The sequence below is a fragment of the Aythya marila genome, assembly GCF_965140915.1.
Source record: "Aythya marila genome assembly, chromosome: 12".
NCBI lineage: Eukaryota > Metazoa > Chordata > Aves > Anseriformes > Anatidae > Aythya > Aythya marila.
In genome coordinates, this window is record NC_139053.1 from 1,118,426 (window position 1) to 1,190,514 (window position 72,089).

Consider the following 72,089-nt stretch of genomic DNA (forward strand, 5'->3'; position numbering starts at 1 on the left):
ATAGGTACTCTCCATGCTCCCTCCTATTTGTTTTCATATGATCAAGTAAGCCTCCTTTCCCTTCTTTGTGTGTGTGTGTATGTGTGTGGCAAGTCAACTTTTGTAAAGCCATCCATCTTGACTAGCTGTACAAACAAGATAAAAATTTTAGAAGTTGAAGTTCAATGCTGCGATGTGATTTAACTATACCTGTCTAAACCTCCCAAGCTTGACATGTCAGTATTAGAGTGTGACATGTCCTCATCACAATGATGTGCGATGCCTGGGGCACTTCAGGAGTGCTGTTTAACCACACTACAATGTTTAGGCTTAAAATGCCATTTACATATTTCAGTTTTTAGTACCCCCTGGTCTAGTTTGAGACCAGCATGGAGCTCATTACTAAACAGGTAATGGTGAAGAATCCAGACCAAGAAATGGTGGGATTAGCATACAGATATTTTAGATCAGGCAGGAAGGAGCTTCAAGGATTTCATACAGGTTCATTTGAAATGTTTCATTCAAATGAAACATTTCAGGTTTCATACATGTTCACCTCTTTTCTGGATGATCAGGACTGATGGGCAAAGCGTTAGCATGCATTTGCACTCAGTTTGCTTGTCAGTCCCCTCTGGGAAGGCTTGGCCGTCTGAACCTAACAGCCAGTGGCTTTTTCCCCCTTTTCTTCAATCAGGACAACAACAAAAAAGTCCATTTTTAATTTGTTTTCCTCTATGTGACCACCTAAGCAAGCGACCTGTTCCAATGTTATAGGGCATCATGTGCTAACATGGTAGGCACTATAGCCCATCAACAGTCCTCTCCTTGTATGTGTGGTCTTGCTGGGAATCACAGAAGTGAGTCTGTCATCAGGAGATTTTTGCAGCCAAATTTCATTTCCTAAAGACAAGGTATTTCATTTCTGAGCTGATTTGTCTTTCACTCAACCTCAAACATTTTGAAGACTTCTCTGCAAGATTTGAAGACTATTCCCATGCCAAAGAGGGGGTATTTTCATTTGCTTGTGATCCCCCCTAAGGTTACCTCCATTACCTTCAGCTGCATCAGCGGGAGTTGTGAGAATTGCTTTTGTGTTGGGGCTAGAAAATAATTTTTCAAGACTGTTTTAAAACATCAGATGGGAACAGAAGTTCACAAAAATTATTTCTTCATTTTTTTTTAACAAACTGTTTCATAGCATATGCACCACTTAATATGGCATATGTTAACTTCAGTGTTTTAATTGATTAGCAAAGTAAATAGACATATATAATGGGAATGATCTGTCAGCAGATAAGTCAGTAGCATCATGAGGCTTCAGCAAGGTGCATTCTTTCTTAAAAATGTACTTGTTTGGTAGTTATTTTGGTTGTTTTTGTCTGTGATTTAAAAGAAATTTGATACATTATCTACTGTGAATTTTGCTTTCACCCCTGCAAGCTCTACTGTATAGCAGCATGCAGATGAGAGATGGCTTCACATACTGGGGGGAGGAGAAAGGAGAGGGATTAGGTGAACTACTAAATACACAATGTGGAATATTGTCATTGTTTCCTAGTGACCCTGGGAATTGACCTTAGCCAAGAAGAAAGTAGACTGTAGGTAGTAAGTCAAAAAGTTTGATTCAATGGGGCTAGATTGTAAAAGGCATTGGATGGGGAGGAACAGGCCCCAGATTTATTTGTCTGTGAAGCAGAATCCATATCTGCGTGTATATTATCCCCTGTTTTTCTAAATAAGTGAGGAAAACTCTTTATGTTCTGTTACAGAAGAATCTGAAGAAAACTATGTCAGGGGCATGTTGCAAAAACTGGCTTTTCTCTCCAAAAGCATTTCTACAGGCTGCCAGCTGCCTTTGTCCTAGTAAAGGTTTTAGGCCAGAATAGGTCTGGGGAATTGAAGATACCAGAGTTCTAAGGTTAAAAAAAGGATCGAGAGCTGTTACCTGTCCCCATGCATAAATACAATTTCAGTCTATTACGTGTCCATGTGAAATACAGGCCACAGTATGATAATATGTCCCTCACAGAGCTTGAATTGCCCCTGTTAATATTCCTATTAACTCTAACATCATGCTGAATTTTGTAAGTTCACTGGTTTTGAATGATTGCTTTATTGTTGGATTTGCTTTACTGTAGCTCTAATTTTCATCAGAAAAATTCTGCTCAGACAGCCATGTCAAACGTTCCATTCCAGCTCTAAGCAATCCCATTTCTGTTGGCAAGCTTGTGGACTTGAGATGCTTTACAATCAGGGCTCTCAAATGTGGGCATAATTCTTAAAACATAACTGTTATTCTTAGTTGCTGCTCTATGGACAGCTTTCCTAAGGGACACAGTCTAAATGGCATCTCTAAAATCAATCACTCCATCTAAAGTATTGCAAAAACATCTAGGACAACCTTAGATTATTTCATATGTATAGGTAAGTACAGTTATTTTTTAACTTGTACATGGGATGTAGTTTTTTTTCCACAATTTTGATAACCTTTGTGCGCATAGCACTTAACAGCTGAAAAGTATTCTTTCATTTAAGTGTATCAGCAAAATACAAAAGCATACATCCAGTAGGACAAAGGCTTTGGGGACCAGGACTTCTTGTTGCTACTCTCTGCATGAAGCTGACCTTGTCTGTATTCTATAATGGAAGTTACTTCATCATCCAGCCTTGAGCCTCTCCTGAGCAAATACTGCCAATCACACTGAACTGTGCCAAAAGGCATACCAGCTATGTCATGCAGATGACTGTCCACTGTGGACTCAAATGAGACCACCAACCCTTAACCCTAACAGAACTGAGAATTTGTTTCAAAGTACAGACAAGTACATGGGTCTACAGGGTGCTTTTGTTTTAACATTAGCTGTTGGAAGGTTTTGCAGGGTTTGCATACACAACTAAAACCAAAGGGGGAAAAAAGGAGGCTTTATTGATTCTCTAGGTACTGTGCAAAAGCCAGTCACATTCAAAACTTTATATTTTTAGCTGACCTGTAATACAAGCTTTAAATAAATTGACTGTTAATTTTCTTTGCTTATTTTGACTTCAAATATGGCTCCATTTTGAGTGTTTCACTTAAAAATATGAGGGAGACATGATATCCCCAAAGACTTTGTTATTAGATATAAAGCTCTTCAAAGTCCAATATACCAGTTTTGGTATATCTAATGTCCCCAGTTTAATGTGGGAAGTTTGCAAAGATCTTATTGCATAAGATCTTAGTATTTTGTTAATTTTGGCAGCAATTGTTCAGACTCAAATTTCCCATCTGAACATTTTCCTTTAACTACCTTAATCAGCCACAGATCATAGGGCACTGAGGATCCTGGCTAACAAAGCTAGGAAAAAAGTATTTAGCAGACAATGACCATAAGCAAATTTGAAAGACCCAGGCCAATTACAAATTATATTCTCCCTCATTCAAAATCAAGGCAGCATTCTACCTCTTCCAGGGCCTTTCTGAGCCACCATTAGCATTCCAAATTTGATGCAGCAAAAAGCTCATTTGTCCCCACAGGAAAAATACAGATTGATTTCTCAAAGTATGGTCCATTATCCTCCTCGTGCCCTCAAAGCCACATTTGGACTACAATCAGTGATGCTAGCTGAACATTAGTCCTGATAGTCATTTGACCATTAATCCTTTTGGTTGTTGTATGGTACAAACATTAAGTTAGCTCATCACTAGGAATCATCATTAGCCTGAGCATCACCTGACCTGGCCTGCTGAAGGATTTCATGTCCTTCACTGTTGTATCTTAGCACTGATGCCAGATAGAAGGTCACACTGGGACCTTCAAATTCAGAAATCTCTATAAAACTTTTAAAGGAAGAAGGACCAAGTGCACACAGATGCATATAAGGCCAAACTGTACTCCTTAAGTTAAAGAAAAGCCTTAGTTCTTTATCCCGAGTTATATAATATTGTATGATGTTTTTCCTGGTCAAAATCAGGTTAAATTGACTGTAGTGATATGCAAAATATATATTACTTTGAATTTAAGAAAGTCATAATAGAAATGATGAAAAAACTTCCTGTATTGTCCTTGTTAGGATGAATTAGATATGTTTCTAATCTCAAGCCCCTTTCAAAAGCCACATTTTTTTTTAGTGCACCCATTCTGAGAATGGAAGGACAGTGACATGACAAAGACCAACCACAACATAGAGCAGTGATGTCTCCATAGAACTATCAGCATACATTGGTGAAGATGTCAATTTATTGCTGCATTGTAACAGCTAATAAACCCTATGCATTTCAATAGTTTCTCAACTTGTGAATGCTTTTCTAGTTTTCATATGTCACACCTGAGTTCCTTTTCTAACAGACTTTGCACAGAACTACTTGATTTCTCCATTGAAAGATTTTAAAGTAATTAAACTGATTGCTGAAAAAGACATCATTCTTCTTTTAATAAGGCAATTTACATATTCAATAACTTTAGACTCGCTTGCTGAAAGACAGTTTGAAAGTTTATTTGTATGTTCTTTCACTCAAATGTTTTGAGATTCTATCCTCTTGTTTCCATTAACACACTGATAAATGAAATCAAAATATAAGGTAGTTTCTATATTTTTTCTGAATTAGCAGATAAATTATAACAAGGGCCTTGTTTTGAACTTAAAAGTATTTTGTCATTGATTTCTATGGTTTTTGGCCCTAAGAAAGCATCATGTGATCCCTGACCCCCCCAGCAATCTAAGGTAAAATTAACGTACAACAAGTCATCAAGACAGCATAATTTAATACTCAGTAGGAGTAAACAATCCTCAAAGCCACATTAAATTTTAACAATCACCAGAGATCCATTCTGTACTTGTACATGAAGTTTGATTTTAAAACACAGACTTTAGCTTGATTTCTTGTAAATATTTTTATTAAATGCCAACAAGTACATTTCCTGTCACCAATAAAGCTTGACTTCTAGTTCTAGGCAAGGATGTGCAGTAGTACTGTAATGGGATATCCTTTTATCTTTTTACTCCAGTTATGCAGATCTCCTGATTATTTTTGTGCTTATTATGCACAATGCAGTTCTTCCTCGGTTTGCAAATGAGCTACAAAAAGAGATTGATTTTTACAGATGTTTGCTATTCAATATTGGTTGATAAATGTTTTAGATGTGGTGTAGAGCTCATAATTAAGGGTTTACATTCCATAGGCTAAAACTTCTTAACATAAAACATTTATTAGCTAACACATACCACAGCTACAGGTGGGTGTATTGCTATTGGGAGTGTGTTATAGATGTGCTGATCTCAAAGATCAGGTTACTGTATCTGCTTCCTTAGTTCCTTGAGTAAAACGCTTACACGCAGTAGGAAGGTCTGTGTCTGGTATTTGCTTCCTACAGGAGTTTGAACTTTACTACAAATACATTTTCTCAAGCATATGGATGGCTTGCAGGAGAACTGACATGGCTTTTGATTTTCATTTTGAGCATACCTGCTAGTTCCATCCTTTTGTATAGGAGTAACAGAAAGCTCGTGCTTCAGCTCATGAAATTAAAAGATTTGAATGGAGTAAAGGCTTTATTATAGCCCCTGGCTAAGTGACCATCTAGAAATGTTTCTTGAATGCAAGATAAAACCATATGAAACCAGTCATGTGAAATCTTCTTTCAGTGAACACACATCAGGTTAAAAGTTAGATCCTAATATATTTTACACAGAAAATGGATAAAAAAGTTTATATCAAAGGAATGGAATGAATGCTACTAAGAAGTCACTCACCATTTTAAAGTTCTTGCAGTGAAATAAGAGGACAAAACTAATAGCTATAGAATTACATTTTCCTCTTTGTTTTCCTTGTCTGACCCCTAGTTAGCTATGTCTTCATTAAAAGAACAAAACTCAGAATTTCACACCCATTTAATACCAAGTTAAGTATCACTTAACCCCTTGGTACTGACCAAATGTATCCCCATTAAGCAGAGTTTTTGTTAGTACCATCCCAATTAAACAGCAGTCACAGCTATTCACTAACATTATACCAAATTAGTTTCCTGGGAGGTATCTTAATAAAGCAACCATCCCAATTAAGCCTGTCCTCATTAGATGGAGGATACAGTATTACTATTTTATTGTAATTGAAAAAAGGCTCATGGTCCCATTTCATATAGTTTAGCTACAGAATTATTAATAAACAACAGCCCCAACTAATGTATTAGTGCTGACTCAGAATATAATAACATTGACCTATTAAATATGGCATTTGCATGTAATCAGTGGCTTCTTGCTGTAGTTTTCCGAGCCACTGAAAAACAGAAGGATTTTGTCTTCTTGTGATGTCCTTGTTCTTCGTTGACATCATCATATTTAGTCTGTACAAAAGAAGTGTTGAAAAACATAGAAATTGCTGACTTAGGCTCCTTGGAGCTTTTGGAGGTGATGAGTGTGATAAGCTGGAAATCTTTTGAGCTTATGGTGTTTGCAGTTTCCCATATGTAATTCAGATACTTTGCTAGCTCTAATTTTTAGCTTTAGCTCCAGTTGTTTTCTAATACGATCCTGAAAGGGTGAATTTGGACAATCTCATCTTGGCCATTTTGAGCACATATGCTAGAAATAAGTCTTTTTGGCTCAGATGTAGCTTGAATTTAATGAAAATGACAGATAATGCAGAGCACTGTGTGCCTGCCAAAAAAGAGGATATTTCCCATGAGATAGCACCTGGTGATGCAGAAATAGACACTATAGATTTGTGATTGGCTGGTACTTACCAGTATTCATATCTAGTCAGTATTATCAACCACACAAGATCACATCTTGGATAATAACAGCAACAATGGCATGCATAAAAAATTACTGCAGCAAAAAAGGGAAAAAAATAGATCAATTATGTCAATTATATGGTAGCACTTTTTTCCCCCTCACAGTTTCAACACTGAGAAAAGGTGGCATCTATCTCTGATCTAATTATTCACATGCTTATCCATTTTTTTATTTATTTTTTTTTCCCATTTTTCTCCTTCTATACACATAAAGGATCTTCCTTTTTAAAAACAGGGTAGAATCAAACGTGCTTACATTCTGTATGTGCCTTACATTTTAGCAGCTGAATAGTTGGCTACTTGCAAATAAAAAAAAAAAAAAAGAGATTCTTGTGTTGGCTTTCTCTAAAGGGATATATATTGAGATGACCTTACCTGGGAGCAAAAATGCCATCAGCCAGAAAACTGCCATAAATTAAACTGCTCTTTAAGCCCTGATTCTAGCAAAAGGGTCCAGATTTCCAAGGTGCCCCTAATGGGTCTCTACTCAATGATAATGGAGCATTTCTCTGAGGGAGTACATTCACCAAAAAAAAAAAAAAAAAAAAAAAAAGTCACAAAAACAATGTCAAAGAAAAATTATCCTCCTTTTATTAGGAAATGCTGTAGGAAACCCCAGCAGGTTTGGAAAACCACTGCTTTGCTGAGTTTAGCTTACCTAAGGTGAGATAATGAACACGGTGATTCTGAAAAAGAAATACAAAAATCATTAAGCAGATCTGTAAATTTTATAATGAATCATTTCCATTAGATTCAGGCAGTAGCAGATGTTAACTCATTTTGGCACGCCCAAGCTTTGAGGTTAGGCTGAATTACTTTTTTTTTTTTTTTTTTGTGGAAACTTGATGAATCTCACATTTAGAACCGTGTATGAAAAAATGTGTTATGTAAAAACGGAGCAAATGGACCCTTCATTTGCTGATTAATGGGTCAAGCCTCTCTTCTTATACCACAAAGGGGTTTTAATGTGAGAAAGTGATAACAGGTTCACAGAGATAAGCTGGGGCTTAGCGCTGGTGGTGAACCCAACAGTATTTTTGTGGCTTTTCTTGCGATGTCCTTACAGTTGTCCAGCTGTGCCATGCAGAAGCAGGCATTCCTATGCAAGACACAGTCTGCGTGTGTTTGCAACCATGGTAAAACATTTGTTGTTTCCAATAGGTTTGCTGGACAGTTGCATTCATATGGTAGACTGAGAATTTTATTCTTCTCTTAACAAAAGAGGGATCAAATGAAATAGCCACCTATATTCACACAATTCTTTTAAAAGAACATTTTTAAAGGCCTTGTGTTATCCCAAATGGAGGCTGTGCTGTTAGATAGGGTTTAAGTCTTCTCTCCTATCACTTTGCTCTCTGTCTAGACCACCTGGGTGGTTAGTAAACCTTCTGAATTCTGTCTTGCTCACTCTTAACCTCATCTGCTATCATGAGAAGGATGTAGTTGGTTTACACTGAGCAGCTAAGCAGGTGTCTCCGTGATGGCCCTGTCTGCCTTTGTACTGGAAGGGAATTTCTGCTGGCTTATAGCACTTCCTGAAAGAACTGTCTCTTTAAGGAGTTATCTCATATTTTCAGAAATTGACTGTGAAAATTCTAAGTAATGGTGTGACATGATCACACTCACTTTCCGTAGTTAATCCTTCACTAGGGGTCAGGCGCTTTCCCTGCTCAATGAGTCATTTGATTGTCATCTACCTTGCACAAAAAAACTACGAAGCCCCAAGCACTGTCTGGTAAGGATGACAAGCAGTCACAGTGCTGAGCTCTGTGCAGGAATAACTGAGTTAGAAAAAAGCTGCTGGCACTGTAATAAAGCGTTTAATGGACAGACAGCCTCTTTTACCTTCCTTGGGGTAACACTAAATCCCTTTTTATTGTAGTTTGCACAGATGTTAGTGAGTTATCCATTTCTCTAATCATACTAGAAGTTGGCACATCCATCTTAAGTAAGAAGACCAGCCCACTCTGTTTTTGAGAGTCCTTTTTCTAATAAACTTGTGTCAGTTTCAGGTCAGTTTCACCAATACAAATAAAATTCAAACAAATAAAAAGTATATTGTCTCATGATGAGATGTATGTAATTATGTCCCTTAGGTCAGTTTAAATTTACAGAGGGAGTTACACCGTGTATAACCCTTACTGCAATCTAGATTTTCATTCTGCTTTAAAAAATAAAACAAAGCCACTCCAATATTTAGACGATATATTGTAGTTATATGGTATTCTCAGTTTTGGAGCTGAATGCTCTATATGATTCATTTCACTTTGCAATTATTTGTATATAAATGCATCATTGTGTTCTGTGAACAATATCTCCTCTCCTCCCTCCTATAAATCTTCGTGAATGGAATCTACTTGTTTTGTTTATTTCCTCTACAAAGTGATGCTAACTGGCTCGGTAAATGCAGAATATTTATATTTGTTTGTATTCTTATGCATGGTGCTGAAGAGATTGCATTCTCTTGTTGAAGACTTTATTTCCCTTCAAGTGGTTACTCCTAAATGCAACACATTTTTTTTTTTTTTTTTTAACTAAAAGAAACGAGAGCTGGAGGGCTGAGCAGGGGAAGAGAAAAACTCTCAGCCTGGATCCTGCACAACAAGGTGCTACATGCTTCAACTTCTAGTATGCTTACAAAGGTCAGCTAAAGTTCAGGAAGGGATAAATGATTGCTACTTTGAGGGGGTCCTCGGTAAGCCTTGTTCTTTTTTGCACTGAGTTGATGGGTTCACAGCGGTAGCTGAATTTTGATAGATTGGCAGACACTGAAAGGAAATGCTAAATTTGCCACAGGGATTCTAACTAAATTCATTTTCTAGGGGCAAAGGGTAAGAGACAAGGGGTACTGTTCAAGGGCAGGACATCATATGACCTGGTCAACAAAGCTACCAGTGTTGTTTGTTTGGATCTTTGCCTTGTTGTACCTGGCTTCTTAACAAAAGACCTTACCAGCAGGGTGGGCTATCAAAATAAACATTAGAGGTTCAGGGGTTGATGCTAGTCCTTTGTGTATGTAAATTTACTGCTCTCTGGGGTGTCACTGTAAATGAGAAGGCCCGTCTCTGTTGTGTTTCCTGGTAAAATACTTTTAATAAATAAATCAAAGACTATGGAACATTAACTATTTCTCACCAAAATGGAAAAAGAATTTATTTATTTATTTATTAAACAGTTCCCATACTTGGCTATAAAATAATAAATTAAAAAAACAAATAAACAACAAAAAAAACCCACTCAGCTTCCAAATACCCGGGCCAAGTTACACTGGCAATCTTGCAAAACTAAAACCTAACCTCCCAGGTTGGCTGTTGAGTTTTACATCGAGATGATGTACTGAATATATCTGGCATTTTATACACGTCTTGAAATAAATAAATCAGTGATTAAGCTGAAGGCCACATTTCAGTAAGGTCAGTTTTATGATAGGGTAGGTACAATCTATGCACATCTGACATCCGGTTTGTAGAGGCAACTGTAAAGGCTTTATTCACAAACTGGGCAGTTGTGCACCCAAATGCTCAATTAAGTGCATTTGTCCGGGTCATTAAGCTGGTTGTATACTCAGTCGTGAAAACTGTGTTTCCACTTTGTTGCTCTTTTAAATCTTAACTTTTCTTTGTAATCTCCTAACATGTTCTAATATGAATGAAAGAATTTATGCTTTAAGAGAAAGTGGAGTTTGAAATGTTTGCAAGGGAATCTGAAACCATGTAAAACCAGCTAACATTTCAGATTTCATGAGAACCTCAAAATGCATCAGTGATTCTCCAGGTTTACAAACCATATGGTGAACCTGAGTCTAACTTTCAATAACCGCAGTCTGATTTATGGTTTTCCACGGCAATTGGTCAAAAACTGTGATTTTTTTCCCAGGCTACAAAGGAAACTAGACAACCTTAAGTGATTTGACCGAGAGTTGGGTTTAGTTTGAAGTCACAACTCTGAAGTTGACTGGAGGCTTTTATTTCCATAGCTTTTTATCCTGTCCAGCCATGTTATCAGTACACTAAAACTAACACTGGCTGCTTTTCTGGCCAAATATTATTAAAGCCATTGGCTCCATCTCTTTGTTTATTTTCTAAGACCACATGGGGAAGAACAGAAAATCTCATTTTGATTTTCTTGGTGGTGATGGTTAACAAGGAGAAAGTTCACCAAACCTCAATGAATCATGCTCTGGACCAGTATGGGTTAATTCAGCTTTGTTTCTGTTTCTGGGAACAGGACAGCACACATTGCAGGAATATTTTTGCGTAACAAAGAGCAGGTCCCAAAGCACTTTACCTCACCCAAAACAGATCTGTGGGCTTTCTTCAAGTACCACCCATTTTGAGTTAAGCAACCCAAGTCAGGACACACGAGAGTCAATATATGTTTATTGGAATAAAGGAGAACTGAAGAGGATTAGAAGGTGAGTCAGTTAGTATCCTACAAAAAGGAAGTAAATGATGCATGAGGCTTTAGAGCAGGTTGCTTTTTTGTATTTCTTTCCAAAAGGAGAGCAAGCTTTATTTATTTATTTATTTATTTATTTATTTATTTATTTATTTATTAATTAAACCTTTAGTGAGATTATATATACAATATTGGAGCCAAACCCCATACCTAAATGAAACAGGAAAAATGACTTTACTCAGCTGTCTGTCCTTATATGCTGCAGGTTGAATTTCTGCTCAAGCTAGTTATTTTAATGAATTTTAGATGAAAATTTTAAATAAATTATGTAGGGGGAATTTCAAAGGTTATTCTAATCTGACATATTTTGGTTTATTTTAATTTAAAATTCAGAAACTGGGATGGAGTTGAATTGAACAACTTTTTTTTTTTTTTTTTTTTTTTTTTCAGCCAATTCAGCTGCTGTATTTACTAAGCTTGTTGCTGTCTTTGTCTGCCTCCTGTGCCATTGAAATGGGCCATGATCTCCTATCTTCAAATTTTACATTTTCGGTCAAGAATCAAGATTGCCATATTTCATTGAAATGTTTTGTGGGTAGGATGTAAGTTCTGTCATGTGCAATGTAATCGGATGTTATAATCTTCCATCATTACAGAATCAGCTGTCTTTATGAAAAGTACAGTAAAGTGATGGTAGCACTTGGGATTCGTCAAAGGCAAGGGGTAATTTTGCCCAGCTGAATTCTTCACAGTGTTGTAGCTTGAGGTGTGGTCTTGAAAGACTGCTGGTTTGTAGTATCCTGGAATGTGTTTTCACATCTGTTTCTCCCTAAAATAAGAGCATCTTTCTTTTGATAAACACATCAACAGTTAATCGCATGTCTTTGGGGAGGTGTGTGTAGGCTTTCTCCAGGCAGATGTGAAGAAGGTCTGCCTGAATTGTGAGCTGACTAAAAATGGAGTGAATGTTAGCAGTGTTGAGTTCAATCTAAGATATCTTGTTCGGGATCAGTGCTGTGCCTACCCCCTTCTTGCTGCCTGTAGGCAAAGAGGACTGCATGGGACCTGCCCTGGGGCTTGCAAAATGCTGTGTGGAGGTATCTCCAAGGAAGTGGTTGAGCCTCTAAACCACCAGCAGTAGAGTTATTGCTGTAAGGGCAAACACCACTATAAGAGCAAGACCTTCAAAGCCTGCTGGAGAAACTATGTTTGTAAGTAGTCAACTCTTAGAACCTAAGAACAGACATTGCTGTATCTTAAGGTGAACCACAGTCATGCAAGAGGCATGCAGGGCACAGAGCCCACAGCCTGTACACAAAACCACTGAGCTCCTGGCGCCACCTTCCCAAGGGTTACTCAGTGGTACTGAATCTCTCTTTCCTGATGTTCTCTGTTCTTACTTTTCCTGAGATTTTTCCTTAATTTTTCTCTTTTCTATGGACCAGAATGGAAAGAAGTTGCTGCTTGATAACATGTCAATGTTTCAGTTTATTTAGCTCATCTTTTGAACTATAATTCCAGGTTCAGCAGCTCACAATAAGCATAACTTTCAAAACAGTGAATTTTGTCTTATCCCCAGAATTTTAAAGACATTCACAAGACACCGAGCTTGATATTGCTAAGAAATCAGTGTTTGTAGTATAAAGAAACAGATGTTTGGCTCTAGAACATGGGCACCACCTTCTAACAAAGACACTTCCCGAAACGCAGATCCAAAGGTCAGTGTGTCTCTCCTTGCTTCCATTGCATGGATGGACAAGCCTATCCTGAGACAGTCACATTTTCTGGCTCTGTTATATCCAGAATATTTGTTCGTTCCAAGGAGATTCAATACCAAATAGTGTGACTCTGATAAGCTTCACAAAAATAAGGGCCTTGTGTTTGCAGGAAGAACAAATATACTGGCTTTCAGAGCAATATGAATCCAGCAGGAGAAAAAGGCATAATTAATTACGTTAGAGCCAGTTCAGGGACAGTCTAGCATTTCCATCATTACTCTGCAAAACCACTCAAAACTTAAGGGGGCTTCCTAAGAGCACCCTCAGGGATGTGGGAATCCAAAACACAAGTGCCAATTGCACATGCCCAACTCAAGTAAGTAACATGGGCTTGCCCTCACTTTCAGTTGGCCCTGCTTTGAAACAAAATTTCTGCAAACTGGAAAGTTCTTGCAGATGGGAATAGTTTTCATAATCTTAACCTTCCTGGTATACCTCAGTGTGCTGCCAATTTATGGGTATCAGAGTGTGCATCTGCCTTGACTTTTTATTCTTATTTTTTATTTGAAAGGAGGAGCATTTCTTTGAAAATAGAGACCCTGATTGCTCTTCATGCTTGGTGTATACAATAGAGGGACTGGTCCAGATGTTGTGCAGAACATTTAAGAGTATGAAATCTTTAATTGTTTGTGAATGTGTTGTTTAAAATGTCATCTTAACAGAGAAAAAGAACAGCCTGATTGGGCCAATGTATCAGGCTGCCATCATATTATCCCCACAGATTTTGAGGCACAGCATTGGAGAAAACAGCAAATCAAATAGTCAGCTGAAAATAGATATGGCATACTATTACTGAGTTCTAATTCTCTGTGTGACAGACATTTTTGAGAGTTTTGAGTAATAACCGAGGAACATCTCCACATTCCTAATCAGGAAATCTAGCCTAAAATTGCTGACTAGTTGTGCGCCAAGGCTTGTCCACTGCAATGAGAGTAAAATGTACAAAATACAGTGCTGAAGCAGAAGGATCTGTGCCTGGCTCAAGTTACTATATTTTTGTTGCTTACTTCATAGGTGGTTACTTTTAATCATTTTATATTTAAATGGACTGAAATTATAATTTCCTTTGGTACTCAAAATCTGTAAGTTAGACTGATATCCTTTTTGACTGTTTTATTAAAAACACTAGAAACAAATCTTTCTTACAGAAGGCTCTTGACTACATTTAATCTAGATTTATTTCAAGATATTGATGGTTTCATGGCATTCAAATGCATTCAGAAGCTGGTGTTCGAGTAGGTTTTCAGCATCATTTTCTGGCTCATCATAGGCTGTATTTTTATTTTCTTCCCAAGGTATTTCCTGTAATTCAACAGACGCCTTTGTGAAAGTTTTGGAAATAGCTTAGGCAATCTTGAGGTCCATTGTTTGAGGACTCTGACCTCAGTTTTTAACCCAGTGAGCCCACAGCTATACATTGCTAGTAAATTCTGTGTTTCGCCCCAACAGAAAAAAAAAAAAAGCACCTGGAGAATTCCTCCTCTACATTACTGCCAGAGGAGAGACTTCTGTAGCAAACTGACTTGTACCCACAAAAACAGTGTGGCAGAATACTGTATGTGATAATTGTATTCACTGTTCAAAATATTTTAAATGAACTTGTTCTTACAAAGAAATAAGTTATGAAGTTAACTTTTACATGTGTGTGAATAATTAAACTATTGTCACTACTCAAAATTATCATCTATTGTTAACTTATATCATTAAATCTTGCTTCTTTGCTAAAGAATAATGAAAAATACACTTAATTAACAGTTATTGCAAGCTCGAGGCCATTGATAACACAGTTCTCAGATTGAATTTCACAAGTGTGTTTTGTACTTGACTTGAAATTGCTGCTTTATTCTAAAGCCCTGCACAGTGATGTGGGCATAACAAGTTTTGTATCACAAGAGCAAACTCCCTTAGTAAATTGTCACTGTTGGTTAAGATTAGGTTGCTAAAAGCAAACAAGTTGAGTGTTATTTTTTTTTCCCGTGCGGAGGGCGGAGTTATGGTTTAAGCCTGCTGTTTTATGTTTTTTTCATAAATTTTAGCAAATTTATGAAAGGCTTTTGCTGTCTGCCAAATATGAGAAAATCCCACCCCTTTTGCCTCTTAGCTTCACTGTGCCAATCCATCAGAAGATTTTTGGGGATTTTGTAGCAGTTCCCTGAGGAAAGTGACTCTGGTTAATTTCCTTGTTGTTTCGATTAAAGAGGTGATAGGGTTTTTTTCCTTGGATATTGTTAAAGAGGCTTGCCAGCACTGTAAAGAATGTGCTGCATTCTTCAGATGAAATAAGGCCAATCAGTGGAATAATGAGGAAAGTAATATCTCCCTAGAGAGTCTGATTGGGTTTTCATCAAATCAGCCAACCTTTTCCAGTCATTTACACCAATGTTCACTCCATGCAGAGTGTTATGCTGTCTCAGATTCTTTCCTCCTTTTAAATCCCTTGTGATTATTACTGATAGCTAAATAATTAGGATGAGGCAAATTTATGTGTATTGTATATGTTCTCCTTTTTAAAAATTAATTATTTTGCTCTTATTTTTTCACTTATATTTTAAATGTCTCTCCTACCCTGGAAGCTATTCAAAAGAGAGGCATATGCAGGAGAGCTGGAAGATTTATTCCTTTGTGACACTGAATGTCCTTTTACTTTTAATATGTGGGGCAGTCTCCCCTGAATGGAAGGTTACCTACTGCTATGTCTAAAATCCCATGACAAGGTGCCCAGTTCTTATTGTTAATTAGAGCCTGACACATTTATTTTTATTTATTCATTAATTTGCCTTTCCGAGATAAACCTCTAAAATGAGACATTTAATTTATTGGGGAGTGAGGAGAACAACAGTTACCACGATCTTCCCTTGTTTCTTGTTCTTTTCTCTGTCAAAAGCACAGTGTTAAATGCACGGGGAACATCTCACTGCTGAAACACAAATACACTCTTTCACACTCATGTAGAATTCAACCCAAGAAAATAGCCCTTCCAGCTCCGCGCCTACCTTGTGCGTGTGGCTTCCCACCATACCTATATGTATCAATAATCTGTCCTCACGAATATGAGGATTACAGTGGGGGGCCGGATCCTCCCCCAGTGTAAAGCAGCTCAGTTGTGCTGCCACCAGGAGCTGCGCTGACTTGTGCACCCGCAGCGCGTGTCCCTTCAGGTGCACACAAACACGCGGCAGGTCAATGGCTCGTACATCTCTGACCGGCTGAGTCCTGCGGCGCCGGGACCTCTCGGTCCCCGGTGAGCAAGAAGCAGGAGCGCAAGAGGTGGGGGATATTGCAGGGCCGTGCTTTGCGTTGGCAGGCTGAGCGCCGGCAGCGCTGGCTGGCAGCTGCACACATGGCTGTGCAGCACCTAACGCGGGGCTGCGGGACGGGGGGGGGGGCCCTTCTGCCGCACGGGCAGAGAAAGGCTGGTGTCCTGCCCGAGGCGGCTTCCTTCTATGGCCGGGAGGTTCACAGACAGCCTAGCATCGGTATACACAAACGCATTTATGGCTGCTCTGACAAGCTCCTGGATCGCATCAGGCATGATCTGATTACATCACTGAAATTAATGTGGTCTTTGGATGTTTTACACAGCGATCTGGGAGGCATTTATTTCCTGCAGTTCAGGGGGTGGGGGGACATGTTTAGCATGTGAAAGTTTTCAAAATTAACTGAGTTCCATTCACACCAGTCCTCCCACACTGCTCAGCAAATGATTCAAAGCCTTCAGCGTGATTTCATCTGTGCAGACTCTAATCCACTTACTTAATGAAATACATAATTAACATATTATAATTGCAGTAAAGATGGTTTTGACAGAAATCATTTCCCGTATCTAATACCGTGGTAATTTAATCTGTTCCCCACTCCCTAACACGACCCTCCGTGATTAAGTTTCATAAGAATTTTTTTGATTGATTGATTCATCTGACGTGCCTGGGCCCTGCTAAAGGAGTGTCTGTCAGTTTACAGAGCCATGTGATGCTGTGGCAGATGGTTGTGGAGAGGCTCTTTGCGCTGTCTCCCTGTGTGGTCTTTATTTTATTTTATTTTTTTTACTTTTTTCTTTCCTTTTTCCCCTAAATGCCCTGAGAATCCAAATACAGCAACCCTGATCTACTAAATCGCTACATGTTTTTACATGCTGTCTTTTAGTTGTGTGTTTAGTTATTAAACTAGGGAAGGCAGGATGTGTTAAACTAGGAGGTCTAAATCCTAATGCTGTCATTCACTTCCACAATAAAACAACCCACACAGATACTTTTTATTTGATTTTTCTTTCTCTTTGTTTTCAGCACAATCTCTCTAGTCTGTCATTCACTCTCAGGCAGTTCCTTGAGTTAAAAGGGCCAGCAAGCCAAGATATACAGACCTTCTCAGCTAAATATCACTTGTTACCTGCAGGAATATATGGGGAATGTTATCAACCACTGGCTTTTCAAGTCAGACTCAAACAGCTGCTCTCTTGATATGGGTCATGACTCATGAGATAATATCCAGTAAAAGGTCTGTGGCAAATGATTACTTCCTTCTCATAGGCTGAAACCCTATAATTTTTTTAATGCTGTTGGTCTCCAGTGTCCTAGTGGCACTAAAAAAAATTATACAGAATCCCAAATTGGAGGGATGCTGAATACCTTCCACTGAGACAAACCAAACTGTTTGGCAACACAAAATATCCTCCTCTCACTTTCAATCCTGTCTCTTGCACCAACCTGTGCCTTAATACACCTTTTCCATCTGTTTCGCTTCTGTTGTGGTAGGAGTTCGGTAAGGAGTTGCCCATCCCTCTCCGGCATTTTCCTCTCTGTCAGCAGCTTGCATGTAGCTAACCAGTTCTCCAGTAGCCCTGGTGAAAAGCAAGGACTGTCTGTATTGGAGATAGATGATGGAAAGACAAAGACTGCTGCTGTGGTGGCAGCCAGTCACAATCACATCTGAGATGAGAGCCCCTTGCCCTAATTAGATGCTCAACTTGCTAGAACAGTGCATCCTGTTGCAAGTTTGGGCATTGGTGTTGTGCAAATTCTGCTATCCACATCCAGGAGGTTCCCTGACATCCCAGGCAGGGTCAGCAGCAACATCTGCTCTTTGTGGCTTGCTTTTGTTTACAAAATGGTCTGCATGATAAGGTAACAGGGCTACAGTACAGATGCTTGGGCTTTCTCCTGAGGGCAGGCAGGAAGGGGTCAGACAGGCTGATTCATTTTCTGGTCTGTTTCTGTATTTTTACCTAATTTTGTGTGAGCTGGTTTGCCCCTGGGACGAGTTGCGGGGGGCAGAGGGGGGGGGGGAAGCATTGCTGATGGCAGTTGGTGCCAGGCAGTACAGCACTAGGAGCAGAATTGCAGGCTACTTCCCAGCATGTGGGACACCGACAGAAGTGGTTTAGGGCTTGCAAGAGCTGAGGTGTGCTGCAGGCACAGAGACCACTGTCAGCTGGTGTGCTGTCATGCCCCAGCTGCTGGAAATGCTTTGAGCAGCAGTTGAGCAGTGGTCCCTTGGCTCTGTTGGTCAAAAGGTGGATGAAGGGAATGAAATTGTGAACAGTGAGCAAATCTTACTTTGCTTCCTGTCAGCCCGAGTCTTAATTTTTTGCTTTCCCATAACTGCAAATAGTCTTGCAGGATCTGGTGGACAATGCTACTTATGTGCTATAGGGTAGAGACCTTGGTCTTAGAAGAATTGCTAGACACAGTTGCAAATTGCAGCATTTGTTCTGTTTTACACCTGTAAAGTCCAAGTGGATGAATCCACTGGCAAGGAGGGCAGTGACGGCAGAAAATAACAGAAGATAATTTACTGCCTGTCTTTGTTTCCTTATTGCACTTGATAATAAGTCAAAGGTGACTCAGGCTCCAGCCTCTGTGATGGTCATAACGCACCACAGGGACTGGAGGGGAGAGCTGACCCACCTGTCCTGCTGCCCCACGTCCTTCTGAACATTAGATCTTGGACAAGTGCTTGTGACAGAAGCCCCTGGTCATGAAAGTCTCAGCCTTCTTCCTGGTAGAAGGATGCATGAATCATTTTTGATGATCTGTAGCTGTATTTAATTGCGCCGTCTTTCATAGACTGAGTGAGAACCAGTGCTTGATAACGTACTATGTATTTTTCGGTTCGATGATGCAAAGTGCAGTGTATTCATTCATTTTGTCAGTGTTTTGAACACTGATAGGGATTTAGGCGCTTAATTTCTGTTGATGAGCTGATGCATTAGTTATGTTTTATTTGCCTACCAGTTCTCACTGACCTATACACTACTGGTGTGTTTGCATAAAAATTTATGCCAAGATTATCCTATAGTAAATGAAGGCTTTCCGTGCTGCATCTAAATCTGCCTCCCCTCACAGTGACAGATTGCAAGTGTGCTGATCAAGAGAAGCTCTGCTTTTGCCATTGAATTGAGAAACACTTACCTGGGAACAGCCCAAGCACACAATGCAAGGCAAATTGAGATGAGGAATTTATGTAAAAGAAGGACAGATTTTGGAAAAAAATTGATGCAAATGGTCAGTTTGTTAATACACTTCCACAGAACCTCACTGCAGACAGTATAAGCACCTTTCCCAGCCCCACAGAAAAACCTGTACTGAGTTCAAGGAGGCCACACAAAATGATGCATGGCAGCTCCTACATCTGAGTCAGTGAACTCATTGAACAGGTCTGAAATTCCTGTTGGAGCATTTTCTTTTCGCTGTGTGTGTGAGGGGAGGGGGAGGCTCCTTTGTGAGTGGCAAGTGTACATGAACACCACCACATCAACTGCCAATATGTTATGAGGCCTTGGTAACAATCTGGAGTCTCTGGGGAGCTCTGCTGCAGTTCAAGTGAGTATCAGACAGAGAGAAAACAATTTCTGGTGCCAATAATGCAGCACAGATGAAAAATGTTTTAATATTTGAAGCTGCTTTATGGCAGAAGCAATGACAGTGATGGAGTCAATGTCAGCTTTTTTCCTTTAAATGTCATCTTTCGTCTATGAGTTTTTTCTGCTCTGGAGGCATGCAAGCCTGATGCTGACTGTTTGCAACCATTGATCATTGATTTTATTCTAAATGGAAAGCTTGCCAGAAGACTAGAAATTCTGGAATTTATTAGGATTTCTTTAAGAGGCACTTTAGCTCAACAATTCTCATTACTGTCTTTACAATGTTACTTATTTTTCTTTTTATGTCATATGATTTGTAAAGGGTTAGTACTCAGAGAACAATATACGATTAAACCATTGTGCATGCTGGAGTTACAAGCTTAGATAGGAAAAAAAAGATTCAAAGGAAGGCTAAGCACAAATGTGCATGTTAAACAACAACTAATGGCTCTTCAGACCCAAGAGCTCTATTTTGAAATCTGTGAATGTGATTTTTATTAAACAGCAGTTTTGATTAAATAAGGTCACTCTTAAATTAATAACTCTTAAATACATAAATAAAAGGGCTAAACTATCTTTATATTCTGACATTTAGTGCATAAACAACGTACTGTGTGTACCAAATGTCAGAATATAATGAAAGTTTGTCCTGTTAAACTAATACTACTGATGGGCAAAAATGTCTTGGACCCTAATAGCTCTTCAATGTGTTTATTTACAGTGACATTATTCTGAACATGCCAGCTAGGAGTGATTTAACACTTTATTACATATTAACATTTAACATATTTGTGTGCTTATGCGTAAGTGATTATTCTTCATTTTGTTAAAAAGAATCCATTTACGATTATACAGTAGGCTAAATGTTTTCAGTTTGTGACATGTTTCCATTGGCACAGGACTAGTTCAAACAGGTATGTTAGCTCTTGGCTGACATGCCTCACATTCAAGCTTTATTGCAGAGCAGTGTACCCAGGGAATGTGAATTATAGTGAGTATCAGCCTTGGCCTACTAAAAGCATCATTCAGCCTGGTTGATTATGGAATTTACTCTGGAGTTTGGACCTGAAGATCCATCTGCTGAACTGATGCTGTTTATTTGTGTAGTCACAAATGTGTTGCAGGCCAGACAAAGGGAAAATCGTACTGGGAAATAGGCTGGTCGAAGAGCAAGGACCAGGGAAAATTGAAATCTTGCAGGGTAAAGAGCCAGTAGTAAAGTTTATTGCCACTGTTTAGATAAAACTAATTCTGGCAAACCCTTTAATAAACCATCAAGTGCAGCACTTGAAATGTAAGAGAAAACTTTCTGGAAAATAAAATGACCATCTGCAACCCTTGATGCTGTAAATGGAGTTTCTGATGTAGTGAGATCTATTGTACCCCATTGATCAAGTTGCTTTTAATGCTCATAGTAATAAACTGTCATGGTCTGCACTGCCACCCATAACACAATAGTTGTGTTGTAACTGGGATAGAGGAATGGTAGAATATTCTCACCACAGACTATTCTGCACAGGCAATATCCCCACATACTCATTCTCATCCTCGTTAACAGGTGTGTTTCTGTGTCTGCAGCAGTGAAGCTCAGGTAATAAAAATGGCATATTTTCTTTTTATTGTTGGATAACCTATGGTTACTTCTGCATTAATTGCCACCAAAAGGGCTTGTTTAGAGTTGTTCCATACCCAATGATCTGTTATTTCTGGCAAGTTTTTCAGCATTCTCAAACGAGATCATACCCTTTGGCTAAGTGCAATAATTGGGAAATAGTGAATACTCTCCAGCAACCATGTTCTTGAGAGTACCATTTGAGAGTTTCTGCTACTAGGAATGTCTATATCCATAAAGTGCAACACCATTTACATGAACCATTTGTACATTTTCGAAAGGTGAATCTACAGAGATGTTCCATGAAGTGGCCTTGCAGCTTAAAATCCTAATGAACATTTGCAAAACAACCATGAATTTGCCCCAATAGGAACAGCTGGAAGCTTATCTGACAGTTTTGGTGTTTTTTTTTTTTTTTTTTTTTTTTTTTTTTTTTTTTTTGTGAACTGGGGAATCCTAAACAAAAATATTTTTGAATATGATGTGGTGACAATATTGCACACTGCTGTGGCATAGAGATCTTCGTTATCCGTATTAATTTGTGTTGTAGCAGGATCTCGGGTCTGCACTGGATTTCAGGGTCCCATTCTGTTAGTGCTGCACATACACAGTTACAGATATTTCTTGCACATATGAACTTAGTTTTAGAAGAATGAGATGGAACAGGCAGAGATGGGAAATGAATATGGGATATATTATTGATTCCCAAAGATGTGTGATTTCGAGGTGGAACTGAGATTTAGTGGATCTTAGTTTAGTGTCTTGCTTAGCAGATTGTTTCATGCCCTTCATGTACCCCACACTTTTCTGCATAGAATTTGCGATTACAGGCTTCTGCCTGGACAAATCGATGGCTAACTACAGGTCACTTCTTCCATCAGGAAGTGACTGGCAAAGGAGAGTCCCACAAAAAGTGGTGTTAAAGAAAAAAAAAAAGTAATCCACAACAAAGAAAAAAAATAGATTTTGTTCCTTGGTTGGGAAAAGGATTTTAAGGAAAAGCAAACCAAACTTTTCCCCTCCTAAGCACTGTGGCCCTCTGGTAAGTGGCAGCAGAGGGCCACAGAGGCAGAGACAGTGGCAAGTGTGTTGAGAACAGTGATATTAAAAAAAAAAAAAAAGAATTTTTGAGATGAACCCTGAAATTTTCTTCAGAAAATAATTTCAGATGAAAATCACTGAGTAACTCTAGTAAGGATGCTACTCCTTTCTTTACACTGGTAATCAGTGACTTTAGCATTCCCCTGCTCAGCAGTGCATGGCTTTGTGCATTTACCTTTCTTTCTTTACCAATAGCCAGCTAATATAAGTGAAATGAATCAGTTCCTTCACCACCAGGAGCTTAGTCTTGCTAGAAACTTCCTCCTGCTAATCCATATTCAGAGAAGCCCTGAGGGAGCTATCCAGACTGTTCCAAGACTAAATTACCAACCCAGGAAAGGATTACGGGATCCTGGCCCTGCTCAGGGTCCCCACTTAGACCACCACGTGTGACAAAGGTTTATGCTGATAACATGTTCAATATGCTGATGCCCCCCAGGACCATTCCTTAGAGAATGCTGTGTTGAGAGGCTAAAGAACAGAAGCTTGTTTTTTGGAGCCATGGTAAGCCCCAGTTACTGGTGACTTCCAGTAGTGTAGCATCAGACCACCAGTTACAATACTCTTTTGTCTGGCTCTGTTAGCAGAAATGGAGGGTAGCAGGTAAGGGTAACCTGTGGTGCTTTACACTGCTGTGACAACTGTAGTTTCTGCTCTGACAAGGGAGGGCTTAAAGCAGTAAGGCAGCCTCCTTGCTCCTCTAGCAAGGAAAGTGTAAGCTGCTGAAGCTGACCTGAGCTCAGCTGGGCTGCCCCTGGGTATGGGAACATGGTTTCTCTGTGGGGTCAGTCAGGACGCTGGTTCTGTGCCCCACATCACCCTCCTCATCTTCCAGATGATGTAGAGGCGGGAGTCACCCAGCCTTTCACTCCTGGTGACACCAGGCTGGGACACAGCTGTGATCCACCCTGTCACATTCTGCACCTACGTGACTAAAGAGAAAAGTTCAGCTGCCAAGATATTCAATCTGGAGCTCCTCATTAAAAAAAAAAAAAAAAAAAAGCTATTCAATGTTTTATCTTTAATAAATGGCCTATATATTATGAAATAATTTAATTTAGTGCTCAGAATGTATTATGGCTGCCATAACAGTTTTACATTTATAGATTTCATAGTTTTGCTTCTATAAAACAACTATAATCTGTACCACTTCCAGCTAATTACAATAAAATGCTTCCATTCACATTAACAATGTAAACTGAGGTTGGAGGCTAGTGAATTCTGACTCAGGTTTATACCCAGGCCCTTGAGATTTCCCAGGTGTAGCATCCCCTGACCAAGGTGCCTGCAGGGGGTCAGTGCCCAGGGAGAGCCGCCAGCTAGGGACTGTGCCAATTGCAAGGAGATCGTAGGGGTTATTGCTGAGGGATGGCTGAAGGCATACTGAGAAGAGGGAAGAGGTTGGGAGGAAATATGACTAGACATCCATTTAGGCTGACCCGGGAAAAAAGAGAGTACCAGACTTAAGTATGATAGGGTCTCATTGGAAAGAGGAAAGGAAATCAGCTATATGAGATGCAGATTAAGTGAGCAGGATGAGGGGAATGAAGTTTTGAAACTTAAATGACAGGTTCAAAAAGCATCTGAGAAAAATGCAAAACAAGGTGAGAAAACAAGAGACATTTTATAATAGGATTCATTTTCCTACTACAGTGTAATGTATTTACTCAAGAGCTGTTTGCGTACAGAAGCCCTGCTTAAAGCAATGCTTTTTTTTTTTTTTAATTAAAACATAAAATCAAATATCCCCAATGACTGAGGAAAAAGTTAACAAAATCCTTTCTTAGTTCAAAATCCCCAAAGTTAAAATAACCTTGTGTCAAGAAAAGCAATGATTTCCCAGTTAACAAAAATAGAACACAATACTTAATGGACTTTCTCTGTTTATTAATTAACAAATAGATTTCCCATATCTGCACAAATCAGTTAAAAATGAACTACCATCTACCTTGATACCCTATTTGTTTAAGCTTTCCCCAACTTGTGTACAAGCTTAGCATGTAAAATTCTCTGATAAAGACTCATTGACAGGGAGAACTTGTGTTCTTATGGAAAGCATTACTCCTAAACCCATGTTCTTAATGCCTACACTGGAGAAGAGTCATTCCTGATTTTAGGTCATGTCCATATACAACAAATGGATATGTTTTTTTTAGCTTTGTAGTCCTTCTTACGTAGTAATAAATAATACCTTAAAAGCTCAAATTGTTTCAGGGCGGCAGGTTGATCTTTTTCTTTTTTTTTTTTTTTTTTTTTTTTTTTTTTTTTTTTGCATTCCCTTCCTAAGATTGCTGATTTTGTGAGGGCCTCATTTTTTTAAGAAAAGGAAATCCTACATTTACATGGATGAGAGATGACTGATGTTTGTGGCAACAAACGCCACTGCCACTACGATTCTAGTGAGGCAAATGTACATGTGAGCTTCTGCTTGCACATACAATAGAAATATGTCTGATTCCTCATCCACACAGCATCCCAAGTACATCTGACGACCTAATTTTTGACACTTTGTGACATGGCCCCAGGTCTAATGACCTTTTTCTGCAGATGTAGATTTTGTATGCTTTTAATCATGAATCATTCCTTATCTATTAACCAATCATATTTGCTAACTGGATTGCTTGTGAAGACCTCTTATTGTAATTAGCATGCCTCGGCTGAAGAGTAAACAAATGTTCTAACAAACTACTATGACATAAGTTGATTTTCTGTTACTAAATCACTACCATTGTGGATACAGTAAATTTTGAATCTCTCCATGATTTAATGATCTCAGTCAAGAACATTTTAATTACATTAAGGGATTAGAACTTTTATTTTTGACAGAGAATGAATAAATTAGCGAAAGGGGAATCTAGTTTAATGAAAAAAGTTGATCCAGAGAAATAGTCTGGGAACTAATTAAAATTAGGTTGACCAACTGTGATCAAAAGGAAAGGTAAACATTTTGTGCTAAAAAAAAAATATAATGTACTACATAGAATTCAAAGTATAGATATAGCAAGATAAGTATGTGCCTACCTAGCAATAGCCCTCTGACAAGAAGGTCCTGTCTTCCAGCAGCACCAGACCTGTTCTGTCATCCTTGTGTTGAGTTGATAGTTGTGAATGTTGGGCTATTTCATGAAATATATTAGCAACACTTTGGGAGGTCTAGATATAGTGGGGAATGGAAAGATCTCCTATTTCAAAAGGTTGGCTTTAAATCTGCCTGATATGACTGCTGAACTGAGTTTGTACTCTGCAGTTTGCTGCATCTTGTACTGGTAACTCATCCACTGTTACAGAAGCTGCAATATACAACATTTACTACCACCTTTTGTTTTACTGACAAAATAAATAGTACTGGACATCAATCCAGAGCAACAGATTTATGTATATAATAACTGTATGACTAATATACTTGGATCAACCAAATAGCATCTGTCTGGCTCCTTTATTTTAAATTTATACCATGTTTTGAAACACATACACACGCGTATCTCTGGATATTTAATCAGTCAAATTACCTGGGAATTAGGTCTTGTGTAGTGAACATATTATGAGCTACCAAGACATATAAGTTTACCAAAAATATCTATCTGACATCTTTAGGAAGAATTCAAGGTTAAAATGACTCAAGGTTCCAATCTGTAGAAGCTCACTCATACACCAGACATTATCTCTTTTCATATTCTTTAAACCACTGCATGCAATGTTCCTAATCTTAATAGTGTTCTGGAGAGTGTGGAATGGTCAAAACATAAAACAGAATAAACCAAATATACAGAAAACTGTTGCATTTGCATTGCAAAATATTGACTTGAGTTTGAAAATAATGGAATGACAGTTTGTCCTCTAAACAGCATCCAACCTCCTTAACCTTTAAGTGTCATCTGCCTAGGCAGCCCTCAATGCTTGTTTTTACAGATCACAGAATCACAGTATCACAGAATCACAGAATTTCTAGGTTGGAAGAGACCTCAAGATCATCGAGTCCAATCTCTACCTAACGCTAACAGTCCCAACTAAACCATATCCCTAAGCTCTACATCTAAACGTCTTTTGAAGACTTCCAGGGATGGTGACTCCACCACTTCCCTGGGCAGCCTGTTCCAATGCCTCACAACCCTTTCAGTAAAGAAGTTCTTCCTAACATCTAACCTAAAACTCCCCTGGCACAACTTTAGCCCATTCCCCCTCAGTCCTGTCACCAGGCATGTGGGAGAACAGACCAACCCCCACCTCGCTACAGCCTCCCTTGAGGTACCTATAGAGAGCGATAAGGTCGCCCCTGAGCCTCCTCTTCTCCAGGCTGAACAAGCCCAGCTCCCTCAGCCGCTCCTCGTAGGACTTGTTCTCCAGGCCCCTCACCAGCTTCGTCGCCCTTCTCTGCACCCGCTCAAGCACCTCGATGTCCTTCTTGTAGAGAGGGGCCCCAAACTGAACACAGTACTCGAGGTGCGGCCTCACCAGAGCTGAGTACAGGGGGACGATCACCTCCCTAGCCCTGCTGGTCACACTGTTTCTGATACAAGCCAGGATGCCGTTGGCCTTCTTGGCCACCTGAGCACACTGCTGGCTCATATTCAGCCGACTATCCACCATCACTCCCAGGTCCTTCTCTGCCTGGCAGCTCTCCAACCATTCCTCTCCCAGCCTGTAGCTCTGCTTGGGGTTATTGCGCCCCAGGTGCAGGACCCGGCACTTGGCCTTGTTGAACTTCATGCAGTTGACCTCAGCCCATCGGTGCAGCCTATCCAGATCCTCCTGCAGAGCCTTCCTACCCTCAAGCAGATCGGCACACGCACCTAACTTGGTGTCATCTGCAAACTTACTGAGGGTGCACTCAATGCCCTCGTCCAGATCATCGATGAAGATATTAAAGAGGACCGGCCCCAGCACTGAGCCCTGGGGGACGCCACTAGTGACTGCCCTCCAACTGGACTTGGCTCCATTCACCACGACTCTTTGGGCCCGGCTATCCAGCCAGTTTCTAACCCAACGAAGCGTGCGCCAGTCCAAGCCAAGAGCAGCCAGTTTCTTGAGGAGAATGCTGTGGGAGACGGTGTCAAAAGCCTTGCTGAAGTCAAGGTAGACCACATCCACAGCCTTTCCCTCATCCACCCAGCGCGTCACTTTGTCATAGAAGGAGATCAGGTTCGTCAAGCATGACCTGCCTTTCATAAACCCATGCTGACTGGGCCTGATCGCCTGATTGCCCTGCAAGTGCTGCGTGATGACTCTCAGGAGGATCTGCTCCATGAGCTTTCCTGGCACTGAGGTCAAACTGACAGGCCTGTAGTTTCCCGGGTCTGCCCTCCGGCCCTTCTTGTAGATGGGCGTCACATTTGCTAGCCGCCAGTCAACTGGGACCTCCCCCGATAGCCAGGACTGCTGATAAATGATGGACAGTGGCTTGGCCAGCTCCTCTGCCAGTTCTCTCAGTACCCTTGGGTGGATCCCATCTGGCCCCATCGACTTGTGCACATCTAAGTGCCGTAGCAGGTCACCAACCAGTTCTTCATGGATAGTGAGGGCCACATCCTGCTCCCCATCCCCTTCCACCAGCTCAGGGTACTGAGTATCCAGAGAACAACCGGTATTGCCGCTAAAGACTGAGGCAAAGAAGGCATTGAGCACCTCTGCCTTTTCCTCATCTCTTGTAACTAAGTTTCCCCCCGCATCCAGTAAAGGATGGAGATTCTCCTTAGTCCTCCTTTTTGTGTTGAAAATACACCCCATAGGACTTGGAATAGATCAGATAACTGGGCTCCATTAACAGTTGGGCTCATTCCTACAACAGTAAGTCATAAAATAAAATAAAATAAAATAAAATAAAATAAAATAAAATAAAATAAAATAAAATAAAATAAAATAAAATAAAAAAATAGGACTGATTTAGGAGTGGATTTATTTGGCTACACTGGAAACTGCAGGAAGGGAGAGAAAAAAAAGCGTAACTTCCGGGAGAGAACTGAATGCTAAAGAAGATGGGCACATCCCTGAAGCACGTTTCAGAAATCTTTCCTCCAGTCTTCTTTCTGGTGGCAGCAAAGAAAATGCAATATGGGAGAATGTTCCTCCAAAGTCCATTCAGGTTCATCTCAACTTCTTGCACACCTGCTTCTCTTTTCCTGTCCTGTCTCCTCTTCCTCCAAGAAAGCAGCTGGCTATGTGATAATTCCTTGTGGATATCCACCTTTCAAACTAAATGCAGCATGAGCAGAATTTTTAGTTTTCCTCATTTTAGTAAGAAGAATCTTTTTCTGTTGTTGTTTCTCCTCACTATAGCTCCACTTAAAAGCCACATTGAATTTCTGATGCTTATTCTCTCATAACCTCTCTTACATCTAAGATTTTCTTTCTAGTCCTCCAACTAAATCTCTTTGCCAGGCCATAACAGTTTCATGTCATGAGTACTGGCAAGCTCCTGTGTAGCCTATTTAACCTTTTTCACCCGCAAAGAAATCAAATGGCACCAAAAGGAAGCACTAAACAGAGGTCTTGAGATGTCGTGTCAGAAAACGAGGCAATTTTAGTCTGTAAAATGACACTACAGAGAAAGGAAAGATTGTTCTTAGGGTATTTTGTCCAGGTTTGTTGAAATGTTCAGCATCGCCCATGGAAGTATTTTTGCATCTTCATGGTAGGAAGGTGTGTCTTTGTTCTCTTGATAAGATTGTGAACACTCATGAAAAATTTGTTTGTCTCCCAGGACTAGTTTCACTGGTTTTACCTTCCCTCCTCATGGGAAGAAGAGCAAAATATGTCAGGAAGCAGAGACAATAATATTAAGTGTGCAAAGGAAAAAAAATGCTATAAATATTTTGGTTGAAACAGCAAAGACATTAAAGGTAAAAGTTAAATGAAAATAAAGGCAGTCAGATATGTTGCTACAAAATTCAAGAACTGTTCAAGAAAAAAAAAATCAAGACAGGCCTGTAAGAAAGCAATATTTTTGATTGATAGTGATTTTAATTGCTATGATATTTATTGGAATGACAGCTACTAGGAAGTGAAGCAGTGATAAGGGATTCTCTGAAGCTTGAGGGTATTTGGATAAACACCTCAAATTTGAATGCCTATCAGAAGCTTATAAAAATTATTAAAACTTTGAATTTTTCATTTGGGTTAAAAGTCTGAAAATAGGTTTGCTTAGAGAATTTCTTATGAAATGATGTGGACTATTAGTGAAGATTTTTTTCCTCCTCTCTTGCAAAGTATATGCAGGAACTGCTGGTGTGTATATCTGCAGAGATTGTAGTGGTAGGAACAAAATTCATGTGGCTAAAACATGTTCCAGAAAAATGTGTAGCCTTAGAATTGACAAATGGTGTTACTTCCCCTAGGTATTCAGGTTTTATTTTTAAGAGATTTAATCTGTATGTGTGCTGTTTGCCATCTATGGCAACTCTAGTTTTTAGAAAGTTAATTACTTGCTTTGGATTTATAATCAGATAAATAAGGCCTAAGATTTTAACAGTTCTGTTCTGGATTCCTGAATTTTCTGTGGTCCAAAATGATTTTCAAAACTTTTGAGCATCTGTAAACTGAAGCAAAGAAAGGAGGCGGCTATCGCTGCTTCAGAGACGGGGGATGTGAAAGCTTCAAGTATGGTTATCACTTCATAGGTTTGCTGATCTATGTGTCTTTTATTATCTTACAAAGATGAAACAAATGGCAAAATTAATAAAATGGCCATTCATGAACTTTCATGCATATTTCCTCTTTTTTAATGTTTTATTTAGTAATTTCCACATTAAAAAGCAAGTGGGTGCAATTGTAGTACTAGTTAACCTCGTGGCACTGGTTATATGAGTGTAGGGCTTTTCTTTTTCTTTTTTTTTTTTTTTTTTTCCCTTTGCACAAATGCCATCCCAGTTACATGGTAGTCACGACCATTCAGCTAAACCGCTAAACCAGTTCACTGTGAGACGTTCCAATAAAATGTCCAATTTATATATTGATTAAGTGCATGTGTTATATACTGATGGTTGTATATAAAGTCTGAGTATGTTTGGCAAGGAACATTTATATGGGTACTTTAAAATAGTGGGATGGGGTACAATTGTATCAATTTGAACTGTTGTTTCCAAGAGTATTGGAAAAGGATGATGTGAGGAAGCAGTAACTGTTTCTGGAATGATGCAGCCTGGGACAACCTGATCAGATCACAAATAAAATATAACATATAACAGTAGAAAGTAGTGCCCTGCTGGCCTTTTGGAACAGCGTTTACATGACTAAGGATTTTAGAGTAGACATAGTAATACACTGGGGACTGGATCTTTCCAATCTGTGGTTGTGCTGTGAATCATCAGTGCCATAAGCTGCTAGAGAAAAATATGTGTAAGAATCGAGGAAGCAGTACGGGCAGCTGTTGCATGACTTTTGGGAGAAAATGGAAAGCAAGGGTAGACCTGGGGAGAAATAAAACTAATGCCCTATGTTGTAGTGTTCAGTGGAAATGCTGGCCAACAGAATTAGCTTGGAGATACTGAGGAGAGCTAGGCTGAAAAAGTTAGTGTTGGAAAAAGGAAGACTCAGTTCAGAAAGTTTCAAATATATACATGTATATTTACTTTGGAGAAGTTATTTACAACGTTTCAGTTCTTTCACATGAGGTTTTCTCTTTGTCCATTTTTATCCAGTCAGCTATCTTCTGTGCTGTACCCCTTTATAATTTCTCTGTATTCTTTCCTCCTTTCTAGTCTTTTCCTCTTCCTGTCCTCTTCCATTTAGTCCCTTGTTGTGGGGCTAAGTTGACTAATGCTTCTAAAATGCTGCAGCAGAGGAAGGGGAGAGTATGTCTACTAAATGCATGTAACACCTTTCTACTATTTGCAGGGCAGAGCATATTTCACCCAATATATTGTGTATCTATTAAACTATTTCAGTCTTCTGGATATTTGGGAGATTTTGCTTTTTGAATTTCAATGTCCTATTCAGAACTATAGCTTAGACTTGTTTTAATTCTTCCATGCACCACTACGATGTATCAGCCAATAATTAAGAATGTGAAAAACAAGTTGCAGTGGATAATCAATAATACAAATACTTCCATGTATCATGCGTCCTCCAGATTGTTAGCAAATTTCTCTTTGATAACAATATGTTTTCTTTCACACTGGCAAAGTGACATGACATAACCCTTGGCATTTGAGAAAAACATGTATATATATATATATATATATATTTCAGATTGATTAGTTCAGGTAAGCAGATCTGATGCAAATATTTAACAGACTGCCCATAAATCTGATATTCATGGGAAGCTGTTAATTCTGAAGTGATCATAAATGCTTAACAAATGCAAAGACTTCAGTAAGCACATAACTCAAAGACCAGAAACTGAGATGGTTGCTTCTGACAAATCTTTCACTGATGACTGTCTAACCATCAAAAGATGAACAAAGAATCAGCATGTTTCATAAAATACACTCCTTATTTATTTTAATTCTTCTGTAAAAGAATTCAACATCTTTTTAGATTATTTCTTGGATTTACTTTTTATTGCGATCAATCTTGATTCAACAAACTGTTCTTACCAAAACATTTTTAATAATGAAACAATTACAGCAGTAAATTTGCATAACCAATGAGTTCTTTCATTGTTTCTTTTTACTACAGTATTCTTCTTTATTTCAGAGTAGTGTCTGCTAGTCAGTGTGAACCAACGAAAAAAGTTTAGTTGAAACTGACTGAATTTCTTCATTAAGTGTTGAAGTTAAAACATTTTACTGGATAATTCTTCATCATTTCAGTGACTGTGTACTTCTGGGTTAAAGCTAGAGGCAGCAGCACAGCAATAGTTAGATTGTTCTGGCAAAGATTCCCTGCCAGCTCTGGAGCAGTAAGAGCCAGTCTGTCTGCACAGTAATCATAATTCCTGCCACCCACAGATGTGGTGTGCCCCTTAATTTTTTCTCCCCACATTACCATCCTTGAAGGAACAGCAGACACAGTGCCACTGTCCCCATGAGGGATTCCAGGGTAATTTTTGCTCTGTCCACAGGATGCTTTGGCTTGCTTGTGGAGTAAATCGCAGTCCTGTGGTGCAGAAAGAGTGCTCTCATGGGTACCCACCCCCGGGGCTGGTGCAGGCTGCCCGCCCTGCTCCACAGGCACTTCGCACCCCAATCCACAGCAAGTAGCCACCAGGGCTTGATGGGAGATGTACAGAGCAACGGGCTGGGCACAGGAACTTGACCCCCAAAGAAGGCTTAAACAAGGCTGCCACCATGCATGGGCTATCAGGTGTGAACTCCTTCCAGATGGGTGAATTCAATCATTTTGGTATTGCCTTTGCATGCTATGGTGGGGTCCAGCCTCTTCTGATATTGTTCTACCTCCTTCCAAAATGAGTGGAGCTTACTTATGATGCCAACTGCATTTTAGGATTAAACAAGTCTTGTAGCAGAATATGTGCACAGAAGTGCTAAATTTGGTGGTGTTCAGCAGCTTTCCCAAGTTCTATTTCAAGTGTGCTAAATGGTCACACTAAGTTTTCCCCCAATTTTCCCATCTTTATTTTAACCAAGGGACCTCAAAGAATGCTGGTCATGCACAGGGGGTGGCCACACGTATTTTGCAGCAGGCATGAGGATAAATTCCTGCTGCTGTTTTAAATAATTTGAACTCAGATTCTTCTGCTGCAGCGTTGTCCAAAATAGTGACATTTTGAAATAATCCAGATATGTGGGTGCTACTAATGAGGAGAGTAAAACAAAAGAAACAAACTTCAGAGCAAGATTAAAAATATACTGTGGAAATAACCTCTTTAGATTTTGACAGCTGAAATTTGAAGACAAATGATTTGTCTTTCAAGCAAACGCATTTTTTAAAGAAAATTTAAATGTAACGCATGAGGAAGAGTTGTGCTGATCTGAAAGGCAGATTAACTGACATGATCTTGATTGTAGGGTCATTATGCTGCTACCTTGGAAAAATAAAACAAACAAAATAACAGGAGGTCAGGCAGTGGCTTGTAGCAGCTTAGCCCATGGGGGAAAAATGTAACATACAGAACAGCAGAATGTAGAAATTGCCTGATTGTGGGAGATTTATGGGCTTTGTGGGGAGCAGAGGGCCATGTTGCATTTCTACCACAGTCCTACTGTCCACAGACCTGGGGTAGGGAGAGCAGCCAGGAACAGCCTTCCCCAAAAATGTTTCCTGAAACAAGGGCTGCAGTGAACACCATCAGTCTCTGGTTTGACTTAGCAATCAGGTCATGCTGGAGCTGTGACATTCCAGTCACTTCTGAAGCAAAATTCTTTGCGAGGAAAAAAAAAAAAGTGTTGCAAGATTGATAAAATGTGCTCATCACATAATCTTGTAGCGCTGCTCCAACAGGAAAATGTATAACAATATGTGCAATTTATTGATAAATGTCAGCCTAAACAGTCTGCGAGAGAAGGGGGGGAGAAGAAAGCTATACATTTCCCTCAAACACCCCCTCAGGCAACAGCTTGAGCAAATACAATACATGCAATGCAATAAACTAAGATTATGGGACTTCACCACAGACAAGCGTGGCCTTCACTGTAGGCTAAGTAGGCAGTCACCTCCACACTATATTTAAAGGGGCACTGGAATAACAGAGAGAACACAGTCATTCACCAGCACTCCAGTTCAGACCAACTCCTCTACAATTGCTTCAATAACACTTGTCTTTCTCTCTAAAAGGATTTTTCTTTCAATTCTGTGTAGAAGCTCAGGGCTCACACATCTTCAGCACTGCTCACATGCATGATTTTTGTCAATACAAGGCTAAGCATTAGGGTGAGTTTGATTTACAGCATCACTGCTTACTCCAGTTTCCAGCCGCTTCAGGTTGTAGTTGCTTGCTCTGGGCTCTTCACGTGTGCAGCCACAGAGCTGGCTGCAGGCTCGTGTGTCTACAACCAAGACATGTAGATGGGCTCACAGAGAACCCCAGCATGGGCAGGGTGGACAATTTTGGCATGTGGCTGCGGATCAAAGAGGTTCACTGCAGGGACTGGAGCATTAAGAAATGTTTCAGTGTTTCAGCAACACATACCAGAAGAGGGGCTGAGGGAGTTTTCAGACAAAGAGAACAGCTGCAGTCTGAGGGTACAAAGGCTGTTTTCATGGTGGGGATGATGGGGTTACCACTATTATCTAGGTCCAGTTCAATTCCTTCTTGTTGCAGTAAGTAGCACAAAGTGACTGCAATCAGACTCTACCTTCCCGCAGAAATGGGAATTTTAAGGTGACAAGGGTAAAGTCTGTCCTAAAAAGAGAGGCCAGATATTCTAAGCTTACGTTGTCAGATTCCTACTGTAACACAGACTTTCTCAGTCATGGCATGGGTAAACAGCAAAATACATCTGCATTTTTCTGTCTACATGAGAACTGTTGTCATATAAATGAAAGACCCTTCTAAAAACTGTATGAAACTGAAGCACCCCAAAGAGTTAAAAATACGTGCAGTTAGTGGTATTTATAAGGCAGCTCAGATCTGGAAATGATTTTAATGAGGACATTTAGTCTTCATTACTCTAACATTTTGTTTTCAAATAAATACTCAAACCTGGGCATGTGAGATTTGGGGTGCTATATAATGATCCATACAATAAATCCTTGAAGTAGAAACAAAAAATTAAATATAAATAGATTGTTCTCCTGTGCTACCAGAACCTAGGGAGCCTGTCCATGTAGGCCCACTAAAATACATATGAGCTGAGGTACTTGGTTTTGATACTAAGCTGAGTACACAGAGAGGCATAAATCACTTCTTTCCTGTTTAGTGCCGTTTTCCTCAGTCAGCTCTCCCACAATGCCTTCTCAGAAGCTGACAGTTGGATGCTGCACAAGACCCTGCTGGACAACTGTCAGGTTTGTTGAAGGATATTAAGGAGAACTTGATCGTGTGTCAGCTCTCTTCAAAATACACTCACATTGGAAAAGTGATATATCTGTCAAAGCAAGGATTTCAGCATTTGGCAGAACAGGCCATTTTCACAAACAAAACTGTCCAATTACATTAGAGGGCATGAACTTCAGGTGTGTATGCCAGGGACAGAAAGATCTGTAGCCACACATCACAGAGACTTGTCTCCTTAAGCCATATGGTTGGATGTGGACTGCATCTCAAGCATAGTTTCTTTATGCTTCATAGATTATAAATTAATTTAGAATTATCAGAAACATAAATTGCTGCTTTGAACTTCTACATAAACAGTTTTTTTTTTTTTAAATTTCACTGAAGGCTGCCAAGAATTAATTTTAGGAGAGAGAGAGTTGAAAATTTATCAAGTTTGATTAGATGATTAAGAATTAAACTATGGAACAGAAATGCTTTTTTCTTGTTTATTTATTTTATTTTATTTTATTTCATTTCATTTCATTTCATTTCATTTCATTTCATTTTTAAATGCTTTTAGGAAGACTAGTGTGAGTTTTGATAAAATAGCATCATTGGTTAAGAAACAAATTGTGCCTGAGAATAACAGCAAAGGCTTTTTCTCAGAAATATGTTATAGCTGAGTTTAGGTCTTTCTTGGCTCACACAAAAATGCAGACATTTGGTGGGAGTGAGCTTTCAAGTTAAAACTGCTTGTATCACACACAATATCCTGTGTGCGGGGAACTGTTATATCTAAGTTCAAGAAAACCACCAAGATTCAGTGATGAGGATGGAAACTGTCTTGATCACATTGTTCATGCCAAAATGCTCATTTTTGTGTGCAAGAAATTTCAGACTTCATCTGTGCATGGAGGTAAAATACTGCAGTGTAGTGTGGAGTTGTATACAGTCTGGCAGGGAAAATTTACAAAGGATGAGCTCAGTTTAGGGAGCAATGTTAGGAGATATTAAGGTAAATTTAGCTTTTCGTAGGTTGTTTACAATTCTATTAAAGAACTGCAAACATTTATACAATCTTTTTATATGAATTATGCTTTGATTTCAGAATGCAAATGTGAAAAGCATGACATTAAGACAAAACTTCCTGTTCCAGCTGAACATCTGGGCTAAATTTTATGCTGACTTTTACCTTGTGCAATCCCACCAAAGGCTGTTCATTAAAATGACAGCTCTCAATATTCTCTTTTTTTCCCTTTTCTTTCCCAATCCCCAGAAGCAAAATCCCACTTTGATTAGCAAGCTGAATTATTTTGAATAAAACCAGCAATTCTTCTTTCTCCTTTGAGAGAGAGAATTCCACATGAATTCAGTTCCAGGAGAACAAGGTACCTCCTCTTTGCCTTCTGCTTAGCCTGTGCTTCCTTAGCCAAGTCCCTCCTCAGGAGCAGGAAAACTACCAGATAATCATAACTATTTATGTTGTCAAATATGGAAATATATGCATATATATAAGCACACACACAGAAGCATATATGTACATACATGTGAGCATATACATGTTCTCCTCTCTTGTTTTAATTTCCCCACAGGTTCAATTTCCTTATTTCTTCATAATTTCTCCATTAGGAAAAATGTCCTCTTCCTTGGCTTTGCAAAAATTTGCAAAAAAAATTTTTTTAATTACTTTTTATTTTATTTTACTTTATTTATTTTATTTTATTTTATTTTATTTTATTTTATTTTATTTTATTTTATTTTATTTTATTTTATTTTATTTTATTAACAGCAAGACAATACACAGCTATGACGCTGTCTATGAAATCTTTGTGGAGACAAATCTCAGGCAGGTTTTGCATGAAACATTCAGGCAAGATTTCCAGTAGTCCTGAAACAACCGTGTGTTTGAGTTTACCAGCCACTTTGTGGTAACTCCTAGAGATGGTGGAATAGCCATGTATGCTTACAGTCCATTAGCTATAGAAGTTTTTGGTATTTTGGGCCGTGCATGCTGATGTAGTTGAGTGGGACTATACCTCTTTTTGAGGTTCCCTGCAAAACTCAGAAACACATTTCTGCAGTTGAATAATTTTATGTTTTAAGAATTGTTTTTATTCACATCTACATTTTTTTTTTCTTTTTTTTTTTTCTTGTGAGATCTCTGGAAAACAATACAAGGAACCCTCCCTTGTCTCCACCTTGTCTTTTGTGTCATTTCCCTGATGGATGTAATCCCTTTTTGAGAAATAGGCACTATTCTGTGTTATTAAATTTGTTTCAAAATCCTTGTCTAAAAGTAGCTTAATTTCTGTAGAGCTGACATTATCATTGATAGGAATTTCTAAATCACAGACTGTAATCCTTAAGAAACTAAATACCTAAGTGGAAACAGTTGTAGTGAGGGCTTTTAACTCTATGTCCGTGATAGCTGCATGGTAACGTGGTGACATGTCACCATGACAATGATGTGACATGTCACCTCATACAATGACATGTGGCAGCCACATAGTAACTCTGGCACTATGGGATAAATCACAATTTGTGCAGAACTGTGACAACTCTCTGGCTACCGATCCAATTCTTGTGCAGACTAACCGTAGTTCAGACTTATAATTAGCTCCAAAACTTACTGTCTCAAAACATCTGGCCAGCTCAGAGTTGGGTGGATAATGTTAAGAGCAGATCTGAGGGAGGTGAAGTTACAGAAATCTTCAACGTGGACTTGTAATGGACGTGTTACATGAGTCCATGGACTCAACATGGACATGTAACAGGCTTCCCTTTCCTGCCTGTAGTCCTGGAAGATAATCTTTGTGTGAGACCTCTTTTAGTTTTATGAATGTGATCACTGATTCGTACTTATTTATAATCTCCCTCCAACAATTGTAATCACATGAGAAGAGCACCATTTACATGAAGAAAGCTCTATCTGTGTTGCTAAGAGCTAGATCCGAAAGAGATGCAGAAGCTGTAATGCCAACCAATGCAAAGCCCAGTGCACGAGGGTCTCTCGCTCTGGACTCAGAGCCTGGTGCATGCAACCTCCAGGTTCATTGCTGTGGGGAGCTAGGAATGATCTCCATGGACAGACACAAACAGTTGTGTTCAGCAGTAAGCCAGAATTGCAGCAGGATTTATTACGGTGCATTCATTGTCCAAGCGAACATACTGTGAGTTTCATCTGCTAGCGTGGGCACAGCAATGGGCAAATTCAGCTTTATAAATTTTAGAGAGGCACTGGCTTTTGCCTGCCTGGCTTGTAGGGTGTATGCAGCCATTGTTTGAATGTCAGCACTCATCTTTGCAGTAACTTAGGGTTTTGGAAAACTGGGTTTAAGGTAGTCCCCTGTGGAACAGTGATTTCACTGAACAGTGGATGGAAACATGAATGTGGTACTGTAGCCCCTGTATTATGTATATGCATACATGCACACACATATAAACTTGTGTATTTTTCTCTATAGTTAGACCATCTTCAGTGTATGTGCGCGCACACACACACACACACAGAGAGCTTTTAGGTATCCAAGGAACTTGACAGTCAAAAAGCGAAGCCTAGATAAACAGGTGAATTCAGCAGTGTACTTAAATCCTAATTGAATAATAATTTTGTGCAAGTCTTCCTCTGAATTTCCCACTATGCCATTTTAAAATCCTTTTTTTAAAAAAATTTTATTTTATATTTTATATTTTTTTATTTAAGGTATTGTCAATATGAAATATAATGTATACATGAATAGCCCCATAATGCCCTGGGATGTATATTTTATTGGTGCTCATGATACACGTGTTATACCATACCATTTGCTATTCACAATTAACAGAACACATTTAAACTTGTGCTGATCACCTTCTATGCCTCTCTTTCTTTCCTCATCTTTCTATCTGAATAATGACAATAGAGGACTCCACTGCCAGTACAATTTCAACTTCACAGTAACCTCATATGACATAATGATTTGAGATATTCACGGTTATGGCTATGTCAGGCTCTTCACAAGCTTCAGTTGGTGGAATAGCTCCTCCACTTGACAGATTACTTGCCTGAAAATGCAAGGGGACCTTAAATTTTACTTCTCCCTCTGCTTTGTTCTATAATTTAATCTCTTAATTTTCATGCAGAGTATGTCCCTTTATTTAATGAGTTGTGTGGTGACCTACAATGGCTTTTAGTGAAGATCTTGATGCGTGTGATGCTCAGCTTCAAGTCGGCACTAAAGGATCACATGTGAGAGCTCAACAAGTGTTGAGAGAAGGTGGGAGAATGAAAAAGAAAAATAAGGTTAAAAGCAATAAGACTCTTTACCAGACTTGAGGCATCTTTTAACAATGCTGAAAACTTCTAAAGGACTTGCATTTTTTGTCTGTTTGTTTGTTTGTTTGTTTTACTTGGGTTTATCCTATCTGGTGTGATGTGAGGGGACAAGCTTATCCCTTCCCAGGGAAAGATGAAAGTTCAAATCTTTCAGTTTGCTTCCACCTCATTCTGGGACTGCTTCCCAATATAGCTGGTACCTAATAAGTCTTTGCTTCAGACCAGTTTCTCCACCATGAGTGGACTTGTATTTTAAAATAAATATGTAGGAATGTCAGATCATAGGCGTAATTTTGGTCTCCTGGGTGCAAATTGGCCAGTGTGTTCAAATCTGGAGGGAAGGGGGGGGGGGGGGAGTTTGCAAACAGCCAGACTAGGGTGGCCCCATCCTGGGGATAAGGGGCTCCTGGGGCTGTCACACCTCTGTCACACACAGGGCTGCTGGGAGAGCTGGAAAACCTTGACAGGGAGCACCAAGCATGTCATTGAGCTGTTGCAGGGCACTGGAGTGCTGGGTACCGCATCCTGGCCCAGGAAGTGCAGGCACCCTGGCAGCTGCAGGGGCTCCAGGTGGTTCTCCTTATTGGGCCACAGATCCCAGCAGGACAGCCTGGCAGGGATTTTAACAGCTTTTTGCATTGCCCTGGTTTTCCCCTAATGCAGGAGGTCCCAAGCAGGATGTGAAGACTGTTGAACACCATGTTATACATGTAAACTCGGTGCTAAAAAACAAAGAGGTGACCCAAAGTTTGAAGTGTGAGGCTACAAGGCTGGGAAATAGTTACCTCCTAAAATGTAGGTAATGATCATCACTGTGAAAGCTGAGAAAAATCTGCTTGGTAAGCAAGCACACTAAAAAAGTCAAAGCATTGAGATGGTTTAATTGGCTTAATTTACTTCCCGTATCTTTAAAATATGCCTGTTTGAGCCTTGACATTACAGCACTTCAAGATGCTCCCTCTCTGATGCCACATCAAAGCAGTGTTGAAGCAACAGGGGCTGTAGTTTGAAGTAGCAGCTCTAAAAATTACGGTTCTCCTTTTGCCCTCCTTAACTCCCAGCAGCAAAATCCCAGCCTGATTAGCAGGCTGATTTATTTTACATAAAAATAGTAATCTCTCTTTTTTCTCGTCTCCTCCCAGTTGGTGAATTCCATTCCTGACATCTGCAATTTCATCTGGATACTGTTTTTTTTCTCCACACCCCACCTTCAGTGCGTATCGAATTTCCGGGTGCTGTTAAGTATTTGCTATGTTTCACTGCAGAAGTAGGTGCATTTGGATGATGAATTGAATATTTCCTATATATGAATAATCTTCAATACCCTGCTTATATCCTTTGGGGTGAACCACATTATGGGCCACATCTGAAAACTGTTTAGGCACTTTGCTCAAATCAAGCATTTAAATAACTTTGAAAATCTTTCCTTACAATACTGACTTTTATTTAATTTGAAATCTTTTGAAATATTTGAATATTTTAAATCTTTTGAAATATTTGAAAGTAATACTTTGTCACAGTTTCTAATTAAATTAATTTTCTATGACAGTAAAGGAGAGAGATTAAGACACAGTATGAAGCATCGTATCCCTCAGTACACTCACAATCTGTGCAGTGCGTTGTTGTGACCACAGGTGTGTGGAGCAAGACCGGATGGCAGCAGCCAGGAGAAGAGCATGCTGTGGGCTATCAGTGACATGGCACCAAGCAAGATTTTCCTCTTCACATTCCTGTGGTTTTAGGGCGTGAAGGAAATTGCTGTGCCACACTCACCATCTTCTACAGCTCGATCACCCCGATTTCAAAGCTTGTGAAAAATCTTAGAGATTTCAAAATGATTTGAAAAACCTCAAATATTTGGCTTAATGAAGTGATGGGATTTGCTTGCTCTGGTCTTCTTGAGCTCTGACCATCAGCACATCCTGGTATCTGCATCTAGGCCCTAGACGTCTCCAGTCCCTGATGCCAGAGGGGACTTTCCAGGGGCAGTGACTGTGCTGGTGACTGCTAGAGGTTAGGCTGGGAGCAAAGGGATGCCCTGGTTTGCCAGGGCGATGTCTTCTTGCTCTCCACCCATAATGTCCAAGTAATTGCCCAACTTTGTTTACACTAAAGCTTAGCTGGCCTTTAGATCAAAGCAGAGGTGAAAACACTTTTCTTGTCCTGTTTTCTAATAAGCTCAGGAGAAAAAAGCTCCCTTGAAGGATGCTATTGACTGGAAGAGCATCACATTTTGTTTGTGCTAAAAAACTCTGTCATCCCCTGCTATCAAAGTGACATTGAAGGTTTGAATGGGGTCATCTGACTTGCCAAACATTTTGGAAGGGAGAGTGAAAAAGCCTTTCCTTTTCAGAGGATACTTAGAGGTGAAAAGGTAGAGAGCAGCAGCTCCTGGAATCAATTGAGCACAGAGGTGGTGTTTCAGGAACATGGGGTGAGGGAGCTGGGCTGGTTGAATTGCTTCCCCAGAGAAAGGGGGGTGAGGGAGCGAAAGAGGGGAAGAGGCATTATATCAAAACCAGGTGATCTTTGTCTAGTATTGAACTGAAAGTTTTGCTCAGCATCAATCATACTAGAAAACAGTTTTTTTCCTCCTGTATTAGTGATTTCAGGAAAAAGAGCATTTGGAAAGAAGAAAAATGCAAAGAAACTTGACTGAGGTATTTAATGTTGTGAGTATGTAGTGAAAACCAATCAGTTCTTCCTTTTCATGTTAAGTCCTAATATAGCAACAACTTGTTGTTGACTAAAATTAATAGCAGGTACATTTAGAACAAATGAAAGGATATCTTTCTTCACCCAGCATGTCCCCAGTCTCTGAAACTTACTACCACAACAGGTCATAAGGACCACTACTGTAGCTGGAATAGGTACAGTTGTTTACGTGTAAATACCATCACTTATAGTTATACTTGCTAAAATAAGAGTGATCTAACCACAGCATATGTTCAGCCTGCAGTGATGTCTGAACTAACCAGGAAAAAATTTGGTCCTGAGGGTGCTCCAATGGCAGACAGTTTTACTGTTAAAATTGCTCCTACATTACTGTTAAAATTGTTCCTACAGTTTTGTCAGTTTTGTTATTTTTCTGGCTTGTTGAGTTTGTTTTTAAAATACATCTCTTTCTTTAATAACATATTGTTTAAAAAAAAAAAGATTCACAGTACTTGCTGCTAAACTTTCATTTGCCAGAATATTTTATTTTATTTTCCTTTTTTCTTTCTCTGTGCTGTAAACTGCTGCATGAAAATTGAATACAAGGTGCTAAAGATAAATAAAGAATAATGATTGCTGTTCCAAATGAGACTACCAAGCACTAAGACACTGAGAAATCAAATTGATGACCTGTAAAAAATAAGTTCTGATAAAGAAATACCAAGTTGATAGAAATTCTTGAAGACAAGGAGACAAGGGAAGATGAAATACTTTTGAGAGTGAATGATGAAGTTGTTGGTTATGGATAATTTTGAGTTTCCTTTACAGTCTGTTACAGCACATCAGATCTGTGGTTGATCACAGAACACCCTGTTTGGTAGCCAGGGATATTCCAGTGCTCAGTTGGTTAGTATAAATTTGTGTTTGTGCTGTGGCTGCACTGCAGAGACAGGTACTAGACACTTAGATTCTTCTTCCCCAGCTGCACCCCAACAAAGGAGTGTCTTTGATTATGCACAAAAATCATCCTGTGTGGTCTCACAGAAAACATTCCACTATTATCTTCTTCAGTAATAGTTTCCTTTATCTAGTACATCTGAATGGGATACAGTACAATTAAGTGTATTGTTTTATACATTATTATACATATTATTTTACATTTACCATTTACAGTTTACAATTATACATATTATTTTATATACTGTTTTATTCAGATTATTTGAAGGAGCTTATGGACCTGTTTTGGGGCCTAGTTTTGCCAATCTGACCCTGCAAACACTTATTTGCATGTCTTAAATATATGGTCAGATATATGGTCAGTAGGACTTTTTGCATGTCTAAGACTCGTGGAAAGAATGATTTGCAGGGTTGAGCCCTTAGCTTGTTAACACTTTTATAGACAAGACTCCTATTTACTCTTCTAGGCATGCTATGGGCCTTCTAAAAGCCACACCAAGGTCCACATTTCCCAAAACAGGGGTCGTGCCAGTGCATGCTCAAGACTTGTCTCCTCATGTACTTATGATAATTGCAGGGAAACAAAAACAAATCAAAACAAAATTAATAAAATAAAGAGCTGTAGAGCTAAGTGAGCAAACCTGACTATCCCTTGATGTCTCCTTGTAATTGTACTTGCCTTTGCTGCTGGTGCACTGCTCGTCCCTCTGGCTGTATTCCTATAGCAGAAAGACAGTGGTAAATCAGGCCTTGGTGGCTTCAGTAGACGTCTGCCTCTGAATTTTGTTCTCAGAAATGGCTTAGGAGGAATCCAAATTGAGGATAAGTTCCTTTATTCTGATATGGATTTTCATTTGATTTTTACTGTGTTTTCAAAAAGAACTGTCATGGTGTTTGTTCAACTGAGTATATATGATGTTATAATTGTTTTGTTTAGTACAGTAAATATTATCTGTGATTAATCTTGTTCATGCTAGGTATTTGAGTTTCTTACCAGACAGTATATATTTAAGGTTTGCTTTATTTATGTGAAGAAAATGACAAATACTGTAGCTGAGGGAACAGAAAAAAAATGAGAGCTGTGCCCTGAAAAAAAATGTTGGGAACTGGGAAACAGTGCTGCTCTGCTGTGCTCTTGAGTTGGGGTGATGCTGTGTAGTAGAGGGTCAGAGCTAAAGATTGCTGGCAACTGTCACACCCAACCTGAGATAACAGAAGCTAGAAGGAGTCAGATGAGCAGGATGTGACCCTAAAGGGTAAGGAGAATAAGCCAAAGAGCCTGGAGGAGGTGTCTTCCTGAGTTTAAATCTTTTGTAAGTAGCTTGTTCCATCACAAGTACTGATATCATGACCCTGAGCTATTGAAGTTGCTGCTTTCAGTAGATCTTGGAGGCTCCATTGATACTGTTAGATCACTCACACAGGATGACACGATAGTCCTTTCCTTTCCTTCCTTTTTTTCCCCACTTCCTGAGCAGTGTGCACTTAGGAAAAAAGGGGGGGGCGGAACACCCACCCTTCTTCAAGAGTGCATCTACTTAAAATGTAATAATAAATTGTGCCCCATTAGGGTTAAAATAAACACATCTACAGCCCAGCCATACTTTTGGGAAACACCGCTGTTCTATTTTATTTTAATATTGCAGGACTGTTTTGCTCTCACTCCACACCAGCCTCACAAATCACTAGTGCAGTGCTCCCACTAACTCGTCTGTATTATGTTCATTTTCTGGGTGGCAATAAATATTAGAATAAAATAAACTAAAGACTGCTGGCTGGAGCTCTGTTAGCTATCTTTATGGTTTCCACGGCAGCTGAATGACAGCTCAGGCTGGAAGCAAGCAGCCCCGTTTCACCAAGTAAATTTAGCCTTGGGAAGGATGAACATCTTCTAACTCTTGAGCTGTGATGGTTGATGCCAGTCAGTAAATCAGTCAGATTTTAATTATCGGACACATGACAGGGAGCAGTGACAGGCGGCAGTCCACCGGAGAGCATTCCTTCAAAGCAGCTTTAAAAACAGAACAGCACTTGAAGAGGAAAACCAAGTGAACAGAACACAGTCACAGCTGAATTGCAGGACATTAATAGCATGATGGAATTCCCTTCCTAATAATTTTAACTGCTTCTCGGCCACAGCCTTCCCAATGAAGTAGATCTAATGCAGCTTAATTGGGAATTTATTTTAAGCCTCCTTCATACAGGCCTGTGTTTTTTAATACAGTTTCACATAGTTCTCTGCATAAGCAGCTGTTTGGTGCAAAGAAAGCAGTGACAGATTTATAATGCAGCAAAACCTGCTAATTGGGTGGATGAAATTGTGTTTCTGAGAGTGGCCCCTCTATGAATATTGGTAACATACCTCACAGAGACTTGTGTATGTAAGAACTTGATTATTTATTGTATTTTGCCTTTTATGTTAATCCTATGATTAATTATTGGGTAATTACCTACAAACACCTCCCTGGAAGCCTCTTTAGATAATAAGGGCTGGGTGGTTAGTGAAAGGTTACTGGAATTTTACAAAACCTATTTAGAGAATTCTCAGGATATTTAGAAACACTCTGTAGTTTCATATGCATATTTGGGAAGAACTGGGGAGCTGCTAAATATTAGATATTTTTTTTTAATAACTATTAAAGGAATCAAAGTCATCTTTGGAAATGGTCACTGAGTTAACAAAAATCATAAAAGCAAATTTAATAATAATAATATCAATAGCAACAAGGCTCTTAGATATTCAAAATATATTAATGTGCCACCTTTCCAAATGGGCAGCTTGCCATTATTTGTTATTGCGATATGTGAAAGGGAAACTGAAGTGCGATCTTAAAACTGTTCCACTTTCTCTTGCACTGGTTCAAATTCATTGTTCAGGCTCCCATACTGAAATCAAGAGGAAGTTTTGATCAAGCTTGGTCACATGGGAGGCTGTAAAACCCTTCCCACTGCAGCCACTCTGCCGTGGTGCAGGGAACAGTGCACGGAAGACAAGTGGCCCCCACCCCAGCAAGCCCACCACCAGGACACAGCGCTGAACAATTCAGAACAGAGCCGAGACTGCTGAGAATACATGAAGTTGTGAAAACAAAAATAATGTTTGACTTAATCTCCATGAAGATCAATACTTTTTTTGAATGAGTAAGCCACAGCCAGGTACAAACAGGCCATACTTTAGAACTGGACCTCTCTTCTTCTATGAAAATAAATGTCTTTCCTACTGCCACAAAAATCACCCAGCATCTATAAATGAATCCCTTTTCCCTATGGGAATCATACCGTGCACTTGAACTCTGATGTGGTTTTGATGTTTTTAGGCTGGGCTTCAAAAATAATTTTATTTTAAAGGCTTCTGTAGGAAGAGCTTTATAATAGGAATGCAGGTTTCCAACAAATACATAACTGCTCAGCATTGTTGGAGTTTCTTGGTAATCATCTTCACAAAGCTAAAAAGCTTCATTTTTTATTATTTGTTTTATAAAAAGAAATCTGTAGATCATCAGATGTTCAGGTTTCCTTGTTTTGTTTTGTTCCAAAAGAAGCAGAGGAAAGGAAATGTAACTTTTTTTCTTTCCTTTTTTTTTTTTTTTTTTTTTTTATGCCTTTATTTTCCAATCAGGTAATTCAATAATTCAAACATCCTCCCCAGCTGAAAGGAACATGGACTTAACCAATACCTACCCAAAACAGGCTTGTCGTGTACATGTCAGCTTCCATTTCTCTATGGTTCTTAAAGCAAGGAACATGCAATTAGTCCTGTTTAAACCATGGGTCAAGAATAAGGACAAGGATCAGAGCTTATTGTGCTGGACACTGTCCTATGCCTTCTGCTTGTGAGAGGATAACCTGGCATTCATGAGAGTGACATTTCCTACACTAAGTCAGTAGAAAAAGACATGAAGTGCAGTAACACAGGATAAACCCTTTGCTCTGGCTCTGCACCTGACTTCCAGCTGCTAAACTGCACTGGAAGACGGTTAAAAATACATTAAATACTTCCCAAATGCTCTTTTTTTTTCCAGGAAAACAATTGCTGTGATTGCTACATTGATGTTTTCTGGTTGTAGATGGGAGGGGATGATGGTGTGTTGTGCTTTGGAAAGGCAAGTCATCCCGCTGGCAGTGAATATGGGGAGACAGCCCCTGAGACAAAACCTGGGAAGTGTGGCTCATTGTGAGGGCATTTTTGAACAGCTAGGTTTAGTCAGTTTAGGAGAATGGTTTGTACTTTGTTTTATGCCATTTGTAAATAAGGGTGCATTATTCAAGACTGATATTAGGGAAACTTGGAGCAGAATCTGGACCTTAAGTTCACTAGAGGATATTCATCTTGTCAGGATGAGTTGTTTTATTACATTGTTTAGATGCATAAAGCAGGTTATTCAGGTGACTTAAACAGTAGGCTGTAATTTCTACAGAAAACAGAGATTTGTAAGTAAATAGCAATATTTGTCAGTGTTTTACTGTGATTATTAAATGTTACAGGAAATGCATCACATAATCCATAATACCTTTTATGTTTGTTTTTTTTTTTTTTTTCTTCTCCCTCCTTCCTTCCTTCCTTCCTTCCTTCCTTCCTTCCTTCCTTCCTTCCTTCCTTCCTTCCTTCCTTCCTTCCTTCCTTCCTTCCTTCCTTCCTTCCTTCCTTCCTTCCTTCCTTCCTTCCTTCCTTCTTAATATTTCCTTGTGAACAAGAAGATGTTATGGCTGCAGACAAAGAAAGAAATCATCCAGCACGGAGTTTGATGTAAAACCACCACCCTCTTTATAAGGCAGCACCTTCTGGCTAGGGGACAAATAACCCAGACAAAGGGAATTACTTTCACAAAGATCGGAAGGTCATGAAACAAAAGAAAACAGATGAACCAGATATTTTGCTAGTGTTAAGTCAACATAGATTCACTGGGATGTAATCAATTAGGTATATTTTTTCTGAGAATTTTTCAGATTTGGGAAATGGAAACCAATGGAGCTCAGAGGACATTCTATATATTATTGGAAGCTTATGACATCCAGAAAAGATAGCCTTCTTTACCTGGGATTTAATATTAAGGGTAGTCTCTGTGGATTTCTAAGGGAAACACACTAATTTGAATGGCAAAGTGAAATGATTCACTAACACCAAGTACAAGTTAAATTATGTCTCACCAAATGTGACAACCAAGTCCTCTGATTACAGGCAGTATTTTCACCATAATATTTATTTCATCTTGTGGTTTTGGTCAACAGTGAAATATATAATCATATACTTAAGCGTTCAAAGAACCTGTTTATGATTTGTCTGTTCCTGATATGTGGAAAGAGAAAGGTGTCTGGGAGTTTTTCTTCTCTTCTTACAGTATTTTGCACTTGATAAGGAGAGAGAAATGTGGGAAATCTAAGATTAAGCCTCTAATTTAAACTAGAATGGACCAAATTTGAAATAGAGTCTGAGATTTTCTAGGGCTGCAGGCAAGATTTGGTTTAGAAATAGGGTCCAAAACAGCATCTGCATACAGATTTAGATTTGGCCCTCTTGCAGGTTTCAACATGCTTTAAGTCTGAGTTTGTGGCTCCAGATTCTCTCTAGTTTAATAGGTAGGGCACCAGAATTCAGATGCCAAACAATGCTGAAGGGACTGACTCCAGCTGTGTGAATATGAGAGGAATATATTAATAAAAATCTGCAAAGAGAAGTGATAACCATTACTATTGTAATTATTTCTATTCCTATGGACCCTTTTTCTGTGAAAGGCTGCAAGGGCTAATCCTTAGTATTTTGCTACTGAGTAGAGAGTGAAGAGGTGTCAGGCAACGAGTGGTGCTCACTTACATTTCCTACATCAGAGAGTAGAACAGGAGAGAGGGAGAAGAAGGGCCATTGTGCCTGGGTGAATTCTGGTGAGGGAGAAGGAAATGGTTGCAGTCCTGCTGGACTGCCTGTTGGAAAGGGCAGTCTGACAGCCACTGCCTGTTACAGAGGGCTGATTCTAGTTAGCCTGACCTGAAGCCATCACGTTGGCCAGTGCAAACTAGGCATGAATTTCTATAACAATTTGTAGCCACTTTGTACCATGTACTCAAGGCACACGGTGAAGGAGAAAAAAAAACATATCTCGTTAACAAAATGCTTCCAGTGGCTGTCACTCAGACTGTTCACTTCATCCTCTTCCCAGCATCTTTGTGTCTTAAGAGATGTTCTTGGGCTTAAAGTGTTTATAGATTTTAATTAACTAAGTCTAATAACAATCTTTGAGAGGTAGAAGCTCTCTTCACCACCACTAACATGCAGCTGCTCTTTCAGTAGTGAGCAAGAATGCTATTTACAGTTTGGGGCAGGAAAGTAAGTTTATCCCAGGCAGCTGAAAGTGTAGGTAGGCAGAGAGGAGCTGGAAAGTGGCCAGAAGGCTGAGGCACAGAGAAAACATCCACCAACTCTGGTTTACATCTTATCTGAAAGCTTTCTCCATTAGCATTTAAGTTCTTCCCTTCATACCATGCTTGGTCATATTGGCCCATAAAAGAAACAGATGCCTCGAATCACTGCCCACTTCCTGCACCATCCAAGAGGTTTTGGAGATACTCTGTTCAGATATTGACTGGACACGACCCCACCTCAATATGCATTTTTAATATGCCTTAAAACTTTAAAAATAATCTTGACAAACAAAACAAAACCAAAACAAACAAACAAAAACAATTAGTGACAGAAACTGGAAATTTCATCTCTTACTGCCATCCTCAACTACACCAGTAAAAAAAGTATCTTCTAACAGTAGACTCATCATCAAATCAAAGCCTTACTGTTACCAGGATAATCTACTTAACAGCATTGGGAAGGATGAAGTATTGTCAGTTGGTATTTAGCTGGGGGCCCTTCTTAACAAATCTGAATTTAATATTAGTCCTTTTGGAAAGCGGAGTTGAGCTTTTCTGGTTCTTAACAGGACAAATGTCACTCTTGTTAACCCAAACATTAGAAAACTTTTGTGAAGCTTAGATTTCGATTGAGGCTGTGTAATTTTGTAGTGGTAACTCCACTTTGGTTGGTTTCAAGACAACTCCAAATGGCAGAATGCCAGGCAAAATGCCTCTAAGTGCAGAAGTCTTCTGCCCTCTGCAAACTGCACAGAGTCACACTTCATTGAAGGTGGTGGTGGATACAGTATATCTACAGTAGGAAAATATCCACTCTATTCCATACAAAACAGAAGCATTTAAACATGTCCACTGCTATTACTAAAGCAAAAACTTTGCAGAAGCAGGAGCAGTTGTGTGCTGCAGAGCAGTATGTATACCTGAGCATTTGGAGTGCCTCAGAGACAGGAATAGGTGCCAGAAGCTGTCTGATATATTTTTGGGTGGCATTAAATTAGCTTCACTTGCGAAAAAGAAATGATTTGGTAGAGTAAACTATATCCATCAATGGAAAAAAGGTGGTCAGGTTGGAAAGGATAATATGACTGGCTTAGGCAAAAGGCCTTTTTTTCCCAATTACAATTAATTTCAGTGGACTTGGGCCTACAAGACCCTGGCCTTGGGCAGTTTTCACATCATAACAGTCGTGGGGAGGGAAAATGCAGAGATAAAATGCAGCCGTTCAAAACTAGCCCAAAGCTGTTCTAGCAAATAGACAGACTTTTCTCATTTTCATGAAACCATCAAATATATGAATTTCACTGGATTCACTTTCTTGTGCCAAAGAAGTCAACATAGTTCATCCTGGCATGTTCAAAATTGGAAGAATCTGATTGACAGAAGAGGGAGATGGCAGATTCAGAATATTCAAATCTTGCTGTTGCACACTTCACTGAAATACAAAAGATACACGCACAAAGAAATACTGCTGACAGTCCATCCATTGCACTGTGCCATGTATACTTTACATCTTCTTTAAAATAATTTGTGTGTTTTTCTATTTTACCATATCATTATTTTGTTTTACTCTTCATATTATACTTTCATATTTTAAGCTAGATTCCTTATGGGTCATTTTTAAAAATTGGAGTCCCACAGTGCTGTTCTTCCTTTCTCTATTTAGGGGGCATATCTAACTATATTTTCTCTTCCCAGAATGGTCTCTCCTCACTAACTTTATTTTTTTTTTTTATCTTTTTTTTTTTGGATTTAGTGTGTCTAGAAATAAAACTTACCTCAAATCAAAAGTATTTCTTGAGAAAAATGCGGGATTTCAACTCAGAACCAATAGGGAGCAAATACATGCAGCCCCATAAAGTGTCTGTGACCAAACAGCAAGCTTACGTGGTGCACTGAAACATGGCATATGGACACCCTTTGCTTAAGTTATCCTTAAGCAAACTAGGGTGATTAGTGGAAGCAGTCCCCCCGTGGTGGTGTGATGCTTCATACAGGTACATCACTCTATATCTCCACAGTATAAATGCTCCAAGACTTGCCGCAATCCAGAGAATGGGCTGAACCCTGAAAATCTGGAAGGGTTTCTTTGTGCATCCCCAGAGAGCAGTGCCATTCTGAGAGAGATGCTCAATGTTCTGTGACAGCATCTGGCAGTGGTACCCATCAGCACCTTGTGGAGCTCCAGTGTCTGCAGAAACTCATCCAGTGCAGCTCAGCTCCCTTCAGCTGTTTGTGAAAGAACAGGTCAAACATCTGTTTCCTGCTTGTTCTCTCATCCTCTTCCCCAATGCATCTTCTGAGTGATTGTTTTGCTTTGAAACCTTTTAATAATATATAGGTACATTGGTGTGCATTTATGTCAGAGAGGGCCAAGCCAAAGGCGATGCCTTGCAGTTACTAGAGAGAGACCGGCGTCCTCAGTTTCGGTGGGATTTCACTGTCAGGGAGCAGTTCCCATGGAAAGGTGATAGGCTACTGCTTCTCTCCTTTGCTTGGGCTCAATGCAGACCTTCCCCAGGCACTCCTTGTAGAGGAAGCACCTGCAGAGGGAGGCCAGCACAAAAAGGAAGGCAGCTGGGAGATGAGCAAAGCTCCTCCACCCTCCCCTCTGTACCTGGGAAAATGGCTTTCAGGTAGGGCTCTGGCAGAGAGATGTGGCCATGCTTCCAGGGAGGATGGGGGAGCAAATGGGTGAGAAATTCCTAGGTTTCTGCACATAGTGTTAAACTCTGTGATCTGTTTGGTGTGGGGAACAAACATCATTTTTTATTTATTTATATTTTCCTCAAAGGGAATGAAAAATCAGTCACAAATTTAATCTCACTGAAGGCAGTCAAGGCAAACGAAGCATTTGGAGAGCATGTGCATTCTTTCAAGGTTTCCCTCAACTGACCATACACATTTTCTTAAAAGGGAAAAACACAATCAGTAAAGCTTGCAGGTATGTTCTGAAATTAGGGTTTCCATTTTTGCACTTCTTAGTTCTGAGGCACACCCCAAGTAACTTGAGTTATAGCAATGTGAGACCTCAAAACCCAGTCCAGCAGTCAAACATTGTCAGATGATGAATGAATCCCAGCTGAACACTGGTCTCGTAAGGAAAGCAGGTGAGTCCTGTCTGGTCTTGAGTTCAGTTCTGAACACTTCAAACAGCTCTAGCTAATAAGTCTTCTCATCTCCTGCTTTATTTGTCATTAAGTGATCCTTCCTCGGGCTTTTTTGTGTTCTGCATAGTCATTCGTTTGAATTTCCATTCTCCCTGGCAAGTTGCAGAATTTTCAAATGCAGGTTAAACCAGCTATTTCCCAAAGCAACTAGTGCACATACTTCTGGGATCTCTTCATACCACATACTCTACTAAGGTCTAGCAGCTCCTATTTGCCATTTGTCTCATTTGTATCTTGCAATTAAACATTTTATCTGAACCCATCAAAAAAGTGCTCCTTACAACACTAAATAGAACGCTTCACATGAAAACTTTCCTATGAAAAGGTGTCTGTATAAGAGACATACAGCAATTAATGCTGCTTGATAGAATCTATAAGTGTACACTATAGCAATGCTATTTGCTTTATGTACTACTTTAAGCAGGAAAAGGCAATGAATCCCCCTTCCAGTGTCTGATTTTATGTTTAAGAGCTAACGAACTGAATTCGTCGTAAACATTGGCAAAAGATGCAAATGAACAGACAGATTCTCCAAATGCAAAGGGACACATGAGAAAGAGCTAATTTTACACAATTGACTCTCTAACCTTTTTGGATCAGTGGAATTAGAGGCTGATTAATCTGCCATGATTAGCATTTATTGAAGCTTTTGACACTGCTGCATTGTTTTTCTTTTTCCTTTTCCTTTTCTTTTGTGTCTCAGAGAGTTAACAGTTTATAATACATTTAACTGCCAGTCCATCACCCTGACAGGGTCATAGCTTTCCTTTATGGACTTTTAAAATTAATAACAGACAGTTCTATTTTGACATGCCCTTGCTTCTGCTGCAGAGCTTGGCTGTTTAATTGTAGAGCTGGCCTCTTGTGGCCAAATGCTCCCAATGTTTAGCAAGGGTTGAAAATATGGATGTTAGGAGAAAAACTGGCAGATGGCTGACAAGGCATTTTTACTCATAACACACCAGTAAAACTTTAACTCAGAAGATTTAGTGCTAGAGCTTTGCAGTCAGCAAGCTGCAGCCATATGCAGATTTTTTTTTTTAAAACTTCTAAACTGATGGTTTTGCAAAGTGTGCATAAGCAGCCTTTATTGATTATGATGTTAAAAATTGAAAGCGTCAGTATCATTTTGCTTGAGATACTTTTAAAGGAAAAAATGAACATTTGTTTTCATTATGAATTCCTGATAGGCCAGACACCAGTAGGGTCTATGGTCCTTATTTTTTAAACTAAACCAAGGCACATTCTTACTGTGCTTTTTTTCTAAAAGAAATGTACATATGAATCAAACAGCACCTAACGTATATACAGTAACTGTTGGTTCTTACACATTCATAGACTCCAGATGATGTCCCAACCCATGAAAGTGACTTGTTAGCTGGATATAAAATCACAGACACCATAAGCCTGGGTGATAGCTTCACAGCCTAACTTTCAGACACAAGTTAGTATTTATAACACTCTCAGTACCTATCTATCACCGCAAAAAGCGTGTTAAATAACTTTAAAGGCCTGACAAACCCACAAAACTAGGAAATGAAGATTTATAGGTGCACAGTCCATGAATTCATTCTATTGTGCCCAGGTGTTACAGCACACACAGCAGTGACATACGTTTGCTTTAGTTTAACTGTGAAGTGATGCAAGTACATTATCACAGGTATCCTGCAGTGGCTAGGTAGCGCTGCCCACCATTTTTACTGTTGAACACAGCCAAACTTTGTGCTTGGTCACAAAATATGGTATAAAATAGTCAGTTACTTAAATCCTTTCACCACAAGATACTCACTTGTATATCAGTTAATCATAAACGTAATTTATACAAAAAAAAAAAAAAAAAAAAAAAAGGAAAACACATTTAAGCCTACATTTATGAAAATAAACCTTTAATCTCAGCTTAGAAAGGACAGATAAATTTTCAGTTAGGCAAACAAAAAGAAAGAACATTAAAACAAAAATTCTATACCCAGTAAGATAATGCTGTGTCATAAACACAGAACCGGGGACAGGGTATTTCTGAGAAGGGTTTGTAGCTCAGCTCTCTTGCCAGCATTGGTAAACAGAAAAAAAAAAGCAACATAAAAACTAGGTACATTAACTAGTGCTGCTGAACTTCAAGTCTGTCTACCTCAAACAACATTAGTAGATAAAACTGTGCACTTAAATAGCTTTGCCCACACATCAGAAGACTCTGCACCTTAGATAGGTGTTTCTCTTGCAGACATACCTCTTCCTCCCACCAGAGCAGTGCTGCCTCCCCAGCAAACTTTTACCTGATATCCCTTTTAGGAAGAAATGCTGGAAATGGAATTCCCTTAAACCCTCAAGCACAGTGGTGCAGTTATATCATAAATCAAATTAATTAAACAGTGTTTACATCTATCAGGGCTTCCAAGAAGCCTGATGAATTTTACCCTGCCAGCAAGTCAAAAGGGAAGCTGAATTGTAAGGAAGGAGGCCCCTTACAACCATTGCTAGCCTCATTTTTGTGCAGGACAGGGCAGCCTTTCATCATGGGCACTGCAGGGGAGAGAAGCAGCAAGCAGAGTCTGTCTCCAATAATTGACCTGGGACAGGTCATCCTGATTTTCTGGCCTTTCCCGGCTGGCTGTTGTCAGGCAACTCCTCCTATCTCCCCATGACCAGTCCTGCTCTCCTTCTGGGCTCAGCCTCACACAGCTGCTCCCAGTAAGAGAGGCCTGTCTCCTGCTGCCTGGCACCGAGCATCCAAACTCATCCCTCACCGCTTAATGCATGTATTTTCCTAATTTAAGTTCTAATGAGCCTGCCTGCTTTGGGCGTCTGGTACAGGCACCCCAAATAGCCTCTCTGTGGGGCTGAACAAGAGTAGGCTCTGCTGATGTCTGTGCTGTGCAGGAAGCCTGGGCGAGGAGCCTGTTGCAGACCCAATTCAGCTTTGAGAGAGCAGATGGGGAGCTGGCCTTCCCCAAGTCCTGTGGTCAGCCTTCCGAACCGGGGACAGGGTATTTCTGAGAAGGGTTTGTAGCTCATCTATCTTGCCAGGTTTTTGGGAGCCAGTAGGTCTCTGCTGAAGCCTTTGCCTTCTCCTCACACTTCTAGGCCCCAAGGAGAGGAAAAGATACCTGTGTGCTGCAGCCTTCTGGTTGTTGGGAGAAGGGAGGGAGAAAGGGAGGTTGTAGGAGAGGAAGAAATTCTTTATACGTAGCAATCAGGAAAGCCAAAGAAAAACCTCCTTCGTGAGACACCAGAATGAAACAGGGACAGGATTTTGAAAATGTTTTGGGTTACAGGAGCACTGCTGATAGCATCAGCAGATTGCCTGACTCTTTAATTTCGCGTTACCAATTAATACAATCAAATTGATTACATGAACTAAATTCATGTGTATTACCTGAGCGTGTGGCCCCTGGTGTTTTGAATACTTATGCATAAAAGTTGCTATAATTCTTGTTAATAGTTATTATAGTTCATTTATTGCTCATCTATAATATCTTGAAGATATAATAGAGACAGAGACAATGGGGAAATGGAATATAACACCCCAACTGAGGCTGAATCGTACCAGAGCCAGTGTTAGTCAAGCTTTGACTGAGGAATGCCCAAAACATTTCAAGTGAGTCAAAACTGCTGAAAACCTGGCCGAGTTCCCTCCTTTATGAAAACTTTCCAAAGATTTACCCAGCTTTTTGCCATGGAGTTATTTCCTTTGAGAAAGATAGTGCAAGGGCAGGAGTTCATTTTGCCAAATAAATATTATCCAATGCTTGTGAAGTCCTGGCATTTCCAAACCTAAAGCAACAAAATCCATTTAGCACCAGGAGTCAGGATTTCTTGCTCCCTTGGTACCCTGCCAGCTCCAGGCTGAGCCAAAGCCACTATTGGCAAGGGAATATTGAGGTAATGTGCCTGGGTGATAAAATTCTGGCTTTCTGGCTTGTTGCCTGAGATATAAGATGGCACGCACCTATGATCATATGAAAAGGCAGTGTGGGGTCTTTTAGGAGGCTTTCCAGCTCAAAATAATGTATCTGAGAAAAGAAAGAGCCAGGAATTAGACAGAGAAAAGCGTCCCTTAACTGCTTATAAGCTGAAAGGAAACTTCAGTGGCATAATACTAGTTAATGCCTAAACCAAAGTCTGCTTTAACTAATGCTTGTTGGATGTTGAATTACAGCAGAAAGCCTATGTTAATGCATGTGAGAGCCACATGAATATCAAACAAATTCATTATGATCAGTGCTATTACAGTGAATACCAAATGAGTTCATAATGATGGAACAATGAAACTGTTACTGATAGATTTTATTTCTGCAACAAATCCTCTGTATAAGGGTCCACTCCTGTAGTATTAATTCTAATATGACTGCATCTGAATATTAGCATCATTAGATAAATTATATCTTTCAATAGTCTGAACTATACAGTTGAACCTTTTTTTCCCCCACCAGTACATCATCTTTTTGATCTCAAACTGTCCTTAAAGTTTGATGACTATTGTAAAGGGGTAACACTTTATTTTAAGTATCCAATCATTAGAAATTCATTTAGTATTCATTGTAATAACACTAATACAATAGAATTGAATGAATAAGAAATTCATTTAGTATTCATATGGATGTGAGATGTATCTCTAAAAGAGTTCCACTCTAATTCAGCATTATTTTAGCATTACTTAATGAACATTTACTGGTAAAGATGACTTAATTTCTATACTTATATATTTAGATTATTATTATTATGAATGAATTAATTATTATTTTTTTTTACAAAATAGTATTAGCATATATGGCAAATTCATCAGAATACGATGTGAGTGTTTCATACCCAAGTAAGAGCATCAGCTCTATGAAAATGGTTTGGAGGAATTCTGAACACTTTTTTTTTTCCTCCCCTGTTTGGTATTTACATATTTACAGAACTTGCTAGTTACAGAGGTTGCATAAATTATTTAATAATACAATGCATACTTGCTGATTGGAGAAGTATTATTTTGTATCAGACCTTAAAGCACAAAAATATCTTGTTTATTATCCTGAAGGACTTCTAATGTGTAAATTGTAATTGTAAGAACAAAGGTAAATCAAGCTTTCCTGGAGATTATGATCATTAGAGGCAGAAAAGAGCTACATCCGTGTTCGACTGTTGCACACAGTTTAAGTAAATTGAAGAAATGCCCCTACCAAGCAAAGGCAAAGCCTTATAGATAACCTTTCCTTCCTCTTTAAGCTTACTCTCTACTATCCATTAATGATGGTTACTAGAAGCTGCAGCCACATCACTGAATTTGACAAAGTTATTCTGAACCCAGAGGGATTCGATGGTTTGCCTATAATTTCTGGACTTCAGCAAACACACAAATGCATTTATGAAGTACTGACAATCCATTCAGCTAACTCTTCATTAAAATGTATTTAGATGTCCTTCAAAAAAAAACAAAAAACAATCATCTTACAATGAAACTCAAACTGGCTGATTCCCAGGCTTACAGTTACTTTCCTATCAAGAATTAATGCAATATCATGCACACACCATTACTGAAAAATTCTACGCTGTTTTTTGCCAAGTGTTCCTATATAACAGTTTTATCACAAGTCTGACAGCCGCCATAAAAATTCCAGGCATTCTATATCAACAGCCCTCTTTGTACTAAGTTATTAAACATTAAATTTTTATTCGTCATTTGTATTCTGTTATGCAAAATAAGCTCCTTGATAAGATGTGTCTTCTTAATTGGGCCCTTGATGCTTCTTGGATCGGAGTTGTCAGATTAGCTGGAAGAAGAGGCTCTACATTGAGCCAGCTTGCTACCAGGAGACCAATAGCTTTGTAACAACGATATTAAGTTAGAGGGGCCAAATGGAGGGCAGCACTAGGCTCAGGTGAGACTCTACATCTGTGCATGTCTTATGCTCAGGCACTTTTCTCATAGCATCAGCAGGACTGATGGAAATAGATTTGTTTGTTGTTTACAGCATGCAGCTGTGGATGCTGCTGCATGGGAGTTGTATAAGATTGAAGCAAATTTGTACTGAGACTAAAATATTGAGCTTTTCTCCAGTCAGCAGTCTCTGGAATCTTATTGTTGAAAACTTTATTTAGTTGTAACCCTCCCCAGGGTGATTTTCATTTGCAGCTGCCCTTCTCTGTCTCTCACCGCCTGTCCCATGCTGCTTCTGCATCAGACAGTGCAGGGGTAGAGTCCTGGTGTGCAAGTCAGTGGCTGGGTTGTGCAGGGGCAGCAACAACTGGGTCAAGCAGCTTGTGCACTAGGTTTTCCAGAAAGCTGTTTGATTCCCACAGATCCCTCTGACATCTGTCATTATGAGACATCATTTTCATCTCTTTTAGCTACAACCTGAAGAAAGGGCTCAACATTTAGTGTGGTGCTTGGTCACAAAGCATAATAAGAAATCTCTTGAGCACAAGGAGGAAAAAAAGACATAAAAATGTAGGATTTATTATCTTCATAAGGTAGACCAATTCTAACAGAAGTATGGTACCATTCCAGACAGGTGCTAGAAATTTAACTGATTAATACTTTTGTTACTTGTTTTGCTGAATTCTCCTATAATTCTGAAAAAATGACTTGTTCACTTAATGCATTATTTCCTGCAGCCATTTTATTTAATGCATTATTTTCTGCAGACAGACATGGAGGCATACATGGAGACCTAACCAACTTGAGCGTCTTTCCTGTGTGCGGAAGGAATACAACTGCTGCCTCAGTAGACCAACCACAGAATCACAGAATCACAGAATTGAAGGGGTTGGAAGGGACCTTGAAAGATCATTGGGTCCAACCCCCGTGCCAAAGCAGGCTCCTTAGAGCAGGCTGCCCAGGTAGGCGTCCAGACAGGCCGTAAATATCTCCAGAGAAGGAGACTCCACAACCTTCCACCAACTGGGCAGCCTGTTCCAGTGCTATGTCACCCTCACCGTGAAGAAGTTCTTTCGCATGTTGGTGCAGAACTTCCTGTGCTCTATCTTGTGACCATTACTCCTTGTCCTGTCCCCACAAACCACTGAAAAGAGGTTGGCCAAATCCCTGTCTCCCACAGCTCAGGTATATACACATTGATGAGATCTCCTCTCAGTCTTCTTTTCTCCAGGCTGAACAGACCCAGGTCTCTCAGCCTTTCCTCATAGGGAAGATGCTCCAGGCTCCGTATCATCTTTGTGGCCCTCTGGTGGACTCTTTCCAGGAGATCCCTGTCTTTTTTGTACCAGGGAGCCCAGAACTGGACACAGTACTCAAGGTGAGGCCTGACCAGGGCAGAGTAGAGGGGAAGGATCACCTCCCTTGACCTGCTGGCCACGCTCCTTTTAATGCATGCCAGGATCCCATTGGCCCTCTTTGCCATGAGGGTGCACTGCTGGCTCATGGTCAACCTGTCGTACACCAGGACCCCCAGGTCCTTCTCCTCAGAGCTCCTCTCCAGCAGGTCATCCCCCAGCCTGTACTGATGCATGTGGTTGTTCCTTCCCAGGTGCAGGACTCCACACTTGCTCTTATTAAATCTCATTTGGTTTCTTCCTGCCCATCTCTCCAGCCTGTCCAGGTCTCACTGAATGGCAGCACAGCCTTCTGGTGTGTCAGCCACTCCTCCCAGCTTTGTGTCATCAGTGTACTTGCTGAGGACAGACACTATTCCCTCATCAAGGTCGTTGATGAAGATGTTGAACAAGACTGGACCCAGTACCAACCCCTGGGGAACACCCCTAGTCGCAGGTCTCCAGCTGGACTCTGCACTGCCAATCACCACCCTCTGAGCTCGGCCAGTCAGCCAGTTCTCAACCCACCTTACTGTCCACTCCTCTATCCCACACTTTCTCAGCTTTGCTATCAAGATGTCATGGAAGACAGTATCAAAAGCATTGCTAAAGTCAAGGTAGATGACATCCACTGCTTTTCCCCCATCTACCCAGCTCGTGATGCCATCATAGAAGGCATTGAGGTTGGTTGAGCACGACTTCCCCTTGGTGAATCCTTGCTGACTACTCCTCATAACCTTCTTCTCTTCCAATTGCTTGGAGATGGCATCCAGAACAAGCTGTTCCAACACCTTTCCAGGGACAGAGGTGAGACTGACTGGCCTGTAGTTTCCCGGATCCTCCTTTTTGCCCTTCTTGAAGACTGGAGTGACATTGGCTATCCTCCTATTTCAGGCACCTCTTCTGTCCTCCAGGACCTTTCAAAGATGATAGAGAGCAGTTTGGTGATCACCCCTGCCAACTCCCTTAGCACACGTGGATGCATCCCATTAGGACCCCTGGATTTGTGTGCGTTGAGCCCACTCAAATGCTCCTGAACCACTCCCTTGTCAACAAGGGAGGAGCCCTCCACTTCCCAGACTCTTTCTCTTCCCTCCAGTGTTGAGGAGTCCTGGGAGGGGAGGGAGTCACAGAATCCCAGAATCACAGAACTGTAGGGGTTGGAAGCGACCTCGAAAGATCATCGGGTTCAAACCCCCTGCCAAAGCAGGTTCCATGAAGCAAAGACTGAAGCAAAGAAAGCATTCAGTATCTCTGCCTTCTCAGCATCTTCCATTACCAGGACACCCCCCTCGTTCAGCAAGGGACCCACATTATCCCTAGTCTTCCTTTTACTGTTTACATAGTTAAAAAACAAACAAACAAACAAAAAAAACAAAACCAACAACTTCTTATTATCTTTTATCTCTTTTGCAAGCCTCATCTCTAGATGGGCTTTAGCCTTCCTCATCGTGTCCCTGCAGGCCCTGACAACACTTTTATACTCCTCCCAAGAGGACAGGCCCTTTTTCCACATTTCATAAACCTTCCTCTTCCTTTTGATCTTATCGATGAGCTCCTTGCTCATCCACACAGGTTTCCTGTCCCCCTTCCCTGATTTCCTAACCTTAGGGATGCACCGATCCTGAGCTTGGAAGAAGTGCTGTTTAAATGTAGCCCAACTCTCATAAGCACCCTTGTCTTCTTGCAACCTAGCCCATGAGGTACTCCCAAGCAGATCCTGGAAGAGGTCAAAGTTGTGTCTCTGAAAATCCAGGGTTACAATCCTGCTTTTAGCCTTACTTCTTCCACCAATTTCCATCTTGAACTCCACCATCTCATGGTCGTTGCATCCCAAGCTGCCCCCGACCTTCACATCCCTGTTGGTAAGAACAAGGTCTAGGAGCACCCCCCTCCTCGTTGGCTCCTCCACCACCTGCATCAGAAATTCATCCTTGGATGATCTTATGGGACAACTCAGAGGTTTTTCCCTATTATCTTCAACAGTGACAGCAGTGACAACTTCACCCAGACCTTCTCTGTCACTTTTAGCTCCCCTCCCTTCCCCCATCAAACCTAGAGAGAAACCACACCAAGAATATGTGAAGGGAATCATGTTTCCGTTTTGAAGATGGGAAATGGAGACTAAATGATATGGCCAAAGTTACACTCAGAAGCTGTGCTGTAACAGCACATTAAACTGAAATTTCTCATATTTGACAAGGTGTCCTAACCACAAGACCTTCATCTTGTCATAATTAAACAAGGCTTATTTAGTATTTAGCAAAACACTATACTTCAGGCTGTTGTATCACCTTTCACAATGCATTGCTTTTACTGGTTTAACTTTAGAAATCCATCTGTGGTTTTCATCTAGGACACTGATTTTTCAGACTTTTCCATGAAACAAACAAACAAAAAACCCTGAGAAATATCAATATGCAATATTATATGGATTTAATAACCTATTGTTCTGAGATTGTTTTCAATTTTTATTTACGAAAAGTTTAGATTTTTTAATATGTTTTTTTTTAAAGAAGCCTTTGAAAGGAGTATAAAGCCTAATCCTATATTCTGGTGTACATTTTCATTTCAGTACACCTGCTGCAATTTAGCTTATGGGTGACGCCAAGGACTAGCGATCAATCTCACATCTTTACTATCTTCTCTTTAGCCACAGTGATATTTTTTAAGTACCTCATCTCTACAGGACATTTGACTGAAGTTTTGATATCGAGCTGCCGAAATGATTTCTGCAGAATGAAGGAGTAGTAATGAATTCTGTATGTATGACCCTATGCATCCTTTTTCTAGCTTAGTGTGAAGGCCTTCTGCAAATCTTTCTGTTTTTGTTCATAGGTGCCCTCATGCAGGTTGTGTAACTACAAGGCTGTGGTGGATCAGTGGATATTTTCAGCAGCAGAGCTGATAATATGAGTTTCTGCCTAACATGCCTTGTGCTTTTAGCTGGGACGAGGGTCAAACAGCAGAAGCATGGTGGGGGGAAAAAGCAGCTGTAATGTCCTATGCCATTAGAAATGTATTCAGAGACATTCTTTCTCTCTGTTACACATGCTAAGGCCTGCTTTCTTTCTTTCATGCTAAGGACATCTGTTCCTCTTAAGGACATCCAGTGCTTGCTTCCTATTCTAAGACCACCCAAGCCAGATGTGTGTTCAAAGATGAGAAAAAGTAGTTGGTAAAGGCACGTGTCCCAACATCAGCATCTCACCCAGCCCAAGGGGAAGTGGGGGAGATGGTGCTGGCAATGCCCTCTCCATATCTACAGTCAGCTGTGAAAGGAGAGAAGACATGCATTTCCAGCACTGCTCCACTGATTATTTGGTGTAAACCTCTTCAGTATTCAGAACATTTTCCCTGGAGCAGGGTAGAACAGCTTGCTCATTCAGTGTCCCTGTGCCTGGTGCCCAGCAGGTGACCCCATCAGGCAGCACACTTTCCTTCCTTGGATCAGAAAGTTCCTCACAGCACTTAAGACATTTTTTAACCCTTGTTTATAGAAAATTATGAAGATTTCAAAAGGAGAAAGGGAAGTGAGTCTTCAAATTCTGGAGGGAGCTTGTTCTAATCTGCAGAATTAAAACTCATGATCCTGACTGGCTAAATAGATACATTACATCCATAATAATTCTTTTAAGAGATACCAGCTTACCATGTGATTTCAGCAGCCATGGCTCCAGCATCAGGCTGTGTTTTGACGTTCCTAAAACGTAGAGGTATTGTGTGAAATTGCAATGTTTTTGCTCAAACGTCAGTGATAGTATTCCTGGCATGCTTAAGAAGTGGATATTCCTGTGCTGAGATACCTCATTATCTGCAGATGCCATAATGAGAATATGAATGCTGTCAATCACTTTAAAACACTTTTAAAAGCAATAGCATAGGAAAGCTTTCCTTGATTTTCTGTTACTGCAGCATGTTGGTTGGCTGGGAAAATTGTTCATGTGTGAGGAACTGGGACTTGGCCTCTTCTTTACTTGAATCTGTCAAGTCTTGAGCTACTCTCATTAAATACCTCCCATTCATCTTGTCTTCAGAGGGGGCTAATGACACACAGGAAATTCTCCCTTAATTTCTCAGATAACTGTTACCTGTAAGACTCATAGTAGGGGACATGCAGTGGCTCATCCCCAGATATGACACCACTGATGCCAGATCATTTTCAATTATACCATTAAGGTTTATGGACTCTCCCTCACTTCAAATCATAGAATCATAGAATATCCGGTGTTGGAAGCGACACACAAGAATTATCCAGACCAACTCCTGGCACCGCACAGGTCTACCCAAAAGTTTATACCATGTGACTAAGTGCACAGTCCATTCACTTCTTAAATTCAGACTTCACTGGGGAGCCTGTTCCAGTGTGCAACCTTCCGCTCGGTGAAGACCCTCTTCCTGATGTCCAGCCTAAACTTCCCCTGCCTCAGCTTAACATAGTTCCCGTGGGTCCTATCACTGGTGTTTACAGAGAATAGGTCACCTGCCTCTCCACTCCCCCTTGTGAGGAAGTTGTAGACTGCAATGAGGTCCCCCCTCAGCCTCCTCGTCTCCAGGCTGAACAGGCCCAGTGCCCTCAGCCGCTCCTCATACATCTTCCCCTCTAGGCCCTTCACCATCTTCGTCACCCTCCTCTGAACACTCTCCAACAGTTTAATGTCCTTCTTGTACTGTGGTACCCAGAACTACACACTCAAGGTGAGGCCACACCAGCACAGAGTAGAGTGGGACAATCACCTCCCTTGACCTACTAGCGATGCTGTGCTTGATGTATCCCAGGATACAGTTGGCCCTCCTGGCTGCCAGGGCACCCTGCTGGCTCATATTCAACTTGCTGTCAACCACAACCTCCAGATCCCACTCTGAGGGGGTGTTCTCCAGGATCAAATTGCCCAGTCTGTACGTATAGCCAGGGTTGCCCCATCCCAGGTGCAGGACCCAGCACTTGCCTTTGTTAAACTTCATGTGGTTGGTGACAACCCAGCTCTCCAATCTGTCCAGATCTCTCTGCAAGGCTTTTCCACCCTCATCAGAGTCCACAACTCCTCCAAGTTTGGTGTCACTGGCAAAGTTGCTCAGAATACCTTCTAGTCCTACACAGACAGCACAGGTTCAAAGCAAAAAAAGTCATACTTTCAACCCAAAATGTTATTAGAACAGGCTATCTGTGTAAGTCACCTTTTCATCTAGAAGGGCTTTCCCAAGCAAGATATCTGAAGCTTTTAATAAGTGTTATGAAACCCCTACAGATGTAGATACAAAGCATCTGCCATAGTTGACATCTTCACTGATTTATTTAAGTTATTTCTGAAAGTCATATTCTGTAAGCAAACATCTTATGGTTCCTAATTATCAAAAGGGTAAGTAGTTTGACTACTTTCTCCTTACTTTTTGCTCATTTCAGTTGACATCCATGGAATACTGGATATATAGTATTAATCTTCCTTGACTTTGATATCTAAAAGTTAGGTGATTAAATCTGAGCTAGCTACCCTTTAAAGTCAGTAGAGTGAAACAGGGCAGTTTGTGCTAAGACAGAGTCTTAACATTGGTCAGATGAAATGGATTTATAGTCTTCACTGATTATAAAATAAGATGTAGCTTAGTGAGTAGTGCAGGTTAGATACCTGACTTTACATATTTAATGCTGTGTGAGATTGATTCCACTTGTTACTAGCCAGCATATTGCATTATGTGTTTGTGCTCTCCACACATCTGAACAAAACAAACAAACAAACAAAAAAACAAAAAAACAAACAATACAGAGAAGCCAGGAGTGGCTCACCAGGAGTGCTAGTACCAGAGGCTATGCCACCAGCTGGGAAGCTTGCCTCACCCATACGTACTGCAGGCCAGCCCAGAGAAATGGCTGTTTGCCTAAGCAATGCCTGGGTGCCCCTGTTGATTTTCTCTTTGTCGGCGTTATAATGAAAACTGCGTTAAGCTGAATAAAATCAAAAGCAGGGGCAGGGGAGCACCTCTGTTTCCCTGAAGAAGCACCTCTGCATTTCCTGCTTCCTTGGTCAAAGTCATAGAGTCGGGCTCCTACCTCTGCACACCCCCTGGGTCTGTTCTGCTCCAGCAGGAGGAGGTGTAATCTTTTATGCAGAATATGCTTCTGCCTGACCATTTCTGGTGGCTGATGATGTATTCGCCTCTCCTCTTTTAATTGATAAATTTATGAATTCAGTGCTGATTTCACTTTGCCCTTTTGAGCACTGGAAGGCATGATAAACAGTAATCATTACTGCACTGGTGGGAGGCTGAACATGGCTTTGGATAATAGCTCTTCACAAACACTGAGGAAGGTGCCTTGGGTGGCCACAGATGGGCAAGCAACATGGCTGTGTAGCACTGCAGAGGTTTTGGGCTCCATCGCTGGATGTGCCTGATCTGCTGGGCAGCTTTGATGTACTGGAGTTGCTGGCACACAGCCTTTGCACCCCTTATAGACCAACGACACCTGAACAAATCTCTTAAGCTCCATTCTGCAAATTGGTTGAACTTTCACTCTGGACTTGCTTCACCACTTTTGTATTTTACACCAGTCTTGCTACATATTTTTTGAACACAGCTCCTCCCATCTTACCATTGCATTTAACATAAATGTAACGTACCATAATTGTGAACTTGATTTTATCATTTCACCAGGACTCCACACAGAAATTCAAACACAGTGTGTGTTTTGATGGAATTCATTTTACCTGTATAATCTCACATTATAACTGTATTGCTTTCCAGAGGGTCATTGCAGACTTGCACTGAGATCATTTTGTCACTGCAAGCTTGTGTGATAATGGGATTATCATAGGCATGTTTTGAAATTGTTGTAAGATTGCTGTGAGGACTTTAAGTCTCAAGAGTTTGCATCACTAAGAGTAGCACAGACCAAGATAGAAAACCTGAGAAATGAAAATGTATTACAAAAAGAAAGATACTTGATGTATCTTGCTCATGAAGTAAAACCATTTGTATTTGTAGAAGTTATGCAACAAGCATGAAAGTAAACCAGGAGAGCTGGGGAGAAATAAAATATTTATTGCAGGTCAGATTTACATATATACATGGAAGTACACATAGAAAAATGAAAATGGAGTTACTATCAGTGTCTATAGAGGCAAATGTGCACGTCAATACCTAATTAAACAGCTGTATATGGCACTGTTTTATCAGAGCAGTAATGGTGTCTGTGTGCTAGGGCTGCCCAATTGTGCCAGCTCTTTTATTCTTAAATAAAAATCTCTGGTTACTAACACTACCACTACAACAGTGAGTATCCTGGTACATACACAAACATATATGGTTTTTCATTTGAAATGATAATAGCTATTATATGCCATAGTTCTGATCGAATAGGAAGTGAACAAGACCATAAAATTAACATCATTGAAATAAAGAATTATTATACTCTACTTAAATTTTACACAGGTAGTGGGAAGTATTTCATTTGTGCTTATCGTTTTTGATGCTCTTTGTGTTCTTAAGGCTTACTTAATGAAAGAAGAGCTTGTGGATGCTTTGGGGAAAACAACTCCACCCAGAAAGGTGTATCATATTCTAATTCTGCCAGATTTATTTATTTATTTATTTAATATGGATATTAAGCGGATGATATGTTAAGGGCTGGAGCTGTGGGAAAAGGGCTTGGAGTGGCAGCTGTTTTAAACCCAGTGCTGCCAAACACTGAAATAATTGAGTTGTAGAATAATTTATGTTGAACAGGACCTCTGGAGGTCTTCTGCTCGGACCCCTTACTCAGAGGCAGGTTAAACTTCTGGAATATCTTCATAACCTTTTAATTTTATCTAATTTCAGAGTTATCTTACCTTTCATTCAAAGGTATGAATGCACCTTTGAAAATGGAGTTTTATACTCATTTTGAAGTTTGGCAAGCTGATTCCTCAAGTAACCTAAAGCTGCTGGCTGAATCAGAACCACAGGTTTCACATCCTGGCTCCCAATTTTGTGCTCTGCCTGCTAGACATGCTGCTTGCCCACAGTACAAGTGGTTATTATTTACATGGAGGCATGGGATCCTTGTGATGAAATGCCCATCAACAAAACAAAGTGGTCATCACTGCAGGCACTTTTTTTTCTTTTTTTTTTTTTTTTTGTCTTGATACCATTCAGAGTTGTATACATGTGTTTCTCACAGGCAGAATTTGACCCTTACTGCACAAATTAGAAGAATACCTTGGTTATTAAAGAAATGTGGTTTGAAATTGCTTGGCTAGTTGCTAAGCATGTCTGTGATTACTTCAATTCAAATTTACCTAAAAATATAAAGCTTCCAGTGAAATGTAAGGAAAGCAAGGAAAAATAATGCTTTCACATGTAAACAACGTATGTTGGACAACCCAAACAAAAACCTGCATGTGGTTATATTCAGGGCTCCCTTTTATTTTGCAGCTCTGTGTATACTGCATCAAGGTCTACAGTTGCTGACCACTGCTTTGATTATCTCACTGTAGCACATAATGTTTCATACCCAGAGAATGTATTCCAGCAAGCCCCTAAATTGTATTTGGACAAAGAATAATTGAACACTGGACAGAATAACAAATGCTATGGTCAAGTTTGCTTCATGGGTTTATCGTGGTGTATTAACATGATAGAAATATGAATACTTAAATCTTATCTCAGGTATAGTTTATAACTGCATTAATCATTTACTGTATTATATATTTTTCATGTCACTAAGATTGTGAGGAAAAGATTCAATTTTCCCAGTGCAGTCAGTTGAATGTGCTTTAGATAAGTTAAAGGCATTGCATTAAACTGTTTCAACATGGCTTTCTCTTATAGATCCTATAAAAGGATGGGAAACATACATCAAACAGTAATAACTGGTATATGTTACTTTCTTAAAATAGTCATGTAGCAGTACATTTTCCATTTTCATTAAAATCAGATAAATGAAGTTACTAAGTTTGCCACTTACAGGTAAACATATTCAAATTGACATGGTCATTTTAACTTACTATATTTGCTTGAAAATGTTAGGGGGAAATGCTCTCCTATCAATTAAAGCAGCAGTTTGATAGACACTGAAATTATTCAGAGATATCATAAAGAGTGACGACAAATACCCTCAATATTCCCAACAGTGTTTCACTTGCTTATATTTACTGGTGATGTGGAATATGAGCCTTCCAAAAAAGAGAGTGACTCCCCAGAATGAATCTCTGAGGTTCCAGCACACCACAAAGCACTCCCACTTCACTCCAAATAAAAGAAAGGAATAGGTACCACCATACGCATTATGCGCTACTAACTGCCTTTTTAGATCATTATATGAACATTGCACATTCATTGCCCATGAATTATACGTAGATTCTCATTTGCAAGAGAGAACTGATTCATTTCCTCAAAATCAAGAGGTGACTGAAGGAAAACAGCAGATGAAAAGATGAGGTCTGCTGGGAAGGCTGCCTTTTTCTGCAGGCTGAGCTATGGATGAAAAGCCATAACTGGATGAGGCAGCAATTATCTGTGAAGGTGCCTTGTCCAGCTGAAGTGGGTTGGGACGTACAGGTGAGTGTCTGGTGATTAGGTCCTTTTGTTGGAGTGCCTTTTATTGATGGTTTCATATGTGGCCATGGGGTCTCACACAAAGGGGTGCTGACCAGCTCCTCCTGCTCCATGGGGAGCAGTGTGGGGGATCAGGTCTGGCTTGGATCATGTCTAGCTGGGATCAAGTCTGGGCAGGATCAGGTCTGGTGATACCAACTGTGCCTAAACACTGTGGCTGGAGATGAATGCATTGCCTTCCTGCAAACTTTCACAATTGCTCCTAGCCACATTTGGGAAAGTCCCGTTCAATACTAACAAAAACAAAGCAAAGCAAAGCAAAAATGGTAATTGCATTGCTATTGCTGTCATGCTTTGCCATCATTCATTATTACAGCTTTTAAAAGTTTTGCTTCCAGGAAGCCAATTGAAATTCCAGAATCCTTACATTGTGACCATTCTTTTGATGCAGAGTTCTCCTCAGTCGTTTGTATCTACCTGTGGGACTTCAGAATCATGCTCTGCTTGCTTGATTATTGTAGAAATAGGTAGGATATTATAAATATACTGTACCATAATAACTTATTTTTTCTGTTTAGACTTCTTGTAATAGAGATCAACAGAAAAAATCATAATGAAGTTGTACAATATGGAAGATTCCTTGCCATGGAAGATTTATGTGCCTAGGCTGTAAGTGATGAGTGAAGTGTTTGCCAGCACTCAGTTAGTAGTTCGTATGTTATTACTGAATTTTTGAGGGTTTTTCTTAAACTACTTTGAAGTACAGTGTCAAAAAATGCTAAATCAATTACATACATGTCCTTGTATCTACCCCATAAAGATATCTGCCATGGTTTTTTAAGGTCCTTTTAGGCTTCATGTTTACTTCCATCAAGTGAAGTAAAGGTCCTAATGCAGTGCAATGTATTTCTTAAAGTTTAGAAAAACAAACAAACAAACAACAACAACAACAAAAAACAAAAACACAAACAGCAGGCCATGGAATAGAAAGGTGAGATTCAAAGACACAAATCACTTCACAGTCACAAAAATTGCCAAAAAATAGCAGCTTGCAGCTGTGCACAGCAGGGGCAGAAAACATTAAACACATGTTAAATAACAAATAGGAGACTTAAATATAGCTAAAAGTGGACCTTATTCTGAATAAATCATGTAAACTGCATCATAATGGTTCTAAGGAATGCAATGGATCATGTGAAATATGCTAAATTTATATTGTTAAAAAAATCAATAGTTAACCCCCACCCTCTTAAAAAAAGGACTGTTGAGTCCATGAGTAAATATTTTGTCTCTCATTTTCAGTCTATATGTACAGCTGGATTTGTAAAATTTCATTTCAGTTAAGGGCAAAGCAGGACTTGCATTCAAAGCAGTTCAGGTTTTGGATATGAAACTATTTAACATTCTCTTTACAGAGGCTGGACTTTTAATGAAATTGTCCTTTTTCCCTTTCTTCCATTACAAATGCAAAGGATGTGGATTATCCCATTTTTGATATGCTCCTTGCAAAGTGTCTGAATTGGTCTCTCCAGTATCCCGCATTCATTTGTAGTGCCTGTGAAAAGGCAGCCATTGCTCAATGGGCGATTCTCATCCCATCCTTTCTACTGTCTGGGAAAGAGCGAGTGAGCGCGAGAGTGAGGGAGAGAGGAGGGGAAGAAAGAATCTCTCCTTTTTATGAGAAGCATGAAAAATAAATCACTGGTTTGAGTATTCAGATCAATCCTGCTGGCAACTATCTTTCCCTTGAAATGTTTGTCGCCTGTATATTTCTGTCTTCTGAATATTTTCAAGCCTTTTTGCTTGCTTTCCACAGTGAGGGGCATGTTTTAGTTTTCCTGGATGTATCTTTTTTGAGATTAATGCACCTTAATGACATCATTGTGCACGGTGATGGGAATGTCCCTAAGTTTGCTTTCCTTCTCATCTCAGTTGCACTTAACAAATCAGCTCTCAGGCTTTGATGTTTTTTCCTTTAGGCCTATCTTTCTTATAGGCAATATAGCTTACCTATACATTTAGCAAGTCTGCATGCTCTCATTAGATGCATTTTTGTCATCAATAATAAGTTCCCAAGGAGCCTAATGCGAGGGGTAGCGGATACAGTGTGGAATGGAGCCATTGTTTGATAATGCAATATCTCTCATAGCAATGTAAATAAGAGGCTGAATACATTTCAGGGCTCCTTTGTGTTGCATGTTATTAGATGGTGCTCTATTTCCAATCTGAATATTCATAATATGCTCCTAGAGTGTAGCATCGAAGTAAGTGGCTTTGAGGAATTATTTTTTTTTCTAAGTGGAAATAAAAAAAGAAATGAGGAGTGTTCTAATGAGGAACAGTTGAGTACTATGATTTAACATACTTCTGAGGTTTCTATCAGCCTGAAGCCGTTCTTTCTTGGCTTGTACATAGTGCATTTACATGGAGCTCTGTTTGGATGAGTGCCTTCCAAAGTATTAAATGCTCTAATGTTCTGAAAAATGATAAAAGTGGAAAATGCACACATGCATACATACACACACGTGCAGATGTATGCAAATAT